The 69680-nt window shown below is 31.3% G+C and overlaps 6 protein-coding genes across 13 annotated transcripts in view; 2 read left to right on the top strand and 4 right to left on the bottom strand.

Annotated features, from left to right (window-relative positions):
- The window catches only part of LOC101263542 (WRKY transcription factor 23), a 2442-nt gene extending 1770 nt beyond the window's left edge, over positions 1–672 (bottom strand). The window contains exon 1 of the mRNA NM_001365808.1: positions 169–672. Within this exon, the coding sequence (NP_001352737.1) occupies positions 169–590 (422 nt within the window). The 5' untranslated portion in view covers positions 591–672. The remainder of the gene's footprint in view (positions 1–168) is intronic.
- Positions 673–9707: 9035 nt separating this feature from the next.
- On the top strand, positions 9708–15507 carry LOC101263245 (probable pre-mRNA-splicing factor ATP-dependent RNA helicase DEAH2). 2 transcript variants are annotated; one of them, XR_002028285.3, is made up of 7 exons: positions 9708–10107; positions 11637–11839; positions 12482–13566; positions 13874–14099; positions 14197–14435; positions 14548–14666; positions 15102–15507. XR_002028285.3 is itself a non-coding variant. In XM_004229328.5 (7 exons), the coding sequence occupies exons 1-7, from the start codon at positions 9835–9837 to the stop codon at positions 15226–15228; spliced, it is 2172 nt and encodes a 723-aa protein (XP_004229376.1). In that variant the 5' UTR covers positions 9708–9834; the 3' UTR covers positions 15229–15507. The 2 variants fall into 2 exon arrangements, 1 of the variants encoding a protein (XP_004229376.1); XM_004229328.5 differs by having other exon boundaries at positions 13974–14099.
- A 1950-nt stretch (positions 15508–17457) lies between these two features.
- On the bottom strand, positions 17458–23583 carry LOC101262955 (long chain acyl-CoA synthetase 1). Of its 2 annotated transcripts, none has more exons than XM_004229327.5 (20): positions 23522–23583; positions 22420–22698; positions 21617–21680; positions 21413–21502; positions 21276–21332; positions 21124–21172; positions 20877–20953; positions 20730–20769; positions 20562–20656; positions 20263–20430; positions 19952–20062; positions 19659–19746; positions 19500–19566; positions 19345–19420; positions 19051–19168; positions 18461–18706; positions 18232–18371; positions 17975–18157; positions 17766–17885; positions 17458–17685 (listed from the first exon to the last, which is right to left on the bottom strand). In XM_004229327.5, the coding sequence occupies exons 2-20, from the start codon at positions 22569–22571 to the stop codon at positions 17635–17637; spliced, it is 1992 nt and encodes a 663-aa protein (XP_004229375.1). In that variant the 5' UTR covers positions 22572–22698; positions 23522–23583; the 3' UTR covers positions 17458–17634. The 2 variants fall into 2 exon arrangements, with proteins under 2 accessions (XP_004229375.1, XP_069155253.1); XM_069299152.1 differs by lacking the exon at positions 23522–23583 and having other exon boundaries at positions 22420–22544; positions 22625–22752.
- Positions 23584–27434: 3851 nt separating this feature from the next.
- Positions 27435–34447, bottom strand: LOC101262656 (DUF724 domain-containing protein 6). 5 transcript variants are annotated; one of them, XM_004229326.4, is made up of 9 exons: positions 33812–34447; positions 32926–33339; positions 31643–32068; positions 29748–29826; positions 29472–29677; positions 29227–29317; positions 28879–29139; positions 28511–28666; positions 27435–28442 (listed from the first exon to the last, which is right to left on the bottom strand). In XM_004229326.4, the coding sequence occupies exons 1-9, from the start codon at positions 34268–34270 to the stop codon at positions 27763–27765; spliced, it is 2772 nt and encodes a 923-aa protein (XP_004229374.1). In that variant the 5' UTR covers positions 34271–34447; the 3' UTR covers positions 27435–27762. The 5 variants fall into 5 exon arrangements, with proteins under 5 accessions (XP_004229374.1, XP_010322317.1, XP_010322322.1 ...); XM_010324015.3 differs by having other exon boundaries at positions 29472–29590; positions 33812–34444; XM_010324020.2 differs by having other exon boundaries at positions 32926–33332; positions 33812–34343.
- A 10897-nt stretch (positions 34448–45344) lies between these two features.
- LOC101262349 (nifU-like protein 1, chloroplastic) lies at positions 45345–50924 on the top strand. Its single transcript, XM_004229325.5, has 3 exons — positions 45345–45968; positions 50277–50413; positions 50491–50924. The coding sequence occupies exons 1-3, from the start codon at positions 45638–45640 to the stop codon at positions 50677–50679; spliced, it is 657 nt and encodes a 218-aa protein (XP_004229373.1). The 5' UTR covers positions 45345–45637; the 3' UTR covers positions 50680–50924.
- A 212-nt stretch (positions 50925–51136) lies between these two features.
- Positions 51137–58777, bottom strand: LOC101262045 (SWR1-complex protein 4). 2 transcript variants are annotated; one of them, XM_010324008.4, is made up of 17 exons: positions 58363–58777; positions 58189–58278; positions 57182–57247; positions 57036–57095; positions 56903–56959; positions 56309–56438; positions 56119–56186; positions 55847–55939; positions 55595–55642; positions 55305–55469; positions 54768–54878; positions 54452–54547; positions 52381–52455; positions 52170–52230; positions 52007–52041; positions 51835–51923; positions 51137–51686 (listed from the first exon to the last, which is right to left on the bottom strand). In XM_010324008.4, exons 1-16 carry the CDS (start codon positions 58474–58476, stop codon positions 51843–51845), a joined length of 1350 nt encoding a protein of 449 aa, XP_010322310.1. In that variant the 5' UTR covers positions 58477–58777; the 3' UTR covers positions 51137–51686; positions 51835–51842. The 2 variants fall into 2 exon arrangements, with proteins under 2 accessions (XP_010322310.1, XP_004229372.1); XM_004229324.5 differs by having other exon boundaries at positions 55847–55936; positions 58363–58725.
- Between the last annotated feature and the right edge of the window lie 10903 nt (positions 58778–69680).

Raw genomic sequence — 69680 nt, 5'->3', positions numbered from 1 at the left:
AGTTGAAAGGCGTGAATTACATGAGAATTTTACTGGAGATTAGTATGAAAATTAACAGGAAATTATCGATTTTCACACTTTTATTGTAGTGAATTAAGTAAGCTAGTGAATCTTATTTTTATCAGCGCGCACACAAAAAAAAAGAGAAAAAAAGTGATGTGAACATACTGTTGTTTAGCGTTTGTGTTTTTTTGGTCATGATTTTCTACTTCCCCATCAGCATCTCCATGTCCTTCAGAGGAAATGGAGGAGCAATTAGGGGTAGATGGCGTATTCAATACGTTACCTGTAGCAACTACAGTAGTAGTACTACTTTTTTGTTTCTCAGCTGCTGCTACAGATGATGATGATGGCGGCTTTAGTTCTTCTTCAGATACACAAACAGCAGGATAGTGATTTTCTTCTTTAGGTAACTCAAAAACTGAACAAAAGTCTTGATGAAAACCCAATAACTCCATGAAACCCAGAGATGATGGGTTAATGCTGTAATCTGAGATGAATGAGTGGTTATTAGTAACTCCAAAACCGTTGTTGTCAATGAAATACATTGGATGATGATCTTCCATTTTAATGTCTTTGTAGCTTTCCATTTTTTCATTAATGAAGGAAGTGAGAAGAGAGATGTATATTTTAGCTAGACAAGTTATAAATAATGAACAACACACAAAACTCAGCGGTGCTGTGTGAAAGTGGACACTAACATTGACCGGGTTCCGCCGGTCATATAACACCGACTTTATGTATGGTTACTCCGTTTTATATTATATGTCATATTTTTACTATCTATTTATATTAAAAAATTATTTAATCTTATTCTATTCTTGTTTAATTTTTTTTAAAATAACAAATATTATAGATTAATTATGAAACAGAGACGGGATAATTTTATATAATTAAATTCTTTTCACAAAAATTATAACCTTGTTCAAATTTTATTTAGAAGTTTAAAATACTGCAACGAATAAATATACAAAATAATTAAAAAAATAAATATCTAATTTAAAATTGACCTTCTATATATCCATCAAAAGAAGAAATTTACAAATCATAAATTATATACTTTATGTTTTCATCAAAATAATATTAAAAAAAATCAATTAAAATATGAAAATAGTACAAAAGGGGTGCTAAATGCATGGTGGTCCAAACTAGAAGGACAGGAGCAGGAACAGTGGTCGAAGCATTCAGACAGTAGTTTTTGACCGGTAAACCGGTTACTGTGTGAACGTAATCTCGTTGATTGCGGCTTGATTTCAGATCCCAATTATTTTTTTCTCCATCTAATTTTACACAATTTCTTTATTTTATTTAATCATCCTACATATTTCTCCGATTTAAAAAAAAAATATTTCTATTTTCTTTTTAATTTATTTTAAAAATGATGATTTTTTTTCTAAGATCACAAAATTAAAGGACATTTTGATACATTTGACATAACTTTAATTTAGAACCACAAGATTAAAAAGTTTTTTTCTTTTTTTAAATTTCATTCGAAGTCAAACTAGACTATTCTTTTTGAAATGGAGAAAATATATTTTTAGTATTACTCTTTTTGTCTTATACTAGTGGATCAATCTTCTTATAACATACAAATTTTAAAAAACAATTATTAAGAATCAAACAAATAAATATAAATATATTAAAAAAGAATTAGTTATAAAAATATTAATAATTTTTTTTAATTTAATAAAATAAATAATAACTTTTAATAAAATATTCAACTAATATAAAAGATGATATTATTTGATAAAGAACAATGACAAGAGTGAGTATAAGGGGCAGAGAATATAGTGGACACTTTTATGATCGATCATGGACAAAATTGTTCCTACCAATTTGAAACTTTAATTTACTTTAAGTAGGATTTTATATATAACTATTTTTCCTTACATCATCAACCGTTGAAAAAATTAAATTTTCAAAGTTTGAATGTGCCTATTTTGTAAATGATCTAGGTCGACCACAACGATTCCAACAATATGAATAGTTACGTTGGATCTTGTGTAGAATATATTACTAGTATTTTAGTAACACTTTATAAAAAGAATAAAGTGTAAAGAGGGGATGAGAGAAGAAAAAAAATAAAATAATATTTGTCTTATTATTAGAATTATTCTTATTAATTATTTTTTCACGCGGATGAGAGTTTTTAGTAAATCGTGAACTATAGAGCTTATTTAAAGTGATGCTTTCAATATATTATTTTTCGTAGTTAAAATTTAAATTTAAAATTTCTAATCAAAAATAAAATAATTTAACTATTACACTACAATTTTTTTTTAATCATATATACTGAAATATGTGTGTATGTTATGAATGTCATTTCACACTATAGCTACCTAGACATTACCAAATACCAACAAAGAAATTGTCATGTTTATAAACATTTGGATACTTTAATTTGAATATATATTAGGACCGTTTGAATTGGTATTTGGCTTATGACATATAAATCAAAAGTTATAAGTTATGATTTTTAATTTATGATTTTTGACTATTTTTGTTATTTTGACTTTAAAATAAGTGTTTATAGTTAAGCTTTTTTTTTACGAGTCACTTAAATGAGCCAAAAAAATAAAATTGACCAATTAAATTATTATTTTAGAAAGTAACTATAATAGGTTTAGTGGAAGAAAAGATTTCACTTTATTCAGTATTTTAAACGTTTTTCATTAATCTCATAATGTGTATTTTAATATATAACGAAACTATTTATTATACTTTGTGAAGTGAAACTTTTTTTTACACTTATTTAGGTTCCGTACTCCTTTTTAATCATACTCAAACACTTCAAAACTGCTTAAAAACTATTTTAACTTAAATGCACGTAAAATAAGTAAATTTAAAAGGACGCTTCATTACTTATATTTATTAATGTCATTTCACTCCATGACAATTGATGAAATTGTCTTGTTCATAAGCGTGTGTTTTCTTCTATACTATTAAAAAAGAAAATCATTCAAAGATGAGTGGAACCCCTTTAAATTTTAAATTTCCAACACAAATCAAAATGATTATCAACTTGAAAATCATATTTTCATTAAATTGGTACTGTTTTTGTATGTTATTTGTGTGTGCGTGGGAAAATGAAGCAATCAAAAAAGAAAAAATATAATTAGAAGCACGTGTGGTTTGGTTGCTTTACTAGAATGATACATTGTATGGTTTTTTTCTACTTTTTGATAAGAAAGTAAGATCTTTGATGGATCGAGGTCCTCTTCTTTTTGTTGGATTACACCTTTTTCTTTTGTTGATCGGTGGAAACCCTACAACAATAGTAAAAAGCTTTACTTTATTTCATCTTCAAATTAATTTATATAGATAATGTAATATTCTTCGTCTCGTTTTATATGACACTTTTTATTAATCGAGATTTAAACAAGTTTATCTTTGATCGCAAGTCCTTCATAGACATTTTTAACATTTTGAATTATCAATTATGTGACTTATGATAGTCTTCACGTAGTTTACAAATATATATAAATTTCATTTAAAAAATTTGAAGATTCCATACGCAAAGATCTGGTCAAAGTTAAACTGTTTGACTCTCAAAAAAACAAAAAGTGTAACATAAAATGAGACAGAGAGAGTAATGTCATGCTTCTTCTATAGAATCGAACAGTTTAAGTTTGTTAAAAAATTTTTGTGTGGAATCTTCAATTTTTTGAAATGAAGTTTATCTATTTGTAAACTACATAAAAATCTTATAGGTTATAATAATTGACAATATAAAATAATTAAAAGACATAAAAAATCGAAATTAAATATAGACTTATTTAAATTTTAACATTCAAAAAATATCGCACATAAATTGAGATAGAAGGTGTATGCCTCTTGATGACATGCTAAAACATACTATTGGATTTAACATCATGTAGGTGATTTCATTAATGAGCCGAGTCTATTTTCAGTTAGAATTCTTAATAAGATTATTCAATTTTTAATTTTAAATTCTACTTCAAGTTTATATATATATATATATATATATATATATATATATATATATATTTGAAGAAATATATCGAGCATTTCATAAACTCTTGCGATATTTATTAAGAGATGAAGATATGATATTACTCTTCTAGTAGTGGAACCATGAAATCTGCTTTACATAAAGATTAATTAAATCTCAAGGAGATTCAAATCATCCTATGATTGAGAAATATGTTACTAATAATTCTGAAATCACAAAAAAAAAAAAAAATTAGAGAGAAGAATTTAAAACGCAATAGACTTGTACACGTTATATTAAGGGATAATACATAAGTACCCCATCAATCTATGCTCGAAATTTCAGAGACACACTTATATCATACTAAGGTCATATTACCCCTTAACTTATTTTATTAATAATTTTCTACCCCTTTTCGGTCTACATGATACTATCTTGTGGACTCAACGCTGGTTGACTTTTTTTTTTCAAGTTAGTGCCACGTAAGCCGAAAAGGTGTAGAAAATTACTTATAAAATAAGTTCAGGGGAGTAATGTAACTTTAATATAGTATAAATGTGTCTCTGAAATTTCGGACATAGATACTCACACATTTTCCCTTATATTAATAAAATACTTTCATTTTTAATATTTTGTTTCTGTGTGGTTGCAAAATACCAATTATATGTTAGTGATGTCAACAAATACAACCTTCGTCTCATTTTAACAGTTATTGTAATTCTTTTCACGCTATCATTAAAAAAAATATGAAATATTATAGTAAATTATTATTACATATGTTTTTAGAATAGTATCAATTTTAATCTTGGATGTGCTTATTTTTGGAACAAAAATTTTAGTTAAAGCTAATGTCAAAATAGAGTGGATGGGAAGTGTTATTTGAAAATTTATGTTAAAAAGTATGATGCAAAAGCCTCAATCTCGAATATAAAAAATATCCTTTACACAATTTCTTCAAATAAAATTTTATATGACAATTTATATAAATCAAACAAACTTTCACGCATACACCAAATTAAAAATATAAAAAGACTTTACAAGACGTTGGGAGTAGGTGAAATCACTTTAATTCCTAAATACTATACACTTGTGCGTTTTGACTCGATTTTTATTTTCAAATTCAAACGAATTATAATGGAGCCCACTAGCTTTGGAATTTTAGTAACATCTGTATCCAATTGTTGAATTTTATATTAGTGGTATTTTTTTCCTTTAATATGTTTAGAAAGAGCGGTGTTTTTTCATTTAAAAATATGATATTTTAAATTGTGTTTTATAAAGTTCAAGAAGATCTTTTGAAAATTGTGATTTGAAGTAAATTATAAATAATTATTTATATAAATTACGATAAAATGCATCTAAATTTTAACAATCACATAATTAAAATTAAAAAAAAACTTAAATCTTAACTTTCTAATTTATCCTCAATTTTACTATATATATATGTAACAACAAAATGTTAAAATTTGCTTAAAATTGATCTACCGTCAAACAAATTCCCAACTCACAGTTGGCAAATTCATACAATTAAGACCGTAACTTTAGAGGATATTTTTTACATTTAGTTGCTCCAAATAATTTAATTAGACTCATAATTCTAATTTATTAATTATGATTCGTATTAGGAAAGGAGAAAGAATAGAGAATGAAGGAGGTAAATTATATTTTTATTTCTCAATTAGATAATTATATAGCTAGTATAATAATGTATACATTTGAATAATATATAATTTATATTGATATATCCGAATCGACTTGAAATATTTATATATATATATATATATTTAATCTATAGTATAGTATAGTACAATACAAGTATTAAATTTGGGTGAAACGAATTTGGTCACGATACAGGGATCCTCGTCACCTGTGACAGCCCACAAAGCAATATGGGCCCAGCCTGTTTAGGACCTTAAACGTGTATACAAGAATTCAAAAATATTCCACGTGGCATTATTTCACGCGTTTTATGAATAATTACAACTGGAACGGGGTTGCTTGTAATGCACGTTTCCACCTATTTCGTAGTAAGCTAGAACAAGAAGTGCCATTTTCTGCTGCAATAGAATTCACCCTATATTTTTGTTCGCTTCCGGGTAACAAAATTATTAGTTTCGTCTATTTTACGATATATTAAATAATATTTATTGTAGTTGTCTCAAATTATTATTTTCTTTCATATTGTAGACACTATTTGTTATATGTTCGCAACAAATATTCAATTGACTTGTTGTGAAAGTCATGAATCTGTTATATCGACGCTTTTATATTGCTATGTAATATAAATCTTTGATTAATTTTGAACTTATCAGTATAAATTATATATTTTCTAAATACTATGGTCAAACACATGGTGAAATTTCACACAAATTATATCTAGCAAAAATATAACTCAAAATCCACCACCAAACGGTAGCTTAGTGTAGCCAAATATAATTCAAAAACTACTTCTAATTATTAATGTGAAGTATGCTTTGGAGAGTAAGCTTAGGAAAAATATATAAATATGTAAAATATAAATAAATGGGTTATAAAATATAAAATCTTGAGATAATTAAAAAATTTCAAATACAAAAATTTTGCACAAGTTCGTTTTTTTTTTTCTAGAACTTAAAAGTTTATGATGTTTGCTAATTATATTTGTCAAATAATTTTTATATGACCACACACTAATTTTCAAATACATTAATGGCCCAACCAGCCCTTTTGAGTGAAAAAAAATGTATACAAAAGCATGGAGAGGCAGTGCTATTATAGTAGCCAATATTTTATAGAGCAACGTTTGACTAAAGTTGCTTCAACTATACGTTTGAGAGCCAAAATGGATATAGTGCAAATTATTGGCCGTTAAATCTACTAAAAATATTCAACTCTATGGTAACATGACACTTATCTTACATTTATGCTATACACGTTATATTACATGATTCCTTGTATTAACTAATACTAGTAAATAATCTTATCGAGTCATAAAAAGTTACAGTACAATAGTAAATATATCGCTATATTTTTATGTTTCAAAAAATATGATCTCCCTTTTTTTTATCATATCAAATTAAATTATATAGCTTTAAATTTTTACTGTCTAGTTAGTATAATCTAAAATCCATGCCGTTCCGCACCCGCACTACCCGATTTGCTACTTGTATGTGTGTGACATTAGGGAACAAAAGCCTACAATCAAGGCGATTAACATGGTTGGAATTGTTGTAGCGTTAATATATAATTCTACCCGTGAACCTTATCATATAATCGTCTTCTTAATTTATTGGGAGTGTATATTATTTTAGTAACCTATCAAAGTTTTGAAACTTCTATCCTCCTTCTAGAAAAATGATCACGTACTAGTTGACCAATATTGCTTCGATTTTTTAATTTTAATAATTATGGGACAAAGAATATCCTATAATATATAGTGTATCACTCTATTCTTATCCTCATATTAATTTTCTATTATATAAAAAAGCCACGAAAAAGATAAGCAAGGACATTTTAGTTATTTTAATATTATTTAAGAATAAAACAATAATTGTATAATAATGATCAAAATGAAAATTTAAAAGAATCTATACATGTCTTAACTTTTGTTACGGGCTAATAAAGATATTATTGTAGTTTTATTTAAATGAAGAGTTTCAATTACTTAATTTACTTTTTACAAACAATAATAAATGTGTTTTGACATATTTGAGATTTTTTTTTGAATTAATTGAAATAAAATGGATTTGAATAGTTAAAATTTTGTTCCTAGAAATACTTTAAAGAAATATTGCGTAAACATAACTTTAATATTATGTTACATAATATGACCACTAAATTTGTATTTTGATTATTAAAATAGTCTTTAAAATAACCTATCAATAGTTTTTAAATAATTTGAAGAAAATGTCAAATTTCGTGACTAAAAGAATGAACAATGTTTTATTATTAATAAATCAATAATTTGATAATGTATTCATCGAAAGATTCTATATTTAGTAATTAAAGTGTCTTCGAAACTCAATTTTAAATTTTGACGTGTTGTTAACGTGAATGATTTCGAGTGAAGTATATAAAAAAGTTTAAAACAGTTTTGGAGAAAAACTTAATTATATGATTCGACGTGTCACAAGTATGAATATTTTTAATTGAATAATATAATAAACGACATAAAAAACTAAAAAAAGTTCATATTTATAATTTGAATCTATTTAGATCTATTTAGAGGAGATTTAAATTGAATAGGATTGAAAATATAATCATCCTGGAATATATATATATTGAAATATAAGGTTTAGATAAGGATTTTCCTGATTAATTTGATGTAATAATTTTGAGAATTGTACATGTCAGATTTATCATCAATTAATCATTATAGGTGCTTAACTTGACATGGACTTGGGCAATCTTTAGATTGTACTAACAAAGAGCCATTTATGGTTAATGTAACACATTCATTGCACAATTTGGGGATAATCATAATCTCACTAAATGAGTTTCAACCTAACACAAAAATATAATGTGTAACATTATCTTCACTTTAGAAATATTCATCCTTATAAATGGATCATTGCCTAAAATGGACAAACTCAACTAACAATAAAAAAGGTAGGATAAAAAATTTAGAGGTTCTATTTTTTTAGAATGTATGGTCAAATAATTTTATTTGGAGTTCACAAAGTAATATACATACATATTTAATTAATTTTTTTTATGCAAATACAAATAATATAAAAAAGATTAATAGATTTATTTGAATTCATGAACCCCATCTAGCTCCGCTTCTGACTGATAACACAATTATCAATAATATGACCCTCACAAAGATTCCACAGTCAAAGTCACAAAATACTAACACAAAAGGATTTTTATACCTTCCACCAACATTGGGGAAAATGTAGCAATAATTAAGAGGTTTAACACATACCTAAAATAGAAAATAAATCCTCCTCCATTTTTCAAGTTACTCTACCGGTGTTACAATTACGCCACAAAGACTTAAACAAAAGTTATATTCTTAGTCATCAACCTTTTAGCTTTGACGAACTAAGACTCGCACAATTCCTTTTCACATGGACCAATGAATCGCTGACCTAGCTTGACTGTCTCTATCAAAATGATATATATATATATATAAATCTTTCATAGGTGAAATTTTAAAAAATAATTAGTTGTTCACAATAGTTTTCATCTCATAAACTTCTATCAAATTTGACCTATTTTGAGTTGACTGACAATACACTTCCTCAATAACTTCAAGAATTTAGTCGAGACTCAATAAGGAATAATTACATAAATTTTATTTAGTTTTCTTATTACCATTATCTTCTGAAAGTTTTACAAATTTTCAAAATTTCTCATTTTTCTCTTAAGTTAAAAATGTCGTTAATGTGTTCGACCCTCTTTTTAATGTATCATCGCTTTGATTTTTTGGCCATTAATGCATCGGACCCTCCATTAATATATCCTATCCACTTTTTAATGTATCAGCGCTTTGATATTTTGACCATTAATGTATCCATTTAAGAAATTTCTATAATTTATACTTTTAAAGAATAAGTTATAATTTTACCTTAAAAGTATATGATTTTTCTAATTTGTCCGTCCAATAATTCTACATTTGTGGGTTCAACCACACCATGTCTTTAGTTGGACTATTAAAATTTGTTGTGACCACACCATGTGATTTTTGAATCAGTATTTGGGCTTACTAATGGGCCTTAGCCCGCCAAACCATTTCATTAGTCCGAATTAATTCGGTTTTAAAGTTCAGAAACAGAACCGAGAAAGTTCGTCCTATATATGCAATCCACAAACTCAAACCCTAATTTTCTCTTTTCATTGTCTCCCTAGGTTTAGGCTTTCCCCCGGAAACCTACTCGCCTGTTCTCCGATTATACTCGATGGGAACCGAGCGGAAGAGGAAGGTGAGCTTGTTCGATGTGGTGGATGACTCGGCAGCGAAGAAACTCAATGGAGGCTTAAATGGTGGAAACAGCATGACGGCTTCGATCAACAAGTGGAATGCAAAGCCTTACTCACAGAGATTTTATGACATTTTGGAGAAGAGGAAGACTCTTCCGGTTTGGCATCAAAAGGAGGAGTTCTTACAGGCATTAAAATCCAATCAAACTCTTATCTTGGTCGGTGAAACCGGTAGTGGTAAAACAACTCAGGTCAGAAATCCTAGTTTCTTGAGTCGTAACCTTATTTTTTATTTAGTAGTAGCTTTTTGCAATTATTTTATTGGCAACTAATTAGAATTGAAGCTTTGTTATGGTTGGGTGTTTCAGATGTCTACAGTTTCTTAGAACAATTAATTTGATTTAAAACACAAACTTTTGACAAGAAACGAGAGTTTGGCTGCGTCAACTAAAATTAGATGTGACAATTCATTTTCTAGTACTATGTTACTGGTAGTTTGATACTATTTGTATAATATATTATAGGGATATTAATGAGTATTTTCTTCCCTGGCTGGCTGGCTCCTCATAAGTTTTTTATAGGATTGAGATTAGTTCTAGTATTATGTATAGAACATTTACATAGCTAACCCTGAACTAGCTCAGGGTTGTGTGGTGGATTGATCTATTGAGTGATTGCTGGACATTCCTGATGCAAGAAGAAGCTTACTATGCTGTAGGTTTGGGCAAAAGGTGGTATTAGGTCTCGATGAGAACCAACTATGTAGCATCTACATTGAGAACTCAAGTCAATATATGTCATCAGTCCAATCCTTTGTAAGAACTACCACTAATAACGAACTTCCAAATAAAGTAACAAAAAGATGATCTTATTATTGTAAACCAAGATATTGAATATTCAAATAAATCCCTAAATTCGCAACTCCCCTTATCCAGTAAAAAATCTATAATTCCTATTAATAAACCGAATCCCCTTCAAAATTAGTTACTAGCGCTTTTTGAGAATTTCCATAACTTTGGAGTGATATTGTTTGAGTAACGGATTGATACATCCTCTTAATTAAAATAGAGTGGAAACAGGAGTTGATCTAACTATGTGATATGAAAAGAATTTATGATTCTACATCCCTAAGATGGTTGGATCTGCTAACAGATGTAATGTTATATTGTTGGTTCTGCCATTATCTATTTGTATAGTGAATTGAACCTTTATAGGATTTATGATGCTTGAAACTTCTTTTACCCAGACATAAACCTGGCTATTCCTTTCCATCCCCAGTTCCTCAAATAACAAGGTTCACTTTGACATAAAAGAAGAAAAGAAGGTGGATACCATTTGAGGTTCTTTTGTTAGAGATGTAGAATAATATTTTCTATGAGTATTAGTAGGGTTTTCTTATATAATGAGAAATCCATTATCTTCAAACTTCAAAACTGAAGATTTTATTCCCTAACTGTTAAAATACAAAAATCATCTTTTTGATAATTCTTTAAATTAATGATTACTGGGAATTTAAATTGATCTGTTTTGAAGTTCTTTTCTTTTTACTTTTTTTCTCCTTGAAGCAAGATGCTCATTATACTGTGTGTTTGTTAAAAATTTGTCCCTTGGTTTCATCAATTGAAGCAAGATGCGTCTATATTCTTCTCCGCTGCGTCAATTACTTGTTCATGTGTATGCTGCCTGATACTTTATCACTCATGATGATACACACTCTCTCCGACTGGAGTGGAGGTTTTTATTGAGCTACTGCTTAAAGGGATATGTTCGTGTTATACAGATTCCACAGTTTGTTTTGGATGCTGTTGAAGTAGAGACAGCTGATAAGCGCAGGAAATATATGATTGGTTGCACTCAACCTCGGAGGGTGGCTGCAATGTCTGTCTCTCGTCGTGTTGCTGAAGAGATGGATGTTGTAATTGGGGAAGAAGTTGGATATAGCATTCGTTTTGAGGACTGCACTAGTGCTAGAACTGTTTTAAAGTAAGTAGATTCTTACATGATAAAATATTTTAGGGCTGGTTTGCCATGGATAATTTTCACATTTTTCCGGTATTATATTCCGGAATCATCATGTTTGGACATATAATTGTTACAATTTCCCAGAAGTTGAATTCCCTCCCAAATACGGAAGACTCCAATCGTTCACAAAGATCCTACATTTTTCAAAGTTGTATTCATTTTCAAGCACAACCCCAATTTCTAAATACTTCCTTTGTTTCATTTTGTTTGTCTTTCTTTCCTTTTTGGTCCATTTAAAAATGAATGCTTCTTTTTATTTTTGCAACTCGATTCTAACTTTCCACGTGGCATGTTGAAGACCACAATGAAAGGGTTAGTATGGTACATTCTACATATCTTTAATTGAAGACCACAGGATGCAAAAATCTTTACTTTCTTGAACTCCCATGACAAATGGAGGGAGTACCTTTTTCCTACTTTTTTCATGACGCTACTTTTCTCTCTCCAATTTTTACATTTTTGTCCTAACTCCCACTTATATTCTCTTACAACGTAGCTTGGAAATGTTTCTTCCTTTGCATATTTTGCTTACATTATTAGAAAAATTCTCTACTGCTCTAGTTGCTGATGGATTAGTATTTGGTCTGTCTCTGTGCATGACAGATACTTAACAGATGGTATGCTTTTAAGAGAAGCAATGGCGGATCCTCTATTGGAACGCTACAAAGTAATTATTCTTGATGAAGCTCATGAAAGAACTTTGGCAACAGATGTCCTGTTTGGGCTTTTGAAAGAGGTGTTGAAAAATAGACCAGACCTAAAGCTAGTTGTTATGAGTGCCACACTTGAAGCAGAGAAGTTTCAGGGTTACTTCTTTGGTGCACCTCTCATGAAAGTTCCTGGAAGGCTCCATCCAGTGGAAATTTTCTACACGCAGGATCCTGAGAGAGACTATCTTGAGGCTGCCATTCGGACTGTGGTGCAGATTCACACATGTGAACCTCCTGGTGACATCCTTGTTTTCCTCACCGGAGAAGAGGAGATTGAAGATGCATGTCGCAAAATCACAAAGGAAATTGGTAATATGGGTGATCAAGTAGGCCCTGTTAAAGCGGTGCCTCTTTATTCTACACTTCCCCCCGCTATGCAGCAAAAGATTTTTGAACCGGCCCCACCACCAGTTGTGGAGGGTGGTCCTCCTGGCAGGAAGATTGTTGTGTCAACCAACATTGCAGAAACATCTTTGACAATAGATGGCATTGTTTATGTCATAGATCCAGGATTTGCTAAGCAAAAGGTTTATAATCCAAGGGTGCGTGTGGAATCTTTGTTGGTGTCTCCTATTTCAAAGGCCAGTGCACACCAGAGATCAGGACGTGCTGGAAGAACTCAGCCAGGAAAATGCTTTAGACTTTACACGGAGAAAAGTTTCCATAATGACCTTCAACCTCAGACGTATCCAGAAATACTTCGGTCAAATTTGGCTAATACAGTTCTAACTTTGAAGAAGCTAGGTATTGATGACCTAGTTCATTTTGATTTTATGGATCCTCCTGCCCCCGAGACGTTGATGAGAGCACTAGAGGTTTTAAATTACTTGGGAGCATTGGATGATGATGGAAACATGACCCGGCTGGGTGAGATAATGAGTGAATTTCCTCTCGACCCTCAGATGGGGAAAATGCTTGTTGTCAGCCCCGAATTCAACTGCTCCAACGAAATCCTCTCAATATCTGCCATGTTATCAGGTACGATTTCCTGCCAATTTACTTCCATTTTGTTGGTTGTCGTGTCTTGTCTTGTCTTTGTTCTATGTCGAGAGTTTGTCAGGCTTGGGAATGCTAGTCCGCTTCACCATGCCTTCTTGTTCACGTGCATAGACATTTGTCTATGCATATGATATCACGTGCTAAGCTGCACAACATGTGCATATGTGTGGGGTTAGTTGCACGTGTCTTCTTAGGATGTCATCAGCAACTGTCTTGTCTGGGTTCTATGCCCCCGGTTGGCATGTGCCGTAGATTTCTAAGTAAGTGCTGATGGAGATAGTTGCAGTTTCTCAGTATTCTCTCATGAAGCAAATGGTGTCGTCTCGCCTGTATGCATCTGCTGACCTACAGTGGGCCTCCGCTGTGATAACCAATTTTTTCTCTAGTACCCAATTGCTTTGTCCGGCCTAGGGAGGCTCAAAAAGCTGCGGATGAAGCAAAGAATCGGTTCGGTCACATAGATGGGGATCATTTGACGTTGCTGAATGTGTATCATGCCTACAAGCAAAACCGTAAGTATCTGTCTTCAGTCCCTCCTTAACAATCAAGTTCAGATTTCATATACCCTTCTAACCCTGATAATGTCTTTTTATGGTAATATTATCTCAGAGGAGGATCCTCAATGGTGTTATGAGAATTTCATCAATCAGAGGGCTCTCAAATCAGCTGACAATGTGAGGCAACAGCTTTCTCGCATAATGGCCAGGTTCAACCTCAAGTTATGCAGCACAGACTTCAACAGTCGCGAGTACTATGTGAACATAAGGAAGGCTATGTTAGCCGGATATTTCATGCAGGTTGCACACCTAGAGCGTACTGGGCATTATCTAACCGTTAAAGACAATCAAGTAAGCATCCCTACTAATTAGGGAAATAAACTCATACTAAGAGCCTTTGTGGGTCCAGCAATGCCGTTTATTTCTCACTATTATGTTTTTTTCCATCTTTTTGTTGTTTTAGGTGGTACACTTGCATCCTTCAAATTGCCTGGATCACAAGCCAGAATGGGTTATATATAATGAATATGTCTTAACAAGCAGGAATTTCATCCGCACTGTGACTGATATCCGTGGTGAATGGTAAATTTCGTTATTTTTACCTTTCTATATGCCTTGTTAATTATTACTCTTTTTTCTTTAGTACGACTGAGAGGATCTATCTTCTCACCTGTAAAGGAAAAGGGCACTTTTTCCTGTTCCAAATTGTGCTGCTACTTACTACCTAAGCAAAATCAGCATTTATACCCTTAACCCTTTATTGAGTCCCAATTTTCAAGATTCCTGCAGAGGTTCATTCATCGGATCTGTTCTCTAAGTAGTCCTGGTATAATCAGTAAGGAGTAATGTTAATTGGCTGAAACCAGGACTCTTTATCTTGAACTTCTTTCAAATAGACCTCCTGTTCAAGGGGACAAATGTATCTTTCTAAAAACTAAATTCGATAATAGCGTGCGTACAAATGGCTAATGTTTCCTTGCTATTATCTTCTTTCTTCTTTTTTGTAATTTTTCTCAGGTTGGTTGATATTGCACCACACTACTATGACCTTGCAAACTTTCCACAATGCGAGGCGAAACGAGTGCTTGAGCGGTTATACAAGAAGCGGGAGCGAGAAAAAGATGAAAGCAAGAGCAAAAAATGAATCCATTCGTCATACTTTTAGTTCCTCCAAGCACGAACACTCCATGGGAACTCTGGGGTCAGAATTTGGCCGATAGGTTAAAGATTGATGTACCATCTATTATGTACTGTAATAGTTTCTATGAATCCCATCTGAACTATTTAATACCCTGTTTCTTGTTGCTGGAGTGATCTATTTTTTATCTGTTCCTCGCGTTCAATGTTGTGAATTATCGAACCATCATTGTAAGTTTTTTCATGTGCTGAAGAAAATATATGCAGCCTTTCTGCTATATAGAAACTTGATTTAGATTAATGAGCAATATGGGATGCAGCTGCACAACATCTTCTTGTACAGTTTGTTCTACTTTAAAATAATTTTTTTAATTTTCAGCCCTAGCTTGCATGAGTATCTGTTTTCTTTTTTCTGCTTTGTTATTTACATGTTACTTGTTCACTGAGTATTACATATTTGATAGGCTAATCATTAGGGAAGGAAACACATTGTGGGTAGAAAGCAAAATTCTAGAGTGGTCCTGTATTTTAAGAACAGATTCTGGATACATCTGTTCAGGGGGTAGTCTGAAAAGATATGTAATTTTGTTCTCATGGAAGTAAAACTGGATGCTGTTGTAAATTAGGTTACTATTGTGGAGTTCTCATAATTTAGAACCATACAAGTGACTCATAAATATCAGAAAATCAAAAAAATTTCATACCGAGCTAATCGTTTCTTCGATTTTGTGATTTGGTGTTATATTTCAAAAGTTTGGTTCTTTCGTTTGGTATTTTGTGTAATTGTCTCAGAACTTTGGTGCACTGAAAAATCGAATTTTTATTAAAAAAATTAAAAATTATTCATATATGGGCATATTCTCTCAACTAAAAATAAAAGGTAAAATGGATAAATATCGCAAATGGTATGCAGATATTTTCCGTCATACTTTTGAAACATTGGTGCCTATGCCGTCTAAAAATTAGAGTATATATGTCATTCACTCTAACGGAGGACTAAACAAGACAAATGACACAATATTATTTGGTTCAATTCAATATTTAATAAATGTCGCGTTGGTGGATAAAATTATGACATATGTTTCTTAGTGTAAAGGACATATATGCTTTAGTTTTTGGACAGTAAGGGCACTAATGTCTCAAAAGTATGACAGAGGCTATCTGCATACCATTTATGATAATTTGTGGATATTTGTCATTTTTATCAAAATAAAAACTCAACTAACAATTAAATCATTCATGAACAAATCTAAGTAGCAACAAATTTACAATTCAATCGTTAACTTCAAATATTAATCGCTAAGAGGAACCTAAACATATTTTTATCAATGTACATTATGTAAAGGAGTCTGCCTTCATCCTTGTTTTTCTCGAAAAGTAGTTGAAAGCGCAATGTTCTTGACAAAGACAAATATAGTCTTTTAATTGGTACAATAAGTGTTCAGTGGAGAGACACATCAATCTTTAACAAAATTTTTAAGTATCTTATACTTTTGATTTTGTCCTCATTTTATTTTTCATTCGCACCGAAAAATTAATTTAAAAACATTAAAATATTGAACTGAAGTAAAAAAATGGAACCGAACTGAATTAGTTTGATTTGAAATACGATGCATACTTTTCTAAAACCAAAAATCGATCAATCGAATCGAAGTTTGATAAAGTCGAATCGAGAAACAGAACGTCCATCCCTAGATATTTCCACAATTGTTTTGTTGATTAGCATTTACTCCTCTAACCTTCTTGGCTAAATGCTATGCAACACTTTGAATAGAGGGATATTGTGCACTTTGAAAGAAGGGAAAGAAGAAAGATCTACTATAGTCTGTTATTTTCGTCTTCTATATTGAGTTTTATTTTAAAACACCTTATCAACATCAAGTTTGAATCAATTTCATCATTCCTAAGTTGGTGATTTAGTTAAATAAGAAGATAATTTACTAATTCACCTATTAATTGTTTTATCAAAATTTTACAATCAAATATAAACACTTTCGAAAAGAATTAATTAAAAGGATAATATAAAAACGTTTAATATATATTTTCTTGATTTAGCAAAGTAGAAAAACTATTTTTAATAAAAATCAAAACTGCATTAGTTATAGAGTGTTGGTCCTATTAGTAGTTGTGGATCTCATTGTGAACAATACTTAATAGTATAATATTACCATTTAAGTCTACATAATATTGAGTGCTTAGAATTATTAGCCCATTCATAAAACCAATACTACTAATCTCTCTAGAAGGGTGCTTAAATTAGAAATGTAAGACAATAATACTGATGATTATTCGTACAAATCACTACCATATCAGACATTAAAACAATATAATTTGTATAGTTCAAACGTTACAACGCCAGACGATCATGCAGTGGATTGATGAAGAGATGCATTGCGCAGTATTCAAAAACTTATCAGCGTTTAGCTGCTGCATTAAGCCTTTTGTAAAGGTCATCAATCTCCAACTGCAAAAAACAACAATGAGTATCAAATTTGGTTATGGTCCAACTCATCAAAAAGAGTGAGCTAGGAACTCATCGATTACCTTGTAACGCTTAAGCAGTCTCTCCCTTCTCTTTTTCATTGTTGCAGTTACCAACTCCTTGTCAAACTCAAAAGGTTGAGGTTCCAGAATCACTCCTTTGATGTTCTCGAAACCTCTTAGCTGTGTTTACGTAGAATAAATCACAATATTATTCCAATAATATTCCATACAAGTACCTAAAAACAGAGAAAATTTTGTATTTTGCTGACCTTGTTCCTTTCTGCAGCAGATTTCAGCTCAAGGAGAACATATTGGTTTAGGTCTTGTAGGGAACAAAGTTCAGTAATTGAACCTTTGTGGCCATTTTTATCAGCCCATTTCTTCGTATTCCCTTCATGTGGCGCCACGACTGCTATCAACATGGACTTGAAGCTGTCCCCATATACCCATATCTGTAAGTAAACATATATTAGATAGACATGAAATTCACTCGAAAACATATAATATTTCGAATGAATCAGCTTACATCTTCAACGATGGGCGCAATAGCATAAACCTTTTCCAGATATTCCAATGCAACATATTCTCCTTGTGATAGCTTTATAACATTTTTCTTTCTATCAATGACTTTTACAACTCCATTAGGCATCATTTCTCCGATGTCACCTGGATATGCTCAAAGGTAGATAATGTAAAAGACGTATTTCATATATAGTGAAACGACATTCTTAGCATAGAGTAAGTATAAACTTAACCTGTATGAAACCATCCATCTTTGATAGCTTCTCTTGTCAACTCTGGATTTTTGTAGTATCCAGTGAAAGTGGTCCTCCCTCTCACGCATATCTCTCCCCGGGAAGGGTCTGCTAGCGGATCATATCCCATTTCAGGAACTTCCTCGAGACGAACTTCTGTGAAGACAAATGGTGGACCAACAGTTCCAAGCATGCACATTTCATCTGGATGCCCAATGGTGGCCAAACCACAAGTCTCTGTCAAACCTACAGAAGATGCTTCGGATTATACACAGAGTGTAAAAATCAAAGTGAAAATGGAAACTCCGATAAGTTAATGAATCAAATCCACGTATAGTGTATCAGTTGGTAGAGAAAGGAATATGTTATATAACGATAAGTGAATAACATCGAACTTATTACAGTAGACTTGCTAGTATACTAAGACATGTTTTATTTGTGCATCGATGCTTTGTCACATAGAACTGGCTCATTCCTCTGCATCAAATTGCTCATATCGACTATAACTAGACAGTCAGTCATAGCTAGACTATAGGTGTATTCACTATAAAGTAATATTTACGAGTCATACTGGAAATATATAGATTTACCATAGCCTTGTAGGACAAATCCACAAGAGGTAACCCGCAAGAACTCTTCCACCTCAGTGCTTAAAGGAGCACCACCGGAAACTATGAGACGAATCCTGCCACCTAGCCTATTCTTAACCTAAACAATGAGACGAATAAATGAGTCAGAAGACATATAAACTCTCTTTTCCTTGTCCATAACTGAATATAATCCCTCAAAGATGGTAGAAGGCTAGCAGCAACATAAAAGCGAAATTTCTTCAAGTTCAGGAAAAGTTACAAGAAAGCGAGAACATAATTAGGAAAAAGTACAACCTTTCTAAAAGCTAGTAGATCAGCCAGTCGCGAAGCATACTTCTGTTTGTACCCAAGATTCATCCATTTAAGCTTGCTGATTTTCGAGATAAAATCAGAAAATTCCGAACCATAGAATAAGAAAATTTGAATAGAACAAATAAATAGAATATTACAAGTTATATAGCACATGGAACATGTGCCTCCTGAAAGGATTGAGTTCTTCAAGTGCTTTTAGTACACCTGATAAGCATAAGTTAAGACTTGATTACAATCATTCGAATTGTTTATCTGTAGCATTTGTATAACGCAAGAAAAAGCTAAGATTATCATACCTTCATGCACTTTTTCATAAACTCGAGGTACTCCAGCTAAAAAGGTTGGCTTCAACTCCATCATGTCTTCTTGTATCTCATTAATATTCTTGAACACAAAAATAACAAGAAGTATCGAAATCTTAGTATTCATTAAGTTAAAAAACTAAATTTATACCCGAAAACAGAATTGCAAGCTCTAAGCTACACTCCGACATTCAGTCTCTTGAAATTGGACAGGAATTTTGCTGTGACAAGTGAATGCAGTGCAAGAGCATAAAATTAGTTTGACACGTTTAGTTCCAACACCTTACCCCATGGAAGTAGCCAACAGAAGCACCCCTATGAAAGAAGAATTCTTCAATCATCCGATCAAGTATATGAGCAAGTGGTAGGAAAGATATGTACACATCATCCACTGTCATCTATCAAGAGATCAAACATTAGTCGAAACAATTAAAATTTGGCACTTCTGAGGATTTGGCGAAATGAAAATATACAAGATTCATAAGGCCCAAAAGGTTGTCAAAGCATCTATAAAGTAGCGATGAAATTCAATTCGTTACTGATTTATATTACTAGCGATGAGATGACCTGAAATTCTAGGAAAAGGATTTCCACTTACCTTGTCTTCGAATTCTTCCATAAAATGATCAACTCCTGTTACAGATGCTGTCATATTTTCATGAGTCAATATTACACCTTTAGGTTCGCCGCTAGTTCCACTAGTATACATGATTGTACATATGTCTAATGGCTGTGGTGGTGAAGGCTCTGATGGATTCTCTTTACCCTGGAAAGACAAAAGTTGTTAAATATTCTTCAAAATAAACAGCCCCTAAAAGCAAAAGATCACCTTAGGCCATCGGTGCGGTAGTGCTAGTGGAGCATTTCAATGGTACTAATCAAACAAAGAGTATATACCATGTTGAGAAATTCATTCCAAGAGTATGGCTTGATATTCATTGAAACTGCCTTATCCTTTTCTTCCTGCTGTAGCAAAGTGAAACACACGATCACTGCATTCACAAAGAAACTCGGTAAAAAACATTGTCAATCTGGTAGCTGCAACCAATAGAGAGGCAGACTTACATTTCAGGCGTTTAGCATGTGTGCACTCTGCATTTAGAAGCTGCAAAGTGAACATCGACCAAAGATGACCATCATATAACTCAGATATCCAAATTAAGTAAAGGTCAATAGCAATGAAACACAAGAAACAGTTTAGATGATCCTCACTTCTTTCACTTTCTTATCTTGAACAAAAACGATATCAATCTCAGCATGTTCAATAATAAAATCTACAGCGCCGGATCCTACATCAACAGAAAGCAAAAAAAATCTCAGGTATTTAACATTAACTGTAATTTAGTTGCTTTATAAAGTGAATTGTAATAACCTTAAATTATGAAAACAAAACCAGCATTATTGCTGCTTTCATTCAAATAACATAATATAAGTGGTAGACTGCAGAACCATTATTTACCGAGGGTATCATAGAGAGGAACACATATCAAACTGTGAGCACTGCAAGCCTAAAAAAAAATTAAACCGTCTATCAAATGATACGAATGTATAACTCATTGTAGATAAAAGTAAACACATTATGATCACACGCGGTCAAAACCATAGACTAACCTCCATTGCTACTATCCACTGAGGACAATTGGCTCCATAAATTCCAATTCGAGCACCCTATAGCACATTCGAATATCATACATGACATTCTTAAGACTCTAAAACTGATACAAATATTAAGTTAGCCTATTGCTTACAGGTTCAATTCCGTGAGCCCGTAATGCAGAACCAGTCTGCAAAGTCTCTTCATAAGCTTCTTTGTAGGTTTTCCAATTATAAGGACCCCACTATTTAAAAACAAACAAACAGGAAAATGGTGAGTAAAGACATTGAAATATTTTTTACTCCAATAACACTAAGGATGACAGATAACCAGATAAGTAGATAACTTCACACTTTACCTTTCCATCCTTAAAATCACGCCATCCCAGCATTCTGTTTCCTGGATATTTTTCAACAGCTGATCTGTTGATCAAAAAGATTAAATTACATCAAAGTTTGATGCATACATTCTTTTTCTATCTGGATATAGATGAAACTAGAAAGATATGAACTTTCAATCAAGATTTTCCTTGCGAGCTGATTCATGTAACTAATCTAAAAGTAAAAGAATAAAGATCTATGCTTTACTGACATTTGATACAGAAAAAATGAAGAAAGCAAACAAGAGAATCTTAATGGACTTGTTTTTTGTCCATTTCTTTTGTTTTCGTTAATCGAAGACATAATTAAGTAAATAAAAGCCATGACTAACTCGACTAATGGCTTAATCTTTAGAGGTGTTTGAATTTAAGTTTCACCACCATTCATTATGAAATGGAAAAAAAGAAGAAAATAATTGTTAGCTTATCACATTTTTCGTGAATATCACATTCAAACTATCAATTATTCTCTTTTCCTACCTGAACTATTACCGTTTATATATCTAAAACACTCAAACCATGAACTGTTCCTTCTTCCTATCTCCGTAGATAAAGCAGTAAGAAGGAACAATTCTTAGTTAAAATGCAATCGATGATAGTTCAAGTAGAAAAAGGAAACAACTGATAGTTAAAAAGTAAAAACTCGCGAAAAAATGATGAATCATGTGTTTTTTTTACCATTAACTCGGCAAAAAAAAAAGAATTTTCACGTCCTTGGCTCAATTAGACGAAATGTTTGAGACAATTCAACAGTTTGTTAGTGAAGGTTGAAGAAAAGTTACCTAAAGAGTTGCCAAGCTGTAGACAAATCAGGATCAGCTGATGGAAAACCATTTTTAGCTATTGGATTTCTATAAACAGGACCAATAGATGGCTCTCCATTTTTTCCTTCTTTTCCTTCCTCAACCTTCAAACCAAATTTGTTCATGCTCATTTTCAACAATTCTTTCTCTTACTCAAAACTCAAAATTTTATAGCAAACAGCACCTGAGATGGTCCAAACAGGGCTTATAGTGTAGCCACTTTCACTTCCAGCGATGAAGAAATGGCACAAAATAGACCTTGCATGAGAGAGAGAAGTAACGAATCTAGTTAATGTTTCAACTACCAAGTTTGGTACAAGAAACAGAGTAATTAGTCACATCAATATTAAAACTCAATGACTACCCGAGCCCATTTGGATTGACTTAAAAAAATATATATTTTTGACAGTGTTGAAATGTATTTTAAAAAGTAGTTAGTATTTGGATAAAAGTGCTGCAATAGGAAAAAAAAAAGTTATCGATGTGTTTGACAAATAAGTGCTAATAAACATTTTTTTTAAATCAAACTGTCTGAAATATCCTTAAAATTGTTAACATGACAAAAAGTTGATTAATTTTGAGGTTTTTATATTTTAAAAAATTAAAACAAAATTAATGTATATTTTACATTCATAAGTAATTATATTTCCTATCATTCACATATTTATTTATCATCTCAAATTATTATTATTTAATAATATAAATATAATAATAATAATAACAACAATAACAATAACAATAATAAAAGAATTAAGGGCAAAAAGGTAATATACTTGGTCAACATAAAATGACTTTTAAGTTGAAAAAAACACACCAATCACTTAGCTTTTAGCTTAAAATAAGTCACTTTGATAATTGTCAAATATTCTAATAAGTCAAAAATTGACTTTTAAGTCAGATTAACCAGCTTTTAAGCCCATCCAAACAGTATCTAAATTGGCTTATTTTAAGTGTTTTGGAGCCAAAATAATTTTTTAAACAGTTTTGAAGTGTTTGGATAAAGTAAAAAGTACTTATAATCACTTATTTTAAAGTCAAAATAACAAAAACAAATCAAAAGTTATAAGTTAAAAATCCTAACTTGTGGCTATTGGCTTATAAGTCATAAACCAAAAATCAATCCAAACATGACCTAAACCACAAGCTAAGCTACATGGTTTAGTTAAACAGGAGGATAAAAAGTGAAGTTGAATTCTAATTCCATCTCAACTTAATTTTTTTTTTAGATCGATCTAAATTGAGACAGAGAGAATATTATGTTATAGGAGCCAAAAAAAATCATACTAGATGAACGTAAGATAATGGTATTTTTTTCAAATTTAAAATATAGAGTCGTCTTTATTAAGAAGTATATCGAACGAGAAGTGAAAAAAATTAAAAATCTGTGGGGTTGTAGGTTGTTTGGGTGCAGGGGAGGCAGCTAATTAAAAGAAGGATGTGAAAATGAGAATTTAAAGATCACATGAATAACAACAGAGTCATAATAAACGCACCAAAAAGGTTGCAACTCTCTTTTTATTTTCCCTAGTCTAAGCTTGTGTTTGAACAATAGAAAGATCAACGAATCCGAACAGAGTCGAATTTAAAATTTTATATTTATATATGATTGAATATCATATTTAAAATATTATTATTTGTTGAAATTTTAGTAATTTCTTTTTATGTAACAATATATACTCTTGTATATAAAAATATTGAACTTGTAGCAAAATTGTCATATCTACATCCTTTGGATAAACTATTAATGGTAATTAGCATTAAATAAAGGGAAAATTATATATAATAGCAAACTAATAACCTAAATTAAATGGAATAGTTAGGGTTTGATTTAATTGTGCTCCATATAAAACATTAGCTAAAATTTGCCAGCGTCTCTCTCCCAAAAATCTCGCTCGCCACTCTCCATTCTCGCTCGCCTCTCTCGCTTCATACACAGAAGTGTATAATTCTGTTTCTGTTTTGTATAAAGCGAGAGAAAATTGTATATAAACATGCAAAAATGTATATCTTCGTGTTATACACTTAATTATACAATTTACAAACATTTTACTTCAAATATTGCAGAGAAAAAGGCCAACGAATTATACAATTGCGAATTATACAATTGCAGTGAAATACAATTTTCTCTAGCTTTATACAACAGAAGTGTATATATTGTGTTTCTGTTTTTGTATAAAACAAGAAAAACATATATCTTCTTGCAATACACTTATAATTATGCAATATACATACATTTTAATTCGATTCAATTGTATGCAAAACAACTTATACAATTGCAGTGAAATAGGCCAGCGAATTATACAATTTAGGCCAGCGAATTATACAATTGTATATGTAGAGCAAATTATATAGTTTTATGTTTGTTATGGAACGCAATTATGCAAAGTTTGCTATAGCATACAAATATAAATTTTTTGTTTGCTATATGTGAAAGTTGCCCTTAAATATAACAATAATGCCTCTATACAATTTAGTTTTAGGTCATTAATATATTTGACCCGATCCTGAATTCGCCTAACAACGGAAACGGACTTGCACCGTTTATGTCAATTTATTGACTTTAGCGTAGGTAGGTGTAAAGGAAGATGGGAACAGCCAAGATTTTTGAGACGCCTTTAATTATTTGGTGTATATATCGAAGGTACACTTTATACGAGTCGGATTTAGACAATAGCAACGATAAAATTATTAGAAAGATATTAAACCTCTTGAATATAACCGCATAGTGGTTGAGGGGGTTTGAATTTCAAAAAATATATTTTTAATTTTAAAATTTATGATAAAAATTTTGAATCCGCTGCGATATATAGATGATTCGGATATATATATATGTATATATATATATATTAATGAAGGGTATGTTGAAAAACAGAGAGGTGGTTGATCTGTATAGAAATATTTTAGGATGTTCTTAATGTACATTAACTAGAATTGAATAGTTGTAGGCTGTAGGTGTACTAGATGCTTGATGGGTTTGTACCATTTGGTCCCCTCTTTACATTTACTTCATCTTGAATGATCCATTTTGCAAAATGTTATCGTTTCGAAAATATTTATATATAAATTAGATAAATATTATGGGATGTGCAGTGGCAGAATTATATATCGATTGATATTCTTTTTATCACATGTTGACGCTCTTTAACTTCAATTAATTTTACTTTTTTTTTATATATAGATATTTTTAATTAAAATCCTAACTCCGCCGTGTAGAGTGTCAGGTGCTTTTAATGAGTTCTCTTATTTCAAGAATTATTTTCTAAATAAAAATTGACCAATAAATTATGAAAAGATTAAAAAATATGAAACACACCCTAAATCTTCATCCTTTTTTTCTTGTCATATCACTTCTTGATATTACTATCTTTTGACAATTATATCAAATTCGCGTTTTACAAGTAACTAAGAAATAAATTTATAACAAATAAAGAAAAAAGTGTTTAGAAATTGAAAAGTTTGGGTATTTATTTATTTTCACATTAATATTGGTTTTACTTTTAACATAGCAACAATCATTTTCAATCAAATAACGTACCCATTATTGCACGGCATTTAGCTTTAAAATCTGGACACAATTGATTAGTATTTCAACTTGCAAATAGCAATAATATACGGAAAACATATTATAATCTTTTTTTTTTTGGATGTCTATAATATTATATTAAATATTTATCAAATAAAAAATATATTATTCTATTTTAAGCAGATAAAAAAAAAAGATATGTTATATCAATAATGTTTAAGAAAAGTAGGAAAAAGTAATTATAGGCCGTAGTTGAGCCAGATTTATCAATAAGGGGTTCAAAAATTGAAGAGATAGACACTCAAAATAGTCGAAGGGGGTTCGATATCTACTATATATACTTAAAAATTTATTTTAATTATATAAAATTGATAAATTTTTCGCCGAAAGAGGTAGAGATGAAAGCCCTAATTGGCATGTGGCTCCGCCACTGGCTTTAGCAGTATAAATGAGTATGCAGTTGAAATCTTTAACTAACTAATTTATTGTGATGATAAATGAATATATAATGGTAAAGAAAGAGAAAACACGTTTTCATTTATTGAGAGCCACCAAGAATTTGATTCACGACCAAATATATATTAAACTTTAAATACTATACATGATTTGAATAAAAATGGTAGAGTTTTAAATAAAATTTTAAATCGTAAATAAAATTATACAAGTTTATATTTACGTTAAACTACAAGAGAATTAGTGTAGGCATCAACGTATGACTCAATTGAATTTGTTCCAACCCTCACACATGCACTGTGTGGAGGCCTGTGATGTTTGTGGTGAGTAGATCGAAATATCGAGATATGTCATTTATTAAATGAAAATAAAAAAATAATAATAAAAAAAAGACTTATTCCGTACACGCTTTAAGCAACAAAATACCGAGTGTTCTAAAATGTTAAGGCATGAGGCAAAAAGGTTTACTTGGCGGGAGACTAGGCATAAGTGATAAGTCTCGACGCACGAAATACAAGTCCTATAAAACTTTATTTTAAAAATAATAATATAAAAAATTATGAATAACAAAAATACATTAACAATCTTTTTTTTTTTTTAAAAAAAAAACAAGGTTAGAAAGAACCATGGAAGTCGTGATTTTACAAATATAAATAATGCAATGATATAAAAACTATTATGAGAAGCAAATCAACTCTGACGCATCTTTAACTTCCAAACCGTTTAAAAAAGAATGACCTAGTTTGACTTGAAACAAAATATATAATTTTTTAATATCTAAATTTTTTTATTTAAAATATCAAATTAACGTGATCTAATTTATGTTTCAAAACACACAAAATGACAAATAAAAATGAAGTATTGTCTTTCTCCTAAAAAGATAAACAGCAAAGCGAAAACCGGAGTTTAAAAATCAACCCAAATGCCCAGAAAATTGTACTTTAAAGGTCCAAAGAGATAAATTTCAACACAAAAGAAACAGAAACTACTTTTGAAAAGTACCAAGAGGATAAAAGACTAACAGAAACACAAACAACTACGGCATCAGATTCATCACATAACTATTTCCTCTCACAGGAGGAAACCCATGGTTAAATCAGTGTCCAAAGTCATTTTGAACCTTGACGTCCACAAAAAGCAGTCAGTCTGAAGCTTTAAACTATTAGACCATCCGAAAACATGTACTATTCCAACAAAGTTATCTAGACAGGACATATACACATTTGGCATGATAGCCAAATGGTTTGACAAAACACCTACCCAACTACGAAACTAGATTTTGATTAAATAGCAGCAACCCATGATTCAAGAGAAACCATCAATAGTGACTAACTGGCTGGTAGCATTTACAGAGGTTTACTAGCAAGACTGTCAAATTCAGTGTGTGCCTTCATTGTCCCTGCTTGAATACCCATTAACCTAGACCTTAAACCATCAATTTCACGATCCTTAGCCTCCTTCCTCGAAGTAGCCAGGGAAAGTTTATCCTGTAATTCTGCAATTTGTTTATTGATCTCTTTAATCTCTCCATCAATACGTTCTTTGTCCATATTATGCGTGATGATCTGGTTATCAATACCTGCAACCTGACTTTCAAGCTTTTCCTGCTTATCTTTCATCAACAGTAACTCACTTAGACGATCTCGTACAGCTTGAACATTAAATCCATGGGTTTCCAAGTCGGTGAGAGTCTCCATGATTTCCTCAAAGGTGCTTCTAGGATCGTCAAACTGAAGTCTAGAAGTCCTCTCTACTATGCTTAAAAAAGTTACCATATAACCTATAGCTTGTCCTTCACGGGAGCTCTCTTTAGACTGTTCCAATGGAGTGAAATGTGGCTTCTGAGGAATCCTCCTGAATATATCCATGGCTTCAATAGTTGACCAAAGTAGTGTATTTTTCACAAATGGCAAGCTCTGTGTTTCAATTTGGGTTGCTGGAGTCCTGTTGGCAGGAGTTTGCATGGGCATGTCTTGTTTCTCCCTCATCTCAGCACATCGCTTCGGGCTACATGCAGGTGAAACTCCTGGAGGAGAAAATATCATCAAAAAACAGCCAGAACAGGGAGCAACTAATGAAAGGTCAGTAGCTTACTCAATCCATCAATAGAAGTTGGAGCCTGTATTTCTTCAAACCACTTTGCAAGGGGTTGATCATCAAATCCATTGAAGGGTATTTCAGCAAGAACTTCCTCACCATCGGTTGCCCTGTTTGATTCAGCAGGCTTCACTCCAGAAGAGTCTACAGAAGCTACAGAAGGCCAATGGGAGGTTTTAAAAAATAAGAAAAGGGCGGAGAAACTTAACAAAGAGAACTGCAGCATATAAGTTGTTACTCTTTGTTGCATCAAAATGAGCTGTGCTCGAAGCAATCTTCATACGACATTCAAAATCATGCATCAAATTGCCATCATCAACCCCCCCCCCCAAATTGTGACAACTACTACAGAAGCCATTACTCACCTTGAACTTGAGATTCAATATTTACACTTTTTTGCTGTCGCTTTTCCCTCTTCACATAATGCTTCTCATGCTGCTGGGACAAAGACCGAACTGCTTTCTCATTTGACATTTTTGTTTGACTTATCTTCTTCGTCCTGCCTCTTTTTCTGCTGTGCCCCATTTGAACCTCAAGTTGCTCCTTACCGACTTCATTTTCCATAATTGCAAGCTCGACGTGACCTGAATTCTCATCATTTCGATGATCTCCAATTGGTTCCATAACTGCAAAAGTAGAACAGAAGAACTTCAGGAGAAAACTAAAATCAAATTCCACATCCAATTGAAAACCCAAGGAATGTACACAAATACCTGCTGGGATAATTGAAGGTAGTTTCCTAGCTGGTCGTCCCCTTCTCCTTTTCTGACTACTGCCCCCTCCATCACCGGAGTGTTTGGTATCCTAGAGAAAAGACAAAATCAGAACTACAAAGCGATTTGAAAAAACCAATTAAAGATGATGGACTCAACATAAGTGATAAAGTTAGAACTACCAAAGCACACAACAACAAAGAGAATAGCTTGAGGGATATTATAGCCTTTGAATCTCTGCTTACCTGCACATCATCTATAGCAGCATCGATCTGCTTCAGATCTCCAATAGACTCCAAAGATTCATTATTAATCAGACGAGATCTTTTAGCCTTCGAACTCCTAACCTTAGTACACTCCAACCCTATGACGACAGGAACATCAGTTTCTTTACGTGTAGAGCGTTTTTGAATAACTTCAGCAGCATTTTCTATCGCAATACCCTTGTTACCTGTTGAGCAGCACTAGAATTGTATTTAGATTTCAAAAGTACAAAAAGGTACCAAGGATCCAAATAATACCTCTTGAAGGAGATTTTAGGCCTCGCAACTTCTCAAGTGCCCCACTCTTTTTTACACCAAGTTCCTGACATCTCTTTCTCTGCAAAAATTTGGATGCGTGCACTAAGAATTTTTTTCTGGTTCATTTTTGGAGAAGTTAGATGAATGTACTGAGTAGGAACTCTGATTGACACAATTAGAACTGGAAGAAATATATTGTAAATAAAGAACTTTCTTTGACCTTTCACAACCCAATTAGTGGTGAACCCAAGCCAAACCTCAGAAGGAGCAGCTCCGCCTGAAGGCAAAGCTTTTGGGCTCCCCAAAATGTACAAATTGGTCAGGCTCAAGCGAAATTTTCAAAGAGAGTACAAGTCACAACTAAAACAAGAACCCACGAGGTAAAGTCTGAAAACAGAGCAATCTAAAAAAATCACCCATAAGCAAATACTCATTTGCAATCCCTCATTTGCCTGTAACTATTGAAAAGTATGAACAAAGGGAAAATAGGGAAAGGTAGAAGCAATACCTTCAACTCACACCAAATTCATAAGATTTATAGAACCTCCAGCAAGAGAGAGTAAAGTCATAGCAAACAACCCACAGAAGAAACCTTCTGCTAGGTATATAATTATGTTTGAGGTGTAGGAACCTTTGATCTAGATTAGAAGATGGAGACTGCAGGTAGTTAAGTATCCTTCAAATGGATGGAGGATAGATCGAAGAGATGAAGATAAAATTAAAAATTATAAAATGGAACAAACAAACCTTAATAAGCAGCTCAACTTTCATCATTGCAGTAACCAAATAGGTGAGTTCTAAGTAAATGTTGAGAGCTATTGGCCTTAGACTGGTCAGATGACTTGTTCTTTTAGATAGTTAGAGGCAAAATAGTAAACTAATGCTAATATAGTCAGGTAAGAAAAGGAAACGCAAAAAAAATAGATAAGCTGAGCACATTGAACATTCATGTTCCCGAGATTGGCTTGTGGGCTTCTCCAACTTGAAGGGTTATGTGACAAACCAGACCCAATTAGCTCACAAAACTTGCACCTTGCTTCAAATTGAGTATTGGTACAAACTGGTCAATTGAGACACGATTCATCATCTGTCATGCTACTACTATAACAGCATATTAGTTTATGCTTCAATGCTGGAGTGAATACTACAAGAAACATTTTCGCAAACAATAAACAGATCATTTAACACTATTATAAAAGGTTATGTTGCACAGGACACAAATAATTTTACTTTGTCCTTCTACACCTCATGTTCCTTTCTTTATCACAAGACCTCAAACCAGAGAGGTGGCTAATGGAGAAACAGATTCCTCCTCATAGTTGGAAGGTATTTTTATTGATCAAAAGCGCAAAAAAGTGACAAGTTTCATGGAGAGTGAAGAAAGCAGAAATGAACTAAGTGGAACATTTATGGATAATGAAAAGATATCCTAAACATATGAATTTGTTTAGTACTCCCTCTGTCCTAATTTATGTGGCGCCATTTAATTAAGCACAGTTTTTATTAAGAAATAAGAGAAGATTTAGTTAATTGGTATAGTGTTAAGTGGAATCCAATAAGGATAAAATGGGGATGATGTTATTTAGTTGTCTCATAAGGAAAAGGTGAAATTCATTTTGGGACGAACTAACAAGGAAACGGTGCCAATTAATTAGATAGACAGCACCATATTAAGAAAATTTCAAATAAAATAACTAATTTTAGCATCCAATATACAATAATGCTGATTATCAATCAAACTCATCAAAGTTGACATTCAAAGCTTCACCTATGAAACACACCAACACGCTTCACATCGCTTAAGTTCTTTAAGAAACAAGGTGATGGTTTTAAAAAGCACTGATCTCCACACACACAATATGCAAGAAAAAATTTGGCAGCGTAAAATGACTTACAGTTCTGTTCTGCCAAGAGCGGTTATGGGTTTGCTCATCTCCAGCTAAAGGTGCTGATATTTTCATTTCAGCATATTCAGATTTTGGGCTGGACTGACTAAAGGGACTCTTTGTGCGGGGTTTTTTAGAAGGCTTTGAACGAAGTGTACATGCTTCAAGTGACATGTCTTTGGGCGGCTCTGGGGTTTGTGGAGATGCAGCATCACAGTTGGGAAGCGCATTTTGCAATGTCTCCTCTGGTGAAATCTCATCAGTTGAATGTGGCTCATTAAGATCCTCCATAAGCTTAATAGATTGTGGTGTTTTTTCCTCAGAGATCTCATTCATAATGCTTGATCTGCCAAGTGGAGTGTCCTTTTTTAAAATACTAGTGTCAGTGCAGTTATTGCTTCCGTTAGTTTGACAATCTGGAGGAATTGGAATGTCCTGAAAGTATATTTGGATAAGCTTTAGCAATAGTGAAGTAGATAATACTGAAGTCAACACAACAATGCAGGTCAAAGATCTTACAAACCAGAAAGTCAAAACAAACCTCACTCTAACCATTTAGCTTAATTGATCCCATGTACTTTGCTTACACGGTATAAAGTCTCATCAATTGAGAGCATTATCACATAAGCAAGTCTTAGCTCAAGTTATATTCACAACCAGATACACAATTAAGAAAGTGAAATAACTCAACAATGAATTAGACAAGGAAAAGACATAACGTATAAAGCAAATGCTAACACCTAAGTAAATTTTGAGGAATATCCAATAACAGTAGAAGAAGATCATTATTTGTCTTTTATTATACATATATACTTTTCAGAGGAAATATTAAGCTAATTCGTATATCTTGCTCAAAATCAAGGTAAATCTGATCGCCACATCCTGATACAGGGAATAGCTTGATAGGCACAATGCCAACTCTCAATGAACAAAGAAAGGATTAAACCTTTCACAACTTAGGAATAAGGAACATCTCTTCAGAGTGTCAAACGTCAAATACAGATGCATGGACTGCTTTCATATTTCAACTTAAATGGACACATTTCACCTGGATTGGCGTGGTTTGTTACTTGGGGAAGAGGGGAGGCGGCTGCAAACTAAGTCTGGTGCTTTGCTATTTACACCTTTCAGCAGCAGAAGGATTATATAAGGTCAGTAATAAAATCACTTCCACCATAATTATTATTATTCTGATACAACTAAACCACTACGACCACCAGGAAAGAAAGAACAAATCTGATACCATAAAAGTAACAAGACCTGAAAAACAAAGGAATTCAAATGGACCATACCCGTGAGGTAGTAAACCATTGCCCATCTTTCCAATCCATATGAGGTCTCAAATCAAAGTCATTCAACTCCTTCTGCATGTTTGTGTGCTTAAAAAAGACAATATACCTACTATCAGCAAGCTCTCTAGTGATAACACCACTCCACCAGGCAAGATCATAAAATGCATCGACTTTTTCCAGCAAATTGAATTTCTTCCTTTTGATATGTGGTGGTAAAGGACGGATATGGAAGGAATCAACAGTTACTTTGTCAATAGATGCTTTTTTGTCGATTGTCCGATACCTCTCCACCAAAAAAGAGCCATTTTCTAACTGTTCAAGGACTTTGGATGGGAACCAAGCATCACGGCGGTCATCTCTATCGAACAATACTTCCACATTCTTTCCCACACTAAACATCAATGAGTCTGTTCTCTTTCGACAATTAGACATGACAAGATAAGAGGACAATTATAGAAATCAAGAATTCACGCGGAAAACAACCTTACACAAGAAAAGCTAAGAGCTTTAAGTAGAAATGAAAACAATGCGGAAAAAAAAGATGAAACAGAGGAAGTGTTTGGTTAAATTGAATGTTTGGCATGATCAAAGATGTTTTGCTGGAATATGAATGCCTAAATGAAATCATTTTACTACCTTGAAATGCAAAACCTATTTCTCTCTAAATAAAAAGAAACTCACTTTATTATTCAACACAAAAAAATGTTACCAAAACACAATATATTACCCTATAAATACCCCAATCACTCAGCAGAAATATACATGCAAGAAACAATAATCTGTACCCACAACACCCAAAGACAAGAAATTGCTGAACCCTAGTAAGAAAAAAAAAGCATAGTGAAACGAAGAAAGAAGAGACGAGACGGATACGAAATGATAATACCTGCTTGCCGGGTAAGACCCAATTCCCATTGACCCATTGTTTATGAAGTCTCAAGTCGGAAACACAAAATTCAAGTACGTCCGGTGGGTTATTGAAAGTCACTTGATACCTAGAATCGTCAAGAACCTTTGTAATAACACCCGTCCACCAACCGTCCTTGTAAGACGCATCAACGACGTCGTGTAACCCAAAACACTCAACAATTTCAAGCGGAGGCACGGGTCGAACAAAAGAAACATGCACCAACTCCCTCAATGGTTTGGACCCATTATCATCAGCAAGTATACTCCGGTACTCAACCAACACTTTCTTCTTGTTTAAACTGTAATTAAGGATTGTTCCGTCAAACCAAACTCCCTCAAATCCTTCCTCGTCGGAAGTAACTTCGACGGTAGAGCCCTCCGTGAGATATTCCTGCTGCTGCTGCTGCTTCTGTCTAGTTCTTGTACCACCACGCATATTGTATTTTAGGGCTTTTGTCAAAATCCGAAAGGGAATTCAAGCCCTAACATGTTTAATTCCCAATTTCCCCTTTTCTTTTTCCATTTTTGACGTCATATTTTTTCACACCTTTTTTTCTTTTTCAGAAATTTTTAACAGTTGGCGCCCAAGGCGGGAAGGAACAAATAATCTGGCGACATTTCCTATGCTCTTTTGCCATATATAAAACATCTATTTTATTTTATTAATTAAAAGATAGTAATCTGATTTAATATAAAAGTAATTGATAAATGCTCTATACATTTATTTTTAAAATATTATATGGTATTTTCTTTATGTATTTAGTTTTATTTTATTTTTTAATTATTGTCAAGTCAATATTGTTAGATAGAAATGGTATTAAAAAATAAAGATGGAGAGTTCACTTATGTGAGATGATAATATATAGTTGATAAAGTTTTGACTGTTCAAAATTAATTTTATAAAAATATAGTTACGTGCTTTGATAAAGATGACTAAAAAACAGTTTTGTGCCACTTTCGTGCGTGATGGTTAATTTTATAAATCAATAATTTTTTAATTTTTTTGAGTAGTGATGATTGTAGTGTATAAATCAATAATTATGTATTTAGGTAGAAGTAAGTAGTGTTTAGCGACTTATCCTTAAAACTTTTTCTTTAACAAAAAAAATAAAAATTCAAACCCCGTATTCATATCTTGGTGAAAATAAGATACTAAGTTTTAAATCTAACTAAATAATATATATTTTGATAAAAATAACTAGTGTTTTTAATGCTATTTCCACAAAAATTTCTTTACATAAAAGTAAAAGTTTAAAAGTTTTAAATGTAAGAAAATTGATTTTACAATTAAATAGTATATACTTTGATGAAATGACTAGTGCTTTTGAAATATTTCGCAAAATCTTTTTCCTCGATCTCAAATTTTATTTGTTTATGTGACTATGTCACTTTCGATGATAAATTGCTAATAACTTTCTAGTGTTTGAAAAATAATTTTATTTTATAAATAAACATATTTTTGGTGAAGTAACTTGTGCTTGGGCAATATTTCATATAATCTTTTTCCTAATAAAAATAGTTGTGTGTTAGCTTAATTTAATCAAAGTTCAGATATATTTCAGATTTTTTCTTTTAATAAATATAAAAGTAAATAGTGTCTTGACAATAGTTTTGTTCTTTTATAAAATATTGAGTCTTTGTTTGGGTGGTTTATTGTAAACCATTGATAGGTTTAAAATGTAGAGAATTATTTTTATAATAAATAATTGTGTATTTTTAATAAAAGTACTAACATCGATAATAAACAATTGGAAATAAAAATATCGATAAATTACTTTATGTTAAAATATTATTAACATTTGTAGATTCATAAAAAAAAATAAGTAATGACAAATACGGAAGGGAGAGAACGTTAAGGGTTTTATTTTGATAAAAGGTATTTTATGAATCAAAGTATATTGTAATTTACTTATATTGACCCCATTGAATTTTTACACTAATCACTACTCATATTATCATTTTTATTAGATGATTGATAATTTGGATCGTAAAAAATATTTAAAATTACTTATTAAGTGATTTTTTAATATATAAAAAATAAATGCAAAATTCTAGTCTACAATGATACATGGGATTCTCTTCCATATAAAGCTCAGGTTTCTTCTGAGTGTGAACAAAATATATTTTTCAGACGATAATAAGACATTTAAGATGGAGAGAAAAAAAGATTATTTTTTGCACTTCTCATTGAGTCATTGGTCCTATAATTGTTTTTCCCAAAGATATAAAAACATCGATAAGGGTCCATTCAACATTCATCTCCATCATAATTAATACTATGTGATTTTTCCGTTCATTTTTACTTGTCGCATTTTGATTTGACATATTTATTAAAAATATAATTATTGATATAAGTATTTTACCATACAGAGTAATGTAAAATGACAAGAAAATCAAAAAGTTTATAATATTTTTTTATTATTTTAAAATAAATTAATTTTTTTATTAAAATGTATTAAAGTTAAAATGGTAAAAATATTCAAAAAGATAAAATAACATGATTTGAAATATATTATTTTACTATTCTCTCTAAATTTTGTGACCAAAAGAATTTTTCCTTACCAAAAATTATCTACACCTATTAACACTATGTTTGAATTATTGTTATCTATTGTATTGTATGTTTTGTTTGTTCCTTAAAATATATTGTATTGAATTGTTAAATGTCATTGCTAAGTAACAATGAAAATCCCTATTTTATAGAACAAGGTGTGTTCATATTGTTACTTTATTTCTTTTTTCAATTATATATTTACATAATATTTTAAAATACTATTAAAAATATTTTGGTAAATTTATAAATTACAATACATACCAAACAATTAAAATGTTACTAAACAATGACAAACAATACGCTCTAGCCAAACATTGTATCTACCATACAATACAATATAATAGAGTACAATACAATACATCACATTATGAAAAATCGGTAACAATGATTCAAACAAAGTGTTAAAAGATGTTTGAAAAAAAAGTATTTAATGTTGATGGTAAAACATGAAAAAAATTATTCATACTAATTATTACTCCATCTTTTTTTTTTAATTGTCACGAGTTTCTTTTTTAAAGTTAAATCATATGAAACTTAACGAACTTTTAATTAAAATAAAGTATTTTTTTATTATATTGATATGAAAAATGTAATTCATAGTTATTTTTGTATAATTTTAAGTATCTAAACTTTATTTTAGTATCGAATTAATATAATTTTAAAAATTTATTAAATTAGCCCTAAAGAATAATACGCAACTTAACAACTAAAAAGGAAACGAAGAGTTTTGATATTTTCAATGTGCTCATTTTCAAGAACCACTAATATTCCTTTTCATTTTTATACACTGAGTTGCTATTATGGTTGGCCAAATTTAATAATACTATTTAAATTTTAAAAATTATCTGATGTAAACATAATTAAGGACCCGTTTGGATGGGCTTGATAAAAACAGCTTTAAAAAAGTATTTTTGAAAGTGCTGAAACTTATTTTTAAAATAAACAGTTATGCGTTTGGATAAAAGTGCTGAAGTTGTTATGTCAAACGTGAAAAGGGAAAAATAGAAGAAAGAGATGTTAGGGTTATATGGGTAATTTGGAGATTGTATAAAAATATTAAGGGAAAAAACATAAAAATGTGGTCAACATAAAACAGCTTATAAGCTAAAAAAAAAAGCAGTCCTACCCCAACTTTTAACTTTTGGCTTAAAATAAGTTTTTTTAAACTTAAAATAAGCTATTTTGAGTATTGCCAAACAGTTAAATAAGTCAAAAACCAGCTTTTAAGTCAGTTTAACCAGCTTTTAAGCTGAGCCAAACAGGCTCTAAAGGTGAAAAAAAGTCAATCAAATAACGCTATTTGTTAAAATGTCATTAGGATTCAACTTAATATACGTATTTTAACACGGCTTTATTAAATTAATTAATATCAATAAAGAAAGACTTTGATTCATTACTAATAATATTTCGTAAAAACTTAAAAGGCTAAAATTTGATAGACTTTGACGGATCATCAATGATTTTTTTTTCAAAAAAATTAGACTACTTCCTCAATTATTTTTTGCTCAGGAATATGAAATAAAAAGTGTAAAATTGTTATTGTAGAATATAAATATAAATAAAGAAAAGATAAATATTTAAAATTTATATTTAAACAATATAATAAAATGATAAAACTAAAGAATTCAAATAAAACAAGATAAGAGTATCAAAATGAAAACTAAGGATAAGTCTAGGGCTTGTCTATGTATTTGCCCAATTATATTCTACTGATTCGTCGAAGATATTAATATTTAGAGAGTCAAACAATTTTATATATTATTTTTTAAAAAAAAATTATTTTAAATTATTAGTTATGTTGAGCTATGGTACCTTTTATGTGAATTTTATTTATTTTTAAATAAAGATTTTACTTCTAAACTAGTTATCAAAATTAAACATAGATAAGCCTCTGTTCTACTTCCAAAACACCAAATATTTCAAACGCCTTTTTGGTCATGAAAGAAAAATCATTTTATTTTTAAATTTTAAAAGTTAAAATTGTGGTTTATTATATATTTTTTCTGCAATAAATAAATATATAGAATTTGTAGATTTTTAAATTTTGAAACTAATTAATAAAACTAACTTCAGTTACTGCACTAAGCACGTAGCCCACTCACATCACTTCCCATCCACCATTCCTTTATCATTATAATATTTTATTTATTTTTTTGAAAAAAGAGAAAGAGTTAATTACCCTTATATTTTAAAAAAATAATTAATCTTTGAATTGAAAACTGAATTGGTTAAATTAATTAATTTCTTCATTTGAATTGAGATTTTAAAAATACTATATCCGTTATTTTTTATTTTTTCCAATAAGGGTCGTTAAAATAATTTACTTTAATTGAGATTTTTTTTTTTTTGGTGTGGCTGCAAGTATTTTTTGGATTAATAGGCTCAGTTATTAAAAATTAGTGTGGCTACAGTTATTTTTTTAAAATTGGAATTTTATCTAAAAACACATATTTAAATAGTAAAATTAAATATTTGAAAAAGTCTAACCGTAAATTTTATATTGAAATGATTTAATTATTTTTTAATAATAACAGAAAGATAAGGATTTAAAATTTAAATTTAATCCTTTTTAATTTTAAAGATGGTTACAATTTTTCAACCAACTTAACCGTAAGCGTAAGTTTGCTAATTTTTTTCTTTTACAATTTTATAGAAATCTTTGTGCATAATTATTTCCTAAATCACGTTAGCAATGTCACCATGCCGTGTTGGCTTGGAATATTTGACAAGTTCACAATTAATTAACTCTTAAATAAAAAAAAATAAAAAATTAATTGGTGGCCTCTTTCCGGTAAGAAGTAAAATTTCTATTACATAATTTACATTCATCCACAATTATCTTATCAACAACAATAAGCAACAATTAATCAAGTGAAATCCCCAAAAGTAGGGTTTCGAGAAGAAGAGTGACTCTAGTGGTGATAAATGGTGGGTTGATTTAAATTTGAGCGGGTTGAAAATGAGTAAGTATAAAATGTTTAATTATTTAAAGTGCATTTAATATGGTAAAAATTGATTGGATAATAAATGAATTGGATAAAATACTAATTTATTCATATTTACTTATATTTTTATGAATAAATAGTACTTAGTTAAAATTCGATATGGAGAAATATTATAGTTTTTTTTAGATGAAATATGTTGAAAATGCTTCATTTAGTATAATGGTATTATAAAAGTAAAAAGAACTTTTTAAAAAAATCGGGGGTTGGGGGTGGGGGGTCCAGGGTAAAGTGAAAAAATAAATATTTGAAGTTGAAAATATTTTTAAAAAACAAACTTAATATTTTGGGGAGTTGGGGGTTGGTAGGGGGTAGGACGCTGGTAGGAATAAAAAAACAATGAAATTTTGAAGTTGAAAATATTTTTTAAAAATAAACTTAAATTTTTCTTTTTGGGGGTGGGCGATGGGGGAGGGGGGAGGGGGCTAGTACGAGTGTGGGTGGGTGGGGATCGAGGGTAGGTGTGAAAAAAGATAATTTGAAGTTCAAATAATTTTTTAAAAATAAACTTTAAAAAAATAAAATTTTTGGGGTGGGGAGTGAGGGGTCGAGGGTTGAAATATTAGTAGGGACCCGTATATGAAAGTTTGAAAAAATCGCTTCTTAAACTTGGCAACAAAGATTTTTTTGAAAATTTGGAGAAAACATGCAATATCCATTTATGACCCGTAGTTTATTCATAAAATAACCATATTTTAAAGTGTAAATATGGGTATAAGCGCAAATATTACTTATATTTAAAATCACTCTTTCAACCCATATTTGATGAGTTATTTGGGCGGTCAATGAAAAGTGGGTTTTAATTGTCAGCACTAAGTGACTTATATTTTACCACTCTCTTCGAGATAAAGAGAGTACTTTCAAAAGATTCTTAACTCAAATTGTAACGACTTGTTTTCGTCGTTAAGGAAAAACCATTGACTTGAAAGTTCCTAATATAGTCCAAATTTGAACGAAATCTGAGTCATGTGAGGTCTAGGAAAATCTTGTAATGAATGAGAGATTCAATACTCTCTCCGTTTAAAAAAGAATGACCTAGTTTGACTTGGAATGGAGTTTAAGAAAAGAAAGAAGATTTTTTAATCTTATGGTTCTAAATTAAAATTATGTCAAATGTACGAAAATGTCCTTTAATCTTGTAGTCTTAAACATGCCACGTGGAAAGTTAAAATTAAAGTGTTGCCAAAAAGAAAATGGATCATTCTTTTTAAAAACAGACTAAAAAAAATAAAAATAGGGTCATTCTTTTTTAAACTGAGGGAATAATAAATTTAGTTACATGAGTGGATAGCCAAGACATTAGGAAACCCGTATAACTTTACAAGAAATTCGGGTGAGTAGAACTCCTGAAATTGATCTTAACGTGAACATCATTTTTGAACAATAAGGGTTGAAGGTGTGTTGTGAAATGGGGGCTTGGAACTCTAATTCTGACGTTCTGTCTCCATGCAAGCCGCCAGGGTGGAACTACTGTGGCGGGATGGGATCCGCCGTAGCGGCCCAGTCGTGAATTAAGTCGGGACTAAACCCTCAAAACGTTCTTATTCTGCAATTTTCATTCTTGAAAACTAAGAAACGACCCAGTGCAAGTTCTTAACAGTTTTCCACCTCTTATAGCGTGAAAGGTAATGTTTTTACTCATCTAATCCGTTTTTGATTTGTAGAACTTAAATTCTTGGGTGATTTATCAATGGAGGAGGGTTTTGACCTGAAACTAATGGTGGAAAAAGCCCTAAGTTGGGTATTATGATCTTGGATTCGGCTTAGGATTGATAAGTTCGATTGTAATCCAGATAATTAGGCATCGTTTATTGATCCTTGCATTAATTTATTGTTTTTAGATCACAAACAAGCGAAACTAATTTTAAAAGAGAAATTCAAGTGCCTTGGGGGGATTCAAGCTTGGTTTCGAGGTAGGTGATGGTTTGATTTCATGTTTGTGTGATGTATGTTAGTAATTCTTCATGTAATGCATGTATATGTATGTGGACGAAACATTGTTGATCAAATCTAATGAAATGAGTATGAATAAACAAATGTTTTCCATGATTTAACACTTGATTATATGAATATGGGTATGTACATTATGAGTGTGAATGTGATTGTGGTTGTGATGTTCGGATCAAGTGTCATGTTCCGACATACATTGGATCGAGTGTCATGTTCCGGCAACTAATTGGGATCGGGTGTCACATTCCGATACACTAATAGTTTGGATATGGGTGCTATGAGAGGACGATTGAATTATCATATCTACTTGTTATTGAGAATATGTAATTGTACATTGCTCTTGAAATGATAATTGATGTGTATATATATACTAGTTTCCGAGCACGCACTTTGCGCGTGTAACCATGTATTATTTCTTAAAAGATAATACTACTAAATAATAAAATATGTGTAATTGAGATTTCTTACTTTGTTTTACTACTAATTGTGACACCTCAATTTTTTGACCTCCAAGTGAGTGCATCGAGATAATAATATGAGAAATTAATAAAATAAACTTTGTTTATAATTCAAAAAATAAGTTTGCAAAGCAAAAAGGAAAAATAACAACTATCTAAATTAAATTTCTCGATAGTTCCATTTTATTGGTAGAATAATGTTAGAAAAAATAGTGTAAGATTAACTTTGAGTGAAAGGAAAACAAAACCTTTCAACTTTTTTACTTTGCCTTTTGAATCTCCTGATAATTATTATAAAATATTTTGAAAATCAGAATATTTATGAATAACTACTATTTTTATATAAAATTTGATTTTCTCTTTATACATAACTTATCCACCATTAATCTAATATTATATGTTTCACCTTTTTTTTCATAAAAAGAAAAGAAAAGAGTAAATATCATATTTTATCACATTCATTCTTAAAGATGAAAATTAATGTATATGTAAAATTATAAGTACGAAACAAAAAAAAAAAAGAAGAAGAAAAGGTACAAAATACAAATATGAATTTAAATCAACTTGCTAATAAAACAAGAATTCAACTATATGAAGAGAGATAAAAAAAAAGTCTTATTATAATTCTTACTACAAATAAGTATGAACTAACACATCAAGCTCCGATGCTTCAATAATTGATTTTTTGTCTATTCTCGTGACTGTAGAAGGGAATCTCACAACTTTCACCTCAAATTATGACATTATTTCACATGTTTAGAGTTCCTACACACGAGAATTATAGGAGTGGTAAATAAAAAATTTTCTTGAAAAAGTTAAATTTATAGAACAAAATTATGGAAACATGAAAAGTCACATGAATTATTGTTAAAAAAAAATATAAAAAAGATAGAGATGAAATTTAATTTTAAAGATACATGAATCTACTTTAATTTCTTGTCTATAAGAAATAATACTTATTTTTATTTACATTTGTGTTAGAAATTTGAAAGGTCAAGATTATGGAATGAAAATAAAAAAGATTATATATATGAAAATTATAAAAGTTTTAATTTATTAGAGGGACAAAATGGTAATTTAACTTTTAAGTTTTGAGCTTCATGCTTATAATAATACTAGTTTTCGGGCACGCACTTTGCACGTGTAACTCATGAGTGTATTATTTCTTAAAAGATAATACTACTAAATAATAAAATATGTCTAATTGAGATTTCTTACTTTGTTTTACTACTAATTGTGACACTCCAATTTTCTGACCTCCAAGTGAATGCATCGAGATAATAATATGAGAAATTAATAAAATAAACTTTGTTTGTAATTCAAAAAATAAGTTTGCAAAGCTAACAAATAACAACTATCTAAATTAAATTTCTTGATAGTTCCGTTGTATTGGTAGAATAATGCTAGATAGTGTAAGATTAACTTTGAGTGAAGGAAAATAAAACCTTTCAACTTTTTTAATGAATGTGTTTTAAGTATTTTATTAAATTTTTATCCACAAACACTTTAAACTAATTAGTTAACTATAAATATTCAAAACTAAGATGTAAATTTTTTTTATCATTTATATTTTAAAAATCAGGATATTTATGAATAACTACTATTTTTATATAAAATTTAATTTTGTCATATATAACTTATCCACCATTAATCTAATATTATATGTTTCACCTTTTTTTTCCATAAAAAGAAAATAAAAGAGTAAACATCGTATAGTATCACATCCATTCTTAAAGATGAAAATTAATGTATATGTAAAAATTATAAGTATGGAGAAAAAAAAAAGGTACACATGAGTAAGATAATTAGGCATTTCTGAACATTTGAGCATACAAAATACAAATATGAATTTAGAGCAACTTGCTAATAAAACAAGAATTCAACTATATGAAGAGAGACAAAAAAGTTTTATTATAATTCTTACTACAAATAAATATAAAACTAACACATTAAGCTCTGATGTTTCAGTAATTGAATTCTTATCTATTCTCGTAACTGCATAAGGGAATCTCACAACTTTCACCTCATATTGTAACATTATTTCACATGTTTAGAGTTCCTACATACAAGAATTGTAGGAGTGGTAAATAAAAGTTCTTCTTGAAAAAGTTAAATTTATAGAACAAAATTATGGAAACATGAAAAGTCACATGAATTATTGTTAAAATAAATATAAAAAAGATAGAGATGAAATACAATTTTAAAGATACATGAATCTACTTTAATTTCTTGATAATTACTCATTTTTATTTTTATTTACATTTATATTAGAAATTTGAAAGGTCAAGATTATGAACTGAGAATAAGAAGATTATATATATAAATTATATAAATTTTAATTTATTAGAGGGGCAAAATGGTAATTCAACTTTTAAGTTTTGAGCTTCATGCTTATAATAATACACGATATATATATATATATATTACATGTTATGCTTATTATGTTATGACTGCTTATATATGTTTCGCTTACTGTAATAGTCGTGTGATTCTACCTGTACACTGTGGTTATCTGTTCATCCTGGACTTTCTCGTTCTTTTGTTGTTACATGGTAGCTTTTGATAGACCTTAGTTAGGAGACAAACAATCGAGATCGAATTTCAAGGGTAAGCCAATTCTTTCAGACCGCCATGAAGTCCTTCTTATTGTTTTAGTCCAATTCCTTCGTACTTAGAGTATTTATATATTTCTTATGTTAGTTTGGGTTATACCATTTTTTCTTAGACTTGTTACACTTTAGATGTTTTGGTACAATGACTTTCAGGTTTTAGGGATTAATTAGTTTGGTTAGTTATTTGTTTAAATATTTAGAGTTTATGGGAACTCTACATAATTTCTGCATTTAAACCTGCTCTGTTATCTTTAAATGATTAGTTTATTGCTGAGTTGTAGTAATAGTTATCCCACATGAGGGTTAATATGGGTGTCAATTACGACAGTCTGGATCGTGACACAAACAAATCAAAAGAGTGATCAAAAGAAAAACATGACAACTAATAGTAAAGTGATATCATATATGCAAAAAAATTATAACATTAACAAGAAGGTGCAGTCACCTAAACACAAAACTAAAGACTACATGAATATGTTATTTACTACGATCGATAACAACTCAACCCAATCAAGGACTGAGATAAGCTAGTAAGAAAAACACCTCTCAACTACCTACTAACTTTCTATCCTTACCCACAACCTTCGTACTCTCGTATTAAGGTCATGCATACACATGTCCTCGGTAAGGTACAAATACATCATATCCTGCCTAATCACTTCTCTCTAATATTTTTTTGGCATATCATGCCTCTCCTCAAAACCACTGTATCCAACCTCTTGCACCACCTTATTGGAGCATCTATACATCTCCACTTTACATGCTCTATCCATCTCAATCTCCCTCCCTCATTTTGTCCATCATATATGCCATTCTAATTTCGTGTAGAAAGTCCTCATCCTATCGCTTCTAGTATACACTATGCACATATACCCATTTCAACATTTTCACTTTCCCCACTTACTTTTGTAAACTTTAAAATTCTTGACTAGCCAATATGTCATCCCATACGATAAAATCGATCTAACCACTACTCAATAAAAATACGACTTTAAACTTTGGTGATACCTTCTTGTCATACAAAAAGCAAGTCTCCCTTTCATCCCGACCGCTATCGCATCGACTAATAAACATTAAAAAAAAATATTTTTATTAAAAAAAAATTGATAGCTTGAAAAATATAAATGAGGTTATATACAATTTTTGTTTGCCATCACTTTGGTTCATGATCTATCACAAATAACCACCACAACAAACAAAAATTAGAAAGAAGTCCAAGACAGAGCAATGGCGCATTTAGCAGCAATGGGCGTTTCCCAAATTTCCTCTTCAATATACATGCCGGAACTTCCACTCAAGTCTCAAAATCCACAGCCCTCGTCCATTTTCCTCAAGAGAATCGGCGTAGCTCATAAAAGATTCAATCTTGTTAAAGCTACCGTCGATGGGTCCCCAGTCCCAGCTCCATCCCCTGGTCTTTACTCTGCTAAACAATTCGAGCTCACCCCTGAAAACGTCGATATGGTTCTTGAAGATGTTCGACCATATCTCATTTCTGATGGCGGAAACGTTGAGGTCGTCTCTGTGGAAGACGGTGTCGTTTCCCTCCAGCTTCAAGGTTAGTTTTTTCTTTATCCAATTCACTTGATTCGTTGCTGGAACTTCAATATTTACTCCATTAATAATTAGTCAATTGAGGGATTAATCGTACCAGGTATCAAGTTGTTGTCTTTCTGAGTTAGTTTGAACTTTTGTTCTTGTTGATGAAATGCTTGTATTGCCACAAAAATTAACTCTTTACTCAAGGTTTGAGTTGGACCTATACAGTAATGGATGTCTATCACTAGCTCATCAATCTTTCCTAATGAAAGTTTGGTACTTTGCGCTCCTTTAGACAAGAAATTTAACAATATTATCATCAATGATCACCTTGTACTCTAGGGAAGCTATGTCTGAGTCTATGTGAATTGTTAGAAGTTCTTTGGTTTTGCAAGTCTGTATCATAATGGAGACATGCCAATGGAATTTTTGTTTTTGGTGGTGTCTGCATTTGTGTTTTTATTCTGGACTTAATTTGATGTGAAGATTGAATGTTGGAATGAGGCAAAAGGAACATATCTCCGAGAAGTTATTTGTTTCTATCCATGGTAGGTTCTCGTAGAGTTACCATAGGACTTAAATACCAATGTACTTTTAAGCTTAGATGATGCTGATGATAGACTGTGATGTTAGTCCAGGAGAAGGCTCGGAAATCTGGCAAAGATGCGTTTAGTCTAGAGAAGGCAGTTATACGTTATGCTACCTATTTTTTGTTTGTTTGTTGATAAGGTAAGATTTTATTAGAACAGTATCTAACTGATACTGCGGAAGTACAGAGAATGCTGGCTTGATTACATCAAAATCTTAAGCAGTCTAGCATGTCCATCATGTTTTTTGAATCCATTAAAAAGTTTTAAATCTTTCCAATAGGACAAGTGGTGCAAATAATTAGATTCAATAGATTGCTCCATTTTTCGTTCAAACATCTTTTATTTCTTTCCAAATAGTCCAAGCTATGCTAAGCGGAATAGCTCTCCAGATCTTCTTTAGGGATGCTTCTGGACATGCAGTTCTCCAAACTTCTTTAACACATTCTTGAACTTCATAGGACTTGTCCGATGGATTCCAAAGTTAGCTATGAACATGTTCCATGCTTTCCAAGTAAATTAACAACACACCAGCATATGATCCACAGATTCACAAGCTTTCTCACATAAGTAGCATGTGCTGCACATTGTCCAACCCCTACTCTTCAAATTTTCTTGAGTTAGACATCTTCATGAGACACTAGCCAACCAAAGAAGAACAACTTTCTTTGGGACTTTAGTCTTCCATATCATCTTCCAAGGCCATTTTAGTACTTGCACCGGCTAAACAGCGTCGAGTATTTTACAGAATGAGCTGCGACACTAAGAGAACGATCACATTGCCGGTCCCGAGTCCCCAGAAAGGAGGGGGTTGCCGGGGGTCAATCAGATATAGTCTCTCTACCCCATAAGGGTAGGGCTAAGGGCTAAGGTCTAAGGCTGTGTGCATCTTACCCTTTCTCCAGAGTCTAACCTCACTCGTGGGATAACACAGGGTTTGTTGTTGTTCAGCTTACAGTAAAAGAACCTTTTTTGCTAGCTTCCCAGCTTAGGCTATTTTCTCTTTCTGGAATTAATGCTACTGATTGCTTCTTCTGAATAATAAATCAAATTCTTCCACTTCTTCCAAAGAGATTCCTTCTGAACTAACATTATCTTTGTCAAAAAAGAAAAGAAAAGAAAAAGATTCCTTCTGAACTGGAAGTTCCATATTGAATCAGTAAATATATCAGCTAAGAAAACTTTCGGGTTATAGTACAATCTGTATAGGTTGGGAAATTGATTTCAGCGAACCAAAACCATCCCAGTTATCTTCCCAAGTCTGATTTTCTCCTATTGCCTACCCTCATGAAACATACTTTTTGGATTCTTCCCAGAGATTGCAAATGTCTCCAAACAGCTACTCCATATGGCGTCTTCTCTGCTTTAGGTGCCCCAAAACCCTCTATTCCATAAATTACCTCTTTTCAGGGAACTTTTACCCCATCATTTAATCTCCGTAGCCATTTACAGAGCAAGCTTTGGTTGTGAGCACTAAGATTTCTAACTCCCAGACCCCCTTCCTTCTTATGTTTTGTTACAAATCACAGTGCTCCACTACTAAATAAAAACATCTCCTTTCTGCATTACCTTCCCATAGGGAATGTCTTCTGATCTTATCAATATTCTTCACCACACTAGCTGGCATAGGATTCAGAGACATTTGATAGGTTGGAATGCCATCAACACACTATTTACTGATGTCAATCTTCCTCCAAATGATAGGTATTGTTGCTTCCATGGAGTCAACTTTCACGCTTTCTCAATTACACCACTCCGCGCAAAATTTAGTGCCTATACGCAGTCCCAAACAGGGTAGGGAACTTCTCAATCTTGCAATTTATGATATCAGCCAGCATATTAATATCACTGTCAACATTCAGAGAAAAATTGAACTCTTGGCCTTGTTGATTTTTACTGCTTCGAAAGGCAACAGAACCACCCTCAAGTGCAGCACTTGTTCTGTTTCAGCCTCACACATCAACAAGGTATCATCAGCATAAAGACTACGAGAAGTTTCTATAGAATTTCCTGAATGACCCGCCATTTTAAAACCTTTTTCCAGCCACTTCTCACAGTAGTTTTAATAATCTGACTCAACCTCCATAACTAAAAGAAATACATGGGAGAAAGTGGGTAACCTGGCCTCAGGCCTCTTTGAGAATTAACAGTGCACAATGAGTCCATTGAGGGTAGTTTCAAGGATTTTATTCTCCCACTCAGGGTTGTGAGTGGCTTACTAAGTTAAAGTTAAAATTTTAGGAGGACTTATTTATGCATAAATACATGAATGGCAAAGTATAATCTCTGGAAGGCTATGTTCCCCACTCCGTCCTTGAATGTACGTGAACAACTTTAATGACCGCTGATGCATACATGCAGCAACAATTGGATAAAAGAGTACTTCTATCCTGATAACCTGATTCTATAGTCTTGGTTTTGAGTAAGCACTGGATTAGAGTTGACATTATGTGTGCTGAAGAGAGATACCCCAAGAAACTAGTGTCGAAGTTCCTATTTATCGAGTTTGAGATTTTATAAACTAAAAGCAAGTCTCATCTGAACTTTTGACTTGTAGTATATAATACTCCTCCCTTCCATTTTGTTCGGCACTATTTCCTTATATGTACGAATGATACATTTGACATCCCTATATTTCCTTAAGCTTTTGTAGTCACAAAATTGTTAAGGCAAGAGAACAAATTTCAGAAGTTTTAATAGCCACACAAATATTATGGCAACTTAAGACCACAAATTTCAATAGTCTTCCTCTCTTCACTAAACTTTGTGCAAGTCAAACTATGACAAACAAAGTGAAAAGTTAAAAAGAGGGGGCGGGGCACTGCAGTTGGAAGCACCAAACTATGTTGTACCACAACCGCTACTTAATTTGATTTAGTTTTTTTTCTGTAAAATACTTAATAGATTAGATAATGAATGTTGTTGTTTTTCCTCAATAGGGAACTGAATGAGTCTCCGAGCTTACAATTCCAACCCAGCCTAAGCTTGCACAAAATGTTTTGCAAATAATGTAAGCCAATAGAGTTCATGAATAATGGACATTTATTGATTAATGTTTGTTAAATTTCTTTTTTAACAAGTAATATTTTCCAGATAATATACTGGTTGACAACCAATTCTTCTCTCTTATTTCTGTTGAATATTTCCAAAGCCTACACATGCTTTAGTAGCCCCTAAATAAGGTAAGAGAATAGGATAAGAGATCTTTATTTCCTCACGCCTCTCGCTATCTTTCTATCTCCTAGGATACCTCACTGGAGTGACTAAGCAGAACTTTGTAAGATCACAACATGTGTTTAAAGTTTAAAGTTCTGGTTTCTGGTTTTCTTTCTTGTTTTTAGAGTATACTCTTTGTGGAGTGTATATAATTACTATTTTTATTGAGACATAATTCGTAAATAATTCCCTCTCTCTCTCTTTCTCTCTCTCATAAAGAAATAAAAGTTAGGCCTGCAATTGTGGAGGATATGTTGTTGACCTAAATAAATAAATGTGTCCTCTCTAACAGTTCAAACTTTTCAATGGTGGATGGGGTTTACAATTTTACATATAATTCAATTTTCCTATGTTTGACAAAACCTGGAGATCCGCCAATGTGTTCTTTCTAACATAACTGTTCAACAAAATCGCAAAAAGAAGAAACGGCAGTCAACCACCATATATTTCTCCTTAACTAAATCTATGGTAACTTTTTGATTCATAATTGGAAATGCTTAATATTTTGTATGCAATGGATATAGGAGCGTGCGAGAGTTGTCCTAGCGCAACAACTACAATGAAGATGGGGATTGAAAGGGTACTCAAAGAAAAGTTTGGAGAAGCCATCAAGGATATTCGCCAAGTATACAATGAGCAAGTAGTTGAAACCACTGCTGAGGTGAATATTTGCAAATTCAGTTGCTAATAGATGATGATTTTCAAAATGTCTTTAACTAAGAACTCATGTTCTTTCAGGCTGTGAATGCTCACCTAGATATATTAAGACCTGCCATTAAAAATTTTGGTGGTAGTGTGGAAGTTTTATCAGTTGAGGAAGGCAATTGCAATGTGAAGTATGTTGGGCCTGAGTCTATTGGATCAGGAGTCAAAGCAGCAATCAAAGAGAAGTTCCCCGATATTCTCAATGTTGTGTTCACGGACTAGCTTGCTTCGCGACAGTTCTTCTTTTGAACATACTGTGAAGTTTAATGCCAATACTATTATCTCTTGTGTAAGAGAGATGTATACTCCCAATCACTTCGAGCAAACTTACAGTACATGTTCACTATGTAAAGAAATAACAATATAGATGAAGTGGCCAAGTTTTCTTCCCACCTCCACTATATGTATTTTTTACAATTCAATTATGTTGTTCGCATTAATAATGTAGGGCATGGTTGCAAATTAAATTTTTTCCTCATGTCCTGTAGTTTGCTATCTTACCAAGCAAGAAGAAGTAGTTCATGAGGAGTAACTAGTATAATCCATTTTCTCAACCTCTTTTTTTTTTTTTTTTTTTTAAAAAAATTCTGTTTTGTTTAAGATTTTAAAGTTATAACCTTCACTAATTTTCTATAAAAAAAATGTTTAAACTTTTGAAGTATGGGTTGGTAGAATCCACTTCATACCAAAAATCACTTTATATATAGATTACAAAGAAACAAAATTACTAAAATTTAACTTCATAAAATTCTTAACATATAGAAAGGATATATTATGGTTCGCAATCACTACACTATCTGTTTCAGCTTCTATGCAGTGCCAGTGTTAACTCATATCAGTCCTTCCTGGTAAGCAATCCAAATGCGACTAAAGCAGAACTACTTTGATGTGTTAATACAGAAACAGCCAATACGGCTCAATAATTTAGTGACATGCCAAAGAGACACCGTAAGCAAGGTGAGGTTAACATGCTAATCACAACTATAAGATACAGATGTATATACAGACTGCGGGGACTGTACTCTGATGCAAAGGAGGACTTGATCTCCATAGAAAGGCATTAGAGTGGCATCTAACATTCTTGTGCCACTCAAATGAGACAGCCACATTTGAAGTTTTGAAAGGCTGGATCATGTTTTCATGGTGGAGCAAATTCAAAAAGGCGCAGAACACAGGATAAAGAAGTTGATTTGAAGCAGCTTCTTATACAGCTCCTTGTAGCTTTAGTCCTGAGTACACAGCAGATGAAAGACGGGAGTAGATGAGATTAAGAAAATTTACTATTAAGCAAGAAAAAGATGTACTATCCATCCTATGGCTAAATTTCCAAGCACTACTCCAAATAAAGGAAGGCATTGAGATGGACAATGCACTAACCTTCCAATTCATCCATCTGAAGTTTTTAACTTGCGAGGCCGTTTTGACTGTGCTGGTGAAGATGGTACTTCTGATAATCGTCCAGGCCCCTGGATCCCCAAATCAACATAGTAGACTCTAAGAACTGTTTGGATTAATTTGAAGATTCATTAAAAATACTAACGACACATACCTTGCGTTTCTGGTCCTTTTTACCAGCTCTTTCCCCTAAAGAACATGAAAATTATTGGCACCAAAAGATGATATTTGAGTTTGAATGAAACGAAGAGAACAGTTTGATCATAATGGAGTACACCTTTAAACAGACAGCCCAAGTACTTCTGTCATTTGCTTACCTCCAAAACTTGTAGAATCGGGAATGAATGTTCTATCTTGGTCCGTAGCACGTTGCGCACGCTGTCAACAAGCAGATATCAACTCCATTACTCACAAACAAAAAGATATCTTTATCTAATTCATCTTGCGGAGCACCAAAAACTTAAAACGAATATAATTTTTTAGAAAAAGGAAAGAGGTTGGTTACAGAGTTATAAGCAGCATCCTGACCTTAGGAGGTGTACCAGGTGTTTCAGAATATGAACCTTCCCGATAAGATGAGCCTTCTGACTCCTTGTATTGTACCTGATTTTCAAGACAAGCATTAACAAAATTGGGTCATTGGCTTCTTCTGATAAGACAGAAGTGAAAACTGTCGTCATTGAAGCTCTATCCTTGCAAATGAAGCATGAAAACAATACATACACAGAAGGGGGGAGATGGTTTTGAACCAAAATATGTGTGTGTGTGAAAGAGAGATATGAAAATGGAAGTCCATCTAATCAGAAATGATGGAAAATAATATACTGCAAAAGTATAGGAGACAAATTGGTCAGATAAACCTCAAACTCTTTTTGGGATATCTGACATATTTGTGTCAAATATCCCCTTTTTATTTGCCTTGGTGATGGATCCATTAACATGAAAAATTCAAGGTGAGGTGCCATGGTGTAGGTTATTTTGGATAACATAGTTCTCATTGACGAGACTCGCGGCGGAGTTAATGCTAAGTTGGAGGTTTGGAGACAAACCTTAAGAGTCTAAAAAGTTCAGGTTGAGTGCAAGTTCAGTCACGTAATGCGTGAAGCTAACGTGAAATTGAAACTTGATACACAAATCATCCAAAAGAGAGGAAATTTTAAGTATCTTGAGTATCCACCAAGGAAATGGAATTGACGAGGATGTTATTCACTGACACCGTATTGATGAAGGGTACATCTAAAGTTTTGTGTGATACGAAGTTGCCACAAAAACTTAAAGGCAAGTTATTTAGATCAACTATGTTGTATGGAGCAGAGTGTTAGCCAATCAAGAACTCTCACATTCAGAAGATGAAAGTTGTGGAAATGACAATGTTGCAATGGATGTGCGGTGATACTAAGAGATATAAGATTAAGAATAATGATATCTGAGATAGGGTAGGAGTCTCTTCCCTGGAGGACAAGATGCAGGAAGAAAGACTAAAATGGTTTGGGCATGTGAAGAGGAGATGCACAAATGCCCCTGTGTGGAGGTGCGTGAGACATAGGGTATGAATCACTTCAGGAGAGGTAGAGTTAGACTAAAGACGTATAGGCAAGAGGTGATTAGACAAGACGTGACACAATTTCAACTTACCGAGGACATGACCTTAGATAAGAGGGTATAGAGGTCACGCATTATGGTAAAATAGTAGGTATCAATGCATTGTCTTCCTGTCCGTTCATATTAGTAGTCACAGTATTACTTTTATAGTTTCTTGTCCTTCAATTTCTGTTACTATTTGTCGATCCCTTGTACCTCGATTATCATATTGTTTCATTGTAGTTTTGTTTTACTTATTATCTGATGTTTCTCGTCATTTTGTTACTCTTTTTTCTAGATTGATTTGGATTGTTCTTCCTTGAGCCGAGGGTCTTGTCAAAAACAACCTCTCTACCTCTGAAGTAGGGGTAAGGTTTGTGTACTTTACCCTCACCAAACTCCAATTTGTGAGACTACAATGGGTATATTTAGTTGTTGCCATATACTTGTGTTTCTTTCTCCTAGATAGTTTACTTCTCTGACAGCAAATCAATTGAAATTGAATGGTTTCCAATTGCTGCTAAGTAATTGTTTGATAGCTAGTTGAGGATGGATTTTAGACTTGTTAAAGAACTTCTATTATTATTATTATTACAATAATATTTAACTTATTTTTCAAATTAATTTTATTTAGTATGATGATAATATGAATTGAGCTTGACTGAAAGTGGGAATTCATAAAGCCAATCTCAACTTGTTTGGGATTGAGATGTGTTGTTAATCATTTGATATATGCGGCAAACTATTCTGTGAGAGCAACTGAGCAACCAGAATTCTAAGACTCAGCCGATCTTCACTTGAGCACACAACTCCAGGATTTGCCTACACTAGACAATGACATTTAACAAGAGATGCTTCATTATGAAACAAAACATAAGGCAACACAAAGAACACTTTCTTTAGATGATATTCAAACAGTCATAAAATGTTCATTAGTCTGAACTCTATGGCTAAACCTAACTCGTGATCAAAAAAATTGTTGAAAGCATACACACTTATAAATTAAAATGCCAAATACCTGCTTTTGAAGATTTAACAGGGTTAGTATCTCTTTCCTCAGTTCAAGATGCTCCGCACAGACAAGTTTTGTTGGGACCTTTGGCTTCAAATTAACCTACAGATGGGAAAAGAAAGAGTGGATAATCAGATAGCTGAGATTTCACGTAATAGAACTTGATCCACATGTAAAATGGCACCCCAACAACACAAGTCCTGATCATTAGACAGCTGAGATTGCACCTCTGATGACATGTTAAAAATCTGGCCCAGGATAAAGCCAGTGGTTCCAAAGTACATATACAACAAAAGAAATGTACTATAAAGAAGAAACAAACCCCAAGGTCTTGTAAAGTTTGTTCAACCCGTTTGATTGTCCGGAGTCCAGCTGAAGAGCTCGCAGCTTGGACCATTTGCTCCAGTCCATATGTTCTCAAATACACGCGCAGCTGAAAGTTTTCAGTTAGTGAGTAGATCGATATTTGATATTACACAGATATGATTCAAAGTATTTTGGCTTTTGCCACAATATTAGTTTGAGCTAATAAGGAACTAGTCGGGCCTTCTGAAGATCAGATTTTTTCCTTAAAAGGAATAAAAGTTTCTATAACAAATGGACCCAATACTTACTAAAATAGCTCCCTGCAGGAGTCTCAAATCCTAGTCAACTCACATCTTCCCTTTGACATTCTATAGACTGTAACAAAGCTTATATATACTGCAAACTACAATAAAATCCTCACAATGTACACATGACCTATAAAGATGAAGGAAAGTGACTGAATCGTCCAAGTTGAAGGAACTTCGATGTTTTTTACTATAAGCAGGAAAGAATGATAGGAAGTAGATAGAAGAAATCTTATCCTCAAACATACCATGCGAAGAGAAGCCAAAGTGGAAGCAGTCTCTGACACTGGAGGTGCAGCAATGCCAGAGGGTAATTGAGCATTTGGAGAGGTTGATATTACATCAATACCAGCCTTTTCAGCACCTTCAGGAGCAGCATCTGACACATCGGGAAGTTCTGTTTCTTCAGCGGCCTGAGAACATGCAATAACTTGGTTAGTGCTGGTTTTTCAAAATAATAAACAGGGTAAAGGACATCCAATAACTCTTATGTTCCCTGGAAGAACGTTCCAGGTAAAAGTAGCTATAGGACTCTTACCTTAGCAGCTTTTCGTGATTCGGATATTCTTTTTGCTGCAGCAAGAACCTAAGACCAAGGTTCGAAGGGCAGGTTACTGATTTAGAAAGAACAAAACAAACAAATACATATAATTATGCAATGGGTTAGCAAGAGGCTCCATTTAAGAGCTACGACATATACAGTTGTGCGTATGATGATGTCCAAATTTCATCGAGGAGATCATTCATTTAGAAAGAGAAACTAGGACGATAAGAAACAGTATAAACATACCTCTGCATCCCTACGCTCCTGATGCTTTGTTTGTGAGAGCACCATCGACAGTGCACGTTTTCGCTCAACCTCTTGTGAAGCATTGTAAGGCTGCTATGGTATTGTAAGAAAAAAGTTAGAAATACCACAAGAAACTGAAATTTATAGATCAAAACACCAGTTGAGGACATAAACTTGGAGAAGGAAGTGGGGTAAGGAGGTGGTCTTGCTCCAAAGAAGAAAATCAGAAAAAAAAAATAGCTCAGTTGAGAAAACCACAACTGTTAACTGACCTTAACAAGGGGATGTCCAGCAACATCGGCAGGAGATGGAGCCCTAGCAATTGTAATAGCACGAGACACTACACACGACGAGGTCCAAAACCATCATGAAAATAAAAAGATATTTGGAGTTACTAATCATATAAACAGTAAAAGCTAAATTAGTTTAAGCAATTAATAAACAACGAGCATTGTAGAATACCACTGTAATAACGGTCCTTCAATTCCTCAATTGTACGATTTGAAGGGAACCTATCAGCTATGATAACAAAACGGAGATCAAACCTCTTGCACAGGTCAAATAATTGATCCGTCTCTTCCTTCGTCCATGACTAACATGTGAGAATAAGTGAGTGAGTTCAAAAAGATATAAGGAATTGAAGAGATAATAACTAATCCCTTCCAATGACATAAGCATCTGTCCTGACAAGGCAGAACACATGGAGATTACAAGCACAATCCAATAACAGATCTCAACAAAGATAAAAATGATATCTTTGTAAGTTGCTGAAGGATATCAACAAAGATAGAATATGAATATCAGTAGCAAGATAATTCATATCACATCAAGCAATTGAAAATATTTCTGCAAAAGCTACAAAATAAATGTCACAATTGGGTAACTGCATGACATTATATTAACAGTCATTCAATAAATGACTACAGTGAGAGTGCTATTTCAAGATTCTGATAGAGTTTTAAGTTCAACTCAAAAAAAATAAAGCTGATGATTCTTGATATTGCCTCTTGCCAAGTAGATAACACATCTAACTTCAGATACTATTTTGATACTTACAGGATTGGACAAGAACTTCTCATACTCCTCATCTGTGTACTCGATCACATCCACCGACTGCAGCCATAAGACAGAGTAGATTTAAAACCATATATAGAAGAACCCTCAGGAACAAGAAGAATCCATGATATACCTTATTATACTTTGCAAACGAATAGTCACCTGTAGGCGGAACACCATTAACAACTCTGACCTGGGATTTATCAAAGCCAAATGAGTTTCATGAGTGGATGGTTGTCAGTTACTTTAAGCAGATTCTAGATCAGTAGTGACACATACCCAATGATAAAGCTGTAAGTTATCTTTTCTAGCAGAACTTGTGAATGGAAGCCATTGCCACGTAATCTGAATGGAAAGTTAGAAGAATTTATTAGCTTCTCTTAACATCAAGAAGAAGCACCATTAAGAAACATCCACTAGCGAAACAAAACTTAGTTAGGGTGATACAAAGAAGATATCCAGATGACCTACTATTGAAAATAAGTTGTGAGGATTTGCGATTAGCTGGAACTGCACATCAACTTAGTCCCAAAAGCAAATATAATAGGTTAGAATTATACTGCATTGCTTATTTTCATGTCGCTAAACCATTCTGGAGAAAAGATAGGAAGCTCTTCTTCTATGCTGTATATGCGGTGTAGAAATATTCATGTAATGTTTTAATGAATAAAAATTATCATTTTGGTCCAACTCTCTTCTATTCTTCATTCAACATAGTTTTTATCCAAATATTCTAAAGTTTATAGCTACTTTCATGCTTCTCTGAGTGCATACCATAACCATTAGCAAGGAATTTCAACAGAGACAAAAGAAGAAGTCCATGAGACAAAGCTCCATGGATGACAACAATCATGTAATGACTCGACACCTCAAAACAAAAGAAAATGGAGTATCACAGCTACAACGAGTTTTTTTTATGACACCAGCTATGAGAATTGCTTATTGTCAAAGCAAAAACCAGATGCTTAAAAAGAAGTGGGCAGGGAGAAGCAAAGGTATTGTCAATCCAACAATCATGGATTTCTGGTTACTTTTATGCAAAGTATGATACCTCAATCTCATCTCCACCTAGTATTCACAATACTCCAATTAAGTCTCAATCCTAACTTATTTAAGGTGAGCAACTCTTGTACTGATCCAGCTCTAATGAGGTTCAGTATTCAAAGCATTCCTTATAACATTTAACTATTTAACAATGTCGGAGCTACAACTTACAATTCTACCCAACAGCACAAGTATTAGCTCAAAAACAAAACATAAAAAGAATCAAAATTAAGCAAATGAACCTTTTCGGACTCCGAAAGAGCTCGCTTTTTCAGCTGATTTATATCAATAGAAGGCATAAGAGGTGCAATACCACCTGTAAGTGCATAAACCTGAAAACCCAAAAAAGGAAATCAGCAACTCCCGAGCCCTACAATGCACAGTATGAGGAAAAATAAGAGGAATAACAAACTCACTTCTCGCGAAATGCCATCAGGTTTCCTTTGAGACTCTTTCTGAGGCCTCGATTTCTTCTCTTGGGACATTAAAGGTCCATTTTTAGGCAATCCTAAGATGTCCTTCGCATCCATATGGTATTGTTTCTGCAAAATTAGGGTTTTTCTGTATGATAAATTAGTACAAAAACTTCAACAAATTAGGGTTTTTGAGTGTGAAGAATCGAAGAACATAGCAGAAAACTAGTTCCCAGGTGAATGGGATTATGAATTCAAGAAGAACAACGATCCGTTTCCCTTTTTGAGCGCGAAATCGAAGAACAGATATGCTTTTTGGAGAGGATCGGGCAAATATCCGGGTCGGTTGGCGAACTGCCCCGGGCCCAGATAATTGGGCCTTCACTTGTTCCAACTATTTACTGTAGTGGGCTGGGCCGCATTTTACCCCAATAAGGAATGGTTGGATTTAAGAACATTTCGAGTTTTGATTTTTGGAGTTTGATGTATAATTTTCTACCATTCATAAGAAGAAAGGTCATTCTATCGTTCATGTTATGTATTAAACTTTACTTGCTCATGGAATATTTTTCATTTTTATCTAGATTAATCGTCACGGAAAATACATAGTATTAGAGATGACAAGAAATTAGTTAATGTTAATTAATGAAATAATATGATGTTATTTAGGACACTTGTAAAAAAGGTTAGCTTTGTCTTTTTAACGAGAGATCTCATATATTACACACTAGATTCAAAAAGACCATCTTCTTCTATTGTATTTTGTAAGTGATCAAAAAATCTTAAATTTTCATGTTATTCAAATAGAAGATATGATTGGGTAGGATTATAAGTACTAGTCTATTGGACATTTGAAAAATTAGACATTAGTATTTGACATATATGATATGAATAGGAATGAATATAAAGCATATTATTTTTATGTGTTTGGATATAAAAAAGCTAACTTTCACAAATAGCAAATATAAAAATCATATTTGTATGTTATAACAATAGTTTGTATAATCGCGCTCCATAATAAACATAAATATGTATCTTTTGCTATACATATACAAAAGAAAAAAATTGTATAATTTCGCTATGCATATACAAAAGAAAGCAGTCGTATAATCTGATTTAATATAAATCTGTGTTTGTATAAAGTGAGAGAGGTGAGTGAGATATGGGAGAGTGGTGAACGAGATCTAGGAGAGGGGGAAGAGGAGAGAGGGAACCAAGATATATGTATATATACAATTTTCTCTCGCTTTATACAAACACAAACATATTTTATACAATTTCGTTTTTGTATAAAGTGAGAGAGGCAAGCGAGCAAGCGAGACTAGGAGAGGGGAGAGAGAGAAATGAAAATATATGCATATATATAATTTTCTCTCGTTTTATACAAACACAAACACATTTTATATATTTGCATTTGTATAAAAAACAAGAGAGGCGAAGAAGAGAGCGAGAGTGGCGAGCGAGATTCACCAGGACAAAAGCGAAATAACAACAATTTGCTATGAGAAACAATTAAATCAAACTATATTTATAGCCTTTAATTTGAATTAATAGTTTAATATTACATACAATTTTCTCTATAAAAAGTACATTGTACTAAAATTAATATAACATAAAATTTTAAAATAAAATTTGAAGTTCAATCCATACTTCAAAATTCAGAAATCCAAACCAAGTATTTAAAAAGTTTTAAAAAAATTTGAAATGCAGTGGTGTTGAAATTCTCTTGGACATTATTTTTGGTTCATTTTATTTATTTTTTCTTGTGTTGAAATGCAGTGGTGTTGAAATTCTCTTGGACATTATTTTTGGTTCATGTGTTTTCTTTTTTCAGATTAGATGATTGAGTTATATAAACTTCATGTGCTAGTTAAATTTTTTGAAGTCATTGAACCTTGAATATATGATTTTTAAATTATTTGCTAAGTATTTTAATAACTATTATCATCACCATTACTGGTCAGTAGTTACTCAGGAGATCTCACTTTTGAAATAATGCAAAATAAATCAATCACAAATAAAATTGTAAAAAATAAAAATATTTTATTGATTATGTGTATAAATCCATTCTTTCTTTTCTCTCCTAAAATTTATCGGCTTATTTTCGAACTGGAAAGATTTAAATTTAATTTTTTTTTTATGAATATTCCATAAATTTACCGAATATTCAAAAACCTCTTATATAATATCTTTTATATAGACATAACTAGAATTTAGGGTTAGAACAACCTCCAAAAATTCTAATTAGAATCAAATACATTTCGTAGAGTTTTCCATCACAACTATTGTGATGGAACATCTAAAATAATACGTCGTTGGACTAGTTATTTTTGAAAATATAAGTACAACCAAAAGTAAAATACCACCCCTCAAATCAAATCAAGTTATACTCCTAACTAGAATTGAACACGTATTACATAATCTCACAAATTTTCACCACCAACACTCACATAGCAAGTGCCACTCGACATTTCTTCTTCTTCTTCTTATTATTATTATTATCATATATATATATATATTTGATAATTGTAGGTTTGCAAAATTGTTAGTGCAAGGGTATGAATGATGATTGGCCGGCAAAGAAGTTAGAGGACCAACTTCCTTATCAACTACCAAATTCTTCTCCTTTTGCCCCTTCTTAATTCCCTTTATTTTATTTAATAATTAATAATAAATAATATTTATGCAGCTTTTATTCTACAAAATTGCGGACTATGGGGGAGAATAAGAAGAAAAGGCCGGCAAATATGCTTCCATGTTCATTCCTTAAAATAAGGAATCAACACAATAATGACAAATATTTATTTTTTATATTATTTTCTTTTCTTTTCTTTTAATTTTTTATGATATAAAGAATTAATTTAAACTCGTGCTGAATAGGACTTGTTCAGAAATAACACTCCTTATCAAATATTTTTTTATATACAAAATTCAAACTCAAGATTTTTGATTAACGAAAAACAATCTCGTGTATTATATGGTGGTTGAATTTTATATGATGCTTGTACCGTACTTGTCTAAATGAATTATTCCTTTTTCTCTCTTTTTTTATCTTCTAAATATATATAATTTGCTTTCCCTATCAAACTATTTTTGTGATTTTTTTTTGTTCTCTTGGGCGGTAAGCAAGAGCGGCTCGCACATGTCTTTGTTTCTCGCGATAGCGAATACATACTTAATAAATTTTCAAAACAATAAGTGAAAAATTCTATTGCAATTATTATGTCTTTATGGAATATGCACAAATACACAATCACTATAGACATAAAATATTTGAACCATCATCGAAAGATATGAAACAGTAAAATGAAATTGTTTCCTTTTTTTACACTGAGTATGAACAAATTTTTAATAAGAAGCGTTTATACCAAATGAAATTATGTAAACTCAAATCAATCGAATATACATACTCTAATGCGAATAGATGAGAAAAAACACGTGAACAATATATATATATATATAAAAGAGAGAATAAAATTGATTTCGTTTTTCAAAATGTCTTTATGTATCAATGTTGCATAGAATGAAATTGTTTTTTTTTTAAAAGTAAAGATCTCATATTTAAACTCGAATAAAAAAGCTTATCCTCAAATAAAACCTTATATAATATTAAATACAGATACTAAATATCGAATAAAACAACGTCCCAAAAGAAAAAGTACTCCTAAATAATTTGTTTGGAGTAGTGGTCAATGTCATATGCCCCTCTTACTCTTAGTTGATGACAGTAAGTGGACAAGTTTTGAGTGGTAGAATGAAAAAAATTGAAATTAATTATTATTTAATCAGCCAGCAGATTTAGTTTGAAAGAAATAAAAAATGGCTGTGAAACGATAGGTGAAGTCAAAACATAACATGGCAGTTTTTTGTTTGTCTCTCCTTTGGCCGCAATATTGCAACACAACTCTTCACATCTTTTTTAGCCAGCGTGCATGCGTATAAAGTACAAACAATATAAATTTCTTGGCCCCCGTTACTATTTTACGGACTCAAAATTTAAATTTTATAAGTATTTATGTTTTTTTAAAAGGAAGGGGGCCTTTTTATCAGAAACTTTTGTATTTTTGAGATAGATAAAAGATTTATTGGAAAAAAGATTTCCAAACAAGATTTATCTACCTTTTACGCTCTTTAAATTTTATTACGTAAATTATATGAAGTATGTTATTGTTATAGTAGTATTGGTTTGAATTAGATTTTTAAGAGGTGGAGTGTAAGGTGAGACATTTTATGCAATAAGGACGAGAGATAAGATACAGGGTAAAGGGCAAGAGCTAAGCCCCAAGCGAGATACCATGCGTAAGTCTTATGAACTCACGGGGTGTAGTTTGATGTACATCTTATTTTTTATTACTAAAAAAATAACCAAAATAAAGCTTCAACGTAACTATAATACAAATAAAAATTTTAATAAATAACCTACGATATATAGATAAAAAAATATATATTATTATTTTTATTTTAGAATGATATTAATAACCAATAATGAAGAAAAATAATATTACAATTACTATTTAAAAAATATCATTACATCAATAATAAAAATATGATTTAAATAAAAAATGATAATAAAAGAACACATGACACATGCTTTTATGCTTGAAGCTTATACCCAAATTCTAGGATTTATGCTCTATTTATCTACATTTTCAATTTGCTCTTCGAAGCGTTTTTGGTATGTCTCGCCCCGAATTCATTCGAAATGTGCCCCAAAAAATGTATTTAAAAACACTGATTAAAATATATTACTTATTATATTTTGAGTAAAATATAAATTTAAATCCATATATAAAAAATATTGACTTGTATGAACTCAATCCCATAAAGGTGATCCTTCCTTGTCACACTTGTTGATTGTTAACCTTACTCTAAGTGAATTATTTGAGGGTATAATAGAAAAAAAATATCTAAGGACATAAATTAAAGATTGCGTTTATCATTATTTCTTTTCATTATTCTCAATCTAATATCCTCAAAAAAAAATTTATAAGTAATTAACTAGAACAATACTAGTTATACCAAAAATGCTCTTAAATTGAACTAAAGTAATTCAATATACGTTGGAAAGTTCTACATTTGGGGATAAACAGTTTCTTTTAAACATAATTTTATACTCAGAAAGACTTAACACTTATTAAAAATGAAAGATTGCTTACCACTCCGTCATCAATTGTATTATTAAACGTTTAAGAAGCTAATTAAGCCATTCATTTATTATCTTTCAGGTGTGTAAGGTATCCAATTCACAATGAGTCTATTATTGGCCTGTCTCTCTATAAATAGATTAATTTGGTTTCTATATTGTTTCTTTTTTAAACAATGCTAATTAGCATTAAAAGTGATTGTGATGATGAATCATTTGAATCATTCGGCCGTTTTGTCTCTCAATTATCACTTATTGTATTCAAAACTCTTACTTTTTTTCATGTTACTTGTTTCTACATTACTTTCAACATGGCATAATTAACTTATCAAGTGATATGTTAAAAATGACCCCTCATGTTTGGTACTTGATTCAAATAACGGCTTTTAATATAAAATATAGTAATCTGAGATATATTCAAATTTTGATTAAAATTGTTGTAACGATATTAAATTTTAGAAAGGATATTTTTTTCATGCACTATTTAATAGTGTATTTTAAGGGTATATATATATATATATATTCACGTGGACATATAAAATATTGCATAATTATAAAAAGTAATATGTCCATATTAAAATATAGAAATCTGAGATATATTCAAACTTTGACCAAAATTGTTGTAACGATATCAAATTTTAGAAAAGACATTTTACTCATGCACTATTTAATAGTGTATTTTAAAGGTATATATATATTCACGTGGACATATAAAATATTGCATAATTATAAGAAGTAATATGTCCATATTGACATATAAATTATATTGACATATAAATTAGTTGATTAAGAGTAGATGATACGTATCAAGCACTAAAAAAACACTATTAGATGTTGGGAATACATTTAATGTGTATTCATGTTAATGTGTTTGAAGAAGAAAATTGATAAGCCTTTTCTATTAAAGAAAAAAAAATGATCAAAAATATCCAAAGTTACTACCAAAAACTGTAAATCCAAAAAGTACTTTTGCGTAATAAAGATGAACAATAAAAACAGAATAAAAATAATTCAATTTTTTCTGGGAAGAAATAATATTTTGAAAATTACAAAAGATTTTGGAAAAAAAAATACAAGAGAGGTTTGGTCAAGTGATACTTGATTTATAAATGCTTTTAGTATTCTTTGTGTCATTTTACTTGACCTCTATATTAATATTAGTACATTTTATTTGTTCATTACAATAAATTAAGAGAATTTATTATTGTTGTTTATATAGTGCTAGCAGTCAAATTTAGGGTTTCAGAATATTATTAATAAAGTTTCTTTAATAAAATACGTCTCTAATTAATTTTTTTTAAAAGATATGCATCAAATCAACAAGAGTCAAATAATATAAAACAAAAAATATATTCATCAAACACACTAATTACTCAAAAAAAAACTTATAAATTAGTTTGACCAACTTATAAATTCTAAACTTGATCAAACACCCTTTTTAAGAACTGCTTTACATAAAATTAGATAATATAATTTTTCTACCCAAAAAAAAAAGATAATACAATTTGTGGATACTCCCTAACTAACACATACCTAAACACTTTTCGATAATTTTTAAAAATAATTTATTACTGTATAAGTGTAGTATAAATTTCATAGGTTTTTACTCAAATTTTATGTATCACTAATTGGACATTTTCTAGCGGTGAAACACTCTTAAAAGGACTATTTTAAACGTACCCAATACATAAAAGACCAATATATGTTTTTATTTATTTTTTGTTGTGAAATAAAGTACTCTCATTAGCTAATATATTTTTAATACTCTATTAAAAATATTAAGACAACATAAAGAGGAAAGAGCATGTGGGTACGTAGTGATAGGCCTGCAAATAAAAAGTGCATGGTCAGTTAATTAGACTCTTTTTGCCTCTTAAAGTGTAGAACAAAGTCAAATTAAAACAATATAGGCATATTCTTTGTGTTAAGTTTGTCTATGTTTGACCATTAACAAAAGAAACAAATTAACTTTAGTTAAACATATATATTCATCCTCGACAAGGATGTTTAATTAACGTCGACCTTTTCATAACCCACTAGGAATTTTCTTTGTTTTCATAAAAGTAAAAATCTTGAATTTTTAAATTATTTTAGGTTGATTACAAGGAGACAACCAATCAAAAAAATATTAGCTTAATCATTTTTGAATTTAGTGTCGTAGACAGGGCTACTCCTTAATCATAAGTTTCGAATTTGCTCTATGTTGTGCATATCCAAAATAGTTAGACTCCCGCTCATCAAACACAGGATGTGACATCCAAAAAAAAAAGAGTATTAGCTTCTTTTCGTGCTTTTGGTTTATTCACTCAGTGTCCAATATCACGTTAAAGCCTGTTTAAGTTCGAATACGCGTAGAAAAGTCTAAGCTTTCAAACAAATGCGAACTTCTGAATCAAAAGACATTTCAATTTGAGATATTTAATTAAGAATATAGTACCATTCCACCAGAATCTTTCATCGATCCACTTGGTAAATTAGTCATGAACAAATGTGAAGTAGGTGCCATATTATAGTAAATACAAAGACTAATTGTTGGGATTACATAGAGACCTCGGTAATTTCATATTTATATTTTGACTACTTCTCAAATAGTACATCTTTTTCAAAAGGTAGTATGAAACGTTGAAAACATTTGTATAAAATAATGTAAAATACAACTCCGTGACTACTAATTAAAGCTTTACAGCTGTTTTTATGGGGAAAAAATAGTTACGTAAGAAAATTTAATTTGACAAATTTTAACAAATGATTCAAAGAGTACTTACTACACATTCTTTAGGAACTTGTTGCAAATCTATCCAACTAACACGTAGATTCGAGATAAAATCGATATATATTTTATTTTGTCAGATTTCGTCACACTAAATATATTATTATTGTACGATAGATAATAATATAGGTGATAACATAAGTAATTGATTCTTATTCCTTTTTAGGAATGAAAAAGTGTAAGTATATAACAATATATATAGCGACATTGAATCGAATAACAATTGTCTTTGAGAATATGCATATATATTATTTTAATTTTTTTTTATAGTAATGTATATTATATTCAAAGTCTAAATATCAACGCAGATAAACTTGTTATGACAATTCTAGTGGTGTAAAATATTAAGATTGTAAAGTACGTAGTAATTCTTTTAATTTGGTTAACCTAATACAACATTAAGACAAATTAAGAGTAGTTAATTAATTACTTCCACGTTACAACAAACACCCCCTAAAGTCAAAACTATTCAGCAAGAAATTGGATATTTTATTAATACCCACAAAAATTGAAGTCCATAAAGAGGATAATCCGTGACTAATCTCACTTCCACAAGTTTATTTTAGGGAGATTGATTACAAAATTTTATTTTATGAAAAAATGTTTTCTTAAAAATTAATTTTTAGAAAAATAAAGTGAATTTTCAACTTATATATGTGTTCGATTGATAAAACAGAAAATAATATTTTAAAAATATTTACATCTAATTTAGTCAAATACTATTGAGAGGGCGTGAAAATTGTCAAAGGAACTCATTTTCCTTATTTGCAAAGAATAAATTGTTTTCTAGAATATTGATCAACCAACTACTAAAAGAAATAGTACTATTTTGTACTTAGTAACTATTTTTTAAGGATATTTTGATTGAATCCATAAGAAAAAAAAATATTAATATTTTAATGAAAAAGAAAACAGGAAATTTCCTACTATGTGAGTGATAAATTTATTTTTCGTTATATATTTTTTCAGTTAAATGATTCGATGAAAATGAGTGAAAAATTATATTATAATAGATTTTTTTTTTTAAAAAAAAACTTTTTAAAAAAATAAATCTGTTATTGTTGGTTTTCTTAAATATGTGACAAGATACTAACATAACACGTCAAGTCAATTACTATAGAAAGTAAATATATCTGTTTTAAAATAAAATGATATTTTTATTTTTTTCATCTCATTTCAAAATAAATAATATTTTACATAATAGAGAAGAATTAACTTTTTTTCTCCAAAATTAATATATGGAGTTTCATATCATTAAAGAGTCATTCATTTCTTCAAAATATCTAATCAAGGACAAAATAGTAAAACACTTTTCGACCTAGATTAGTGGAAAAAATCATCGATTTTGATAAAATAATATATTTTTGTACGACCCTTATAAAATATATAATCCCGTTATTATTATACAATAATATTTCTCTAAAATTACAAAAGAAAATAAATAAATTAAGACAATTTAATGAAATATTATTCAAGATTTTTTTTTCAGTTTTGGTTTAAATTTAAATCTACTTGAAATTATATTCTAACTTTGTTTATTGCATCCAAAAGATTCGATGTTGTCTTTTCGAACTACGTGTCAAGTGCTTTCCTATGCGTAACTTGTTTCGTAGTTACTGTATGTCTTGAACTTCAGGCTCTTCTCTGATAGCGTCTCTTGTTTCTTCTAAGCTTTTAACCTTTAAATTACATGTCTCATTTTCACATAGATAATTTAATAAAAGCTAGTGACATTCATTTTATTGTAGTAACCAAACTTATTAATCATTACCTTTAATTCATAAATATCGTTTTCCTGAAAGAATGCATTTAAATTCGTTAGACCGGAAATATAATAGAAAATTAATCTTCATTGAATTTCGAAAGCTATTTTTTCTTCTTCTATATTTTTGCAATAAATAGGTCCATGAAACAATGTTAGTCGACAATATATATATATATACACATATAAAGGAGGACAATATAGAGTCAAAGTCCGCGTAGACAATTTGTTTGATGAATTACGCGTCAATTAATTAGTTATAAGTTTGTATAACGTGTTGAAACACAAAAATCCAATTAGAAGAGGTTGGGTTGGAACAAATGGCCTATGGTCACACATTTATAATATGGTCACTTCACCTAATGCCCCCATCTGCCGCCCCTTCATATTTCTTCATTCCCCCACCTATGGATCACAATGTCTCCCCTACCCTTCAATTCATCAATCTAGATCTACCATACAAAAAATATTTGGTTCAATAATTCATATTCGAAATTTATTCATCTGACTAATATAATTCATATTTACTCATTTAACTAATATGATTCATATGACTAAGTAATTGATTCTAAGATGACCAATTACTGAACACCTTTTATCGAAAAATTATATTATGTATATAAAAAATTGTACGAATTATAAAAACAAGACATTATTTTTCATACTCATATATTAAGTATTGAATATCTTTAACGTAATTTTTGACTTCATTACTGATTTTAATTAATTTCGATTATTTTTTTTAGTGAGGTAGAGCTACTATGCTGCAAAAAAAAATGCATAGCTTTTGTGATTGAAGGAAAAAAATATGAAGTTATTTTTTTGATTTTTATTTATATGACATTTTTTTAGTAGTTTAATTTTTTTTAAAAAAAAGATATATTGAGTTTCCTTTCATTTTCGACTAGATCCGAGTTATGAAAATGAGAAAGGTATAAGATTCTCTCTACTTTCATTCAAGGGCTAGCTTAGAACTTATAGGGTTATTATTATTTTTTGAACAATAATAGTAAAAATCTAGTCTATGACTTAGAAAAAAGACTATCCTAAATAATACTTGAATAGACTTGTGTGGTTGAAGATCAATTTAGATTTGAGGTCAAATTAGTAATAATTTTATTATCATTATACTTTGTGCGTTGAATAAAGTCATGAAATTATTGAAAATAAAGACATTATTATCCGCACATTAATATGATTGATTCGAGATTCCTTTTACGTTGAAAATATCTTACCTCGAAATCTATAGTGTTATAGCCCCAAATCAAATTCCTCATTCGCATTCCTCAATATCAGGTTTTCACGTGTTGAGAATATTAGCACTAGCCTTAATCCACTTAAAAGATTTTAGCTTCATCTCATTTATTTTTATATTTAAAATAATTTAGTTAAAATTTTCATTTTTGTTATTATGAGTAAATAAGCCTAAATAAAAATAGTTGAATAGTAGTACTTAGTAAACAAGTTTGTCAAAGGTCGTGGCAACACCCCCACGCTTCTCTGCCCCAGTCCCCCAGACCCCTACCACACCTTTTTTTTTTTTTTATAATTTTTTTTCTTCGTTTTGTGGGTCCCACTCCTAACTTCTAATTCCCTCGTTTCTATCTTTCCAATCTATTTATAGACATCATCGAAACTCAAAAGAA

Source organism: Solanum lycopersicum, chromosome 1 (genome assembly GCF_036512215.1).
Source record: "Solanum lycopersicum chromosome 1, SLM_r2.1".
Lineage (NCBI taxonomy): Eukaryota > Viridiplantae > Streptophyta > Magnoliopsida > Solanales > Solanaceae > Solanum > Solanum lycopersicum.
Note: the sequence above shows the minus strand (reverse complement) of the source record. Positions and strands in the feature narration are given on the sequence as shown.

Bases quoted from the DNA above. Each gene is read 5' to 3' on its own strand.
- LOC101263245 (XM_004229328.5), top strand. From the start codon at position 9,835: ATGGGAACCGAGCGGAAGAGGAAGGTGAGCTTGTTCGATGTGGTGGAT. The intron at 11,840-12,481 runs GTAAGTAGATTC...TGTGCATGACAG, and splicing joins AGTGCTAGAACTGTTTTAAA to ATACTTAACAGATGGTATGC. The intron at 14,436-14,547 runs GTAAGCATCCCT...TTGTTGTTTTAG, and splicing joins TAACCGTTAAAGACAATCAA to GTGGTACACTTGCATCCTTC.
- LOC101262955 (XM_004229327.5), bottom strand. From the start codon at position 22,571: ATGAGCATGAACAAATTTGGTTTGAAGGTTGAGGAAGGAAAAGAAGGA. The intron at 19,421-19,499 runs GTAATATTCTAT...CTCGAAAATCAG, and splicing joins TTCCATGTGCTATATAACTT to CAAGCTTAAATGGATGAATC. The intron at 18,707-19,050 runs GTAAATCTATAT...CATCTTCTGTAG, and splicing joins ATTTGTCCTACAAGGCTATG to GTTTGACAGAGACTTGTGGT.
- LOC101262656 (XM_004229326.4), bottom strand. From the start codon at position 34,270: ATGCGTGGTGGTACAAGAACTAGACAGAAGCAGCAGCAGCAGCAGGAA. The intron at 33,340-33,811 runs GTATTATCATTT...AATTGTCGAAAG, and splicing joins GGGTCTTACCCGGCAAGCAG to AGAACAGACTCATTGATGTT. The intron at 29,827-31,642 runs GTAAGTCATTTT...AAATTTTTGCAG, and splicing joins GCTCTTGGCAGAACAGAACT to AGAAAGAGATGTCAGGAACT.
- LOC101262349 (XM_004229325.5), top strand. From the start codon at position 45,638: ATGGCGCATTTAGCAGCAATGGGCGTTTCCCAAATTTCCTCTTCAATA. The intron at 45,969-50,276 runs GTTAGTTTTTTC...CAATGGATATAG, and splicing joins CGTTTCCCTCCAGCTTCAAG to GAGCGTGCGAGAGTTGTCCT. The intron at 50,414-50,490 runs GTGAATATTTGC...ATGTTCTTTCAG, and splicing joins TAGTTGAAACCACTGCTGAG to GCTGTGAATGCTCACCTAGA.
- LOC101262045 (XM_010324008.4), bottom strand. From the start codon at position 58,476: ATGGATGCGAAGGACATCTTAGGATTGCCTAAAAATGGACCTTTAATG. The intron at 55,643-55,846 runs GTATGTTTATAC...CCTTGGTCTTAG, and splicing joins AGGAGCGTAGGGATGCAGAG to GTTCTTGCTGCAGCAAAAAG. The intron at 54,548-54,767 runs GTTTGTTTCTTC...TCCCATCTGTAG, and splicing joins AAACTTTACAAGACCTTGGG to GTTAATTTGAAGCCAAAGGT.